Source organism: Zootoca vivipara, chromosome 4, assembly GCF_965207765.1.
Source record: "Zootoca vivipara chromosome 4, rZooViv2.hap1.1, whole genome shotgun sequence".
NCBI lineage: Eukaryota > Metazoa > Chordata > Lepidosauria > Squamata > Lacertidae > Zootoca > Zootoca vivipara.
In genome coordinates, this window is record NC_142587.1 from 67,148,625 (window position 1) to 67,220,713 (window position 72,089).

Consider the following 72,089-nt stretch of genomic DNA (forward strand, 5'->3'; position numbering starts at 1 on the left):
AAGCAAGTGTGTGTGTGTTTCTTAGCTACGTTGGTCTGTTGCTTCTTTCTCCTTTTATTTTGCTAGTTTTCCTTCAGTCATGGAATCATATTTAAATGTTGGTATACTTGAGTAGAAACCAGCTGTCTGATAGTGACATTTTCAGAACCAGCCTGTCTCTCGGTGCCTCTTCAGTATAATAGTCAGTCCATAGACTGCAGATTGGATATCATATTACATAGATTTCAAAATCCTAATTCTGGTGTTTGAAGGAACCCGAGACCTAATCCTTTTATAATACTATGTTTCCAGTACAGTGAAACCTTGGTTTATGAACACCTCGGTTTATGAATTTTCGGTTTACGAATGCCGCGGACCCATCTGGAACGGATTAATTCACTTTCCATTACTTTCAATGGGAAAGTTCGCTTCAGTTTATGAACAAACTTCCGGAACCAATTACACCCATGCTTTGGGTTAAGTATGCTTCAGGTTGAGTACTCCGCAGACCCGTCTGGAACGGATTCATCCACTTTCCATTACTTTCAATGGGAAAGTTCGCTTCAGTTTATGAACGCTTCAGTTTATGAACAGACTTCCGGAACCAATTGTGTTCATAAAGCGAGGTACCACTGTACTGATGCTAGTCAGGGTTTGTGATTTAAAAAAATAAAAATACAGGAGCGCCAAGATGTTGATGGATGGAAATGCCCTATTTTTTAACTTCATGACTTTTTACATCTTTTATCTCCAGACAACTCATTTAAGGGAAATTAGTGATATATGGGAGAGAAATATAGCAATATGCAAGTTTCATGCCTGAGATGAAAAACATATTTTTAGACCAGCCAATAACAGCTGCAGTAATTGCTGCCATTGTTTCAACCCCAGTAAGGAGGAGTATCTAAATCATTCGGAGGTTCACTTCTGATAACGTCAAAACATTTCAGCCAATTATGTGAGATAAATGGAATAGTGTAGAAGGTCTGTAAACTTTACCTGCAGCCAGGATGGAAAACTGGCTACCAGAGTGTTTGGTTTGATTTACTTAATTTCTTTCTTTCTTTCTTATCCCAGCCGTCAAGGACTTTAATTGAGCAGAGGTAACCTAGCTGCAGAAACTAGTTTGTTTATCAGAGGCAAAACCTAACAATTCAGTTTCTGTATTAAGATTATGTTGATCCTTTTTTGCCCCTCCTAGAAGTGCCTCTGAGCATCCTAGCACCATGATTCAAAGGTTATGGGGCTTAGCTTTCAAGTGGATTTAAACAACAGTACCTTTCATTGTAGGTGGCTACCTTCTGGGATACGTGTGTGCTGTTAATGATAAACTGGAGTTTAAAGATGTTTCTCCATAGCATCCAGCATCTGAGGAGGGGAAGGCGATGAGAGAGAGAAGGACAATACATATGTTGAACCATGTGACTGGTGGGCGTCATAAACAAAGCACACATTGAGAATGATTAGGATCTATTTCTTATGGATAAAGGGGTAGGTAGAAAATAACCTTTCCCTTGATCTGAGATAGAAGTTGCATGCATGTGTGACTTGTCCCATTTTCAACATTCTGTGTTATTATACATCTTTCTTCCATCTGTGTTGCATGGTATGGTGGTTCAGGACTGTCTCACAAGAGTGGTGCATGCTCTGGTTATCTCCTGCTTGGACTACTGCGATGCACTCTACGTGGGGCTACCTTTGAAGGTGACCCGGAAACCACAACTAATCCAGAATGCGGCAGCTAAACTGGTGACTGGGAGTGGCCGGTGAGACCACATAACACCAATCTTGAAAGACCTACCGTACATTGGCTCCCAACACGTTTCCGAGCACAATTCAAAGTGTTGGGGCTGACCTTTAAAGTCCTAAACGACCTTGGTCCAGGATACCTGAAGGAGCGTCTCCACCCCCATCGTTCTGCCTGGACACCGAGGTCCAGCTCCGAGGGCCTTCTGGTGGTTCCCTGACTGCAAGAAGTGAGGTTGCAGGGAACCAAGCAAAGGTCCTTTTTGGTAGTGGCACCTGTCCTGTGGAATGCCCTCCCACCCACCAGATGTCAAGGAAATAAACAACTATCTGACTTTTAGAAGACATTTGAAGGCAGCTCTGTTTAGGTAAGTTTTTAATGACTGATGTTTTAATGTATTTTTAATATTTTGTTGGAAGCCTCCTAGTGTGGCTGAGTATAAATAATAATAATAATAATAATAATAATAATAATAATAATAATAATAATAATAATAATTTTACTTATCAAGTGATACTCTGAGCTCCATTGAAGCAAGCAGGCAGAATCTTATTGACCAGGGGCTGCCTTGCTTAAGGCGGGCAGTGACTAATGAATAAGACACAGTGATCTTCCCCAACAATGAAGGCAACTCATAGCACTTGTACCTTAAGTCAAACAATTTGAGCTTATAACTCATAACTGCTGCCTCCCACATTGTTTTTGCTGCATTAGTGACCAGAGGTGATTTCAGTGTGTGGAGGGAAAACTCCAACAGCACAACATTCAGCCCCATCCATGGGAATTTGAAGCAGCCCAAGCTCAGAGGTCCACCACAGAGAGATATGGGGGTCCCTGAGGTAAATAGGGAGACCACCAAGTGAAGAAATCTGGAGTTCCCTTTCTTTTTTGCTTCCTTTTTTCTAATTTGGACCATTGTCCTCTCATCTCTAAAATAAAGCAGATGCCTTATCTTGCACATAACTTCAACTATCTGACTTGATCCATGCTCAAATACATAGTGCATTACTTCCACAAAATACTATGAAATGCCACCTTCTCATTCTCTGTAGACTAAGTCTTAGTTAGCTGGTAGCAATGATCATACCATTTTTTTTTACTCTCCTGAATGCATTTCTTTTCTGTATTTTATATATTTTACCTATATATTTTAAAAAAATGTCCTTCTAACAATAAAACAAAAAAATGCATTAAAGAAAAAGAAACATTGGCATCCATTATATTTTTGGTGTGACATCCATTATACTTTTGGGTGCTACAACATTATCCAGAAGATAAGTTTCTAATAATTACATTATACTCTGGTTGTAAGTCATTTATCCCTGTGAATTTGCAGCCTAAGCTCCTGTCTCCATCCAGGTAAGTAAGAAAAGTAGAAAAAGGAGAGCAAAATGAAGAATGCGGAGAAGGAAAGGAATGGATGAGAGAAAAATTGTTCTGTGTCAATGGGGCACATAGCAAGATGAAGCATTAGATCATAAAAGCCATTGCGTTGCCTCCCCAAATCAATAAAATGGATAATTTAACTAGTATAAAACTAATTGGGGAGAAAATGCAATAATATGCTGGTAAATTATATTTCCCCTAAAAGGCAAACAATATAAGAATAAACTTTTTTATTATTATTTATATGAAGTAGCAGTATAGTTTACAATTATTTTATGATGCTAAGGAGATAACTAGTGCAAGAAATTCAAAATTTTGAAGAGAACAATATTAACAGATTCATTAGTTCATTTGTTTCACTTATTAAATTTCTATACTACCCTTCTTCAGAAGACACAGGGCAGTTTACAACATACAACACAAATACAGAGGAAGGGTATTGTTTTTGTTTGTTACTATATTATGTATTTTAGTGTTTTCATATTGTAAGCTGCCATGTGATCCTCAGATGAAGGGTGGTATAGAAATTTAATTAATAAATAAATGTTACCACATAACATAGTATCTACACAACATACAAATTAAAACAATTCTATAAGTACTATTATAATAAGTAGTACATAATACAGTACAGATTTATGGAACAGTAACAGCATGAAAATAGGAGAAAATCAGCAACAGGGTATCTAAAATACAAAGAGCACACAAATACAAAATTAAAAGTAATACTTAATAATATAATCCAATATAACATAACAGATGTTTATTTTTATAAAAATGATGGTGCATTATGAATGTCCATGATTAATAGACATTCCTAATGTCTATTAATATATTCCTAATGCACTTAGACTTATGTTCTTCTATTAAAAAAACTGCTCAAGAAAATGGCTCAACATATAGTAGATGAAAAATTGTTCAACATCTTCCAGCATAGATGCTCCCTTCCCCAACTTTAAATTATGAAGAATCATGTCTCACTCAACATACAATCAGTGTTGTTTGCCTATTCAATTAGGTGAGAGGGCAGGACTGATGCATTTGATTGTAGGGAAATTAATTTCTTTCTTTCTTCCTTTCTTCCTTTCTTCATCCAGAAGATTGGATAAGAGCATGTGAAAATTAGCAATTGTATGTGCAGACATTGCGTCATACGTGAAAGGGGGGAAATGAGCAAAATATTGCTTTTATACAAGAGCAGATCTGAAGTGAAGTATCTTCCTTAAAACAGCATCATTTTTGCAGAACATTTGCTAATGTAATTTTATTTCAGGAGACTAAAAAGGAGCCTTTCATTAAAGTTAGCTAGAGTTTTTTGTGATGTTTATCTCCTGCAAACGTGAACCAATTTGTTAGGAATACCACTGTTCAGATGACTCGGTGCTCATACTGGCTGACCAGTTGGATTTTTCCCGGCTCAAGGCATTTTGCTACCTGAGGCAAAATTCTCTCTCTCTCTCTCTCTCTCTCTCTCTCTCTCTCTCTCTCTCTCTCTCTCTCTCTCTCCCCCCCCCCCCCGTCCTAGCCAGTCAAATAACATAGCACCTCAGGTTTACCAAGTGATTCGGGTGCCTGAGGCAGAGAATCCCCCAAGCACCTTTTCCTCTCCCTGATGGTAAAAACAAAGCAACAACAAGGCATTAAATAACTACCAAATGGCTTCCCTTTCATCCCACCAAAAACCAGCTACCCAAATAAGCCATGTACCAAACAAACGGTAAAATCCTGACTTAATCATACCTGGAAAAGACCCAATGAAATCAATGGAACTTGGTTAGTTATGATTAAGGTAAGTCACACTGATTTCAAAATGCCTTTTCTATTATGCAGTCTGGATCAAACCCTGGGTATTTTACAGCTGAATGCTGAAAGGCTATCAGTATCCCAGACCAAAGCTAATATTTTATTTTATTAATGTGTCTTATTTTTAAAATTGTTGATTTTAGTTATATTTTAATCATGCTCTTGTCTGCTGTTTTTAAATTTTGTTTTTTCTTTCTTTTTTTAAAAGGAGTATCATGTACTCCTATGTCTGGAAAATGGCCTAGACATATTCTGTGATTAATTGGCACATAAATCTTGCTAAATAAATAAAATGATATGAGTGGGAGTCTCAAGGAGTAACGGATAGCACAGTGGGGTGGGGTGGCGTTTACCTAACCCCCCCCCAACAGCTGAGTCACTGCTCTTCAACAGAAAGAAGAGGAGGGAGGTGGCAAGAAGGTGTGCCAGCTCCTTTGCACCGCAACAACCTCCTCACCTCTCTCCTCTCCCATAAGCAATAGCAGCAGATCAGCTGTCGGGAGGTCAGGTGTACATTGCCCCATCAGTACACCATCTACTACTGGTCTCAAGACAGAGAGCAAAGTTGGACCATCTAGACATCAGAAGTGATGATTAGAGAAAATAGTGATTAAAATCATATTTGTACCCAGGTGTCAGGGACTGGGCAGAGGAGGAATGGTGGAGACTGCTTCCCCATCCTGACCCTTCCAGGGAGGAGGAAGAGGAAGACAGTATAGATTTACAACAGGGGTTTGAGGGAGGTAGCAGCTCAGAAGCAGGTGAGGGGAAAAGCTGGGAAATCATGGGAGAGCTGGAAAAACACCCAGTTGACACCTTGTCATTAGAAAGCATTCCAGGCCCTCCATCTCCCAGAACCAGGCAAGCCTTGAAAGTAGGAGAGCAAAGAGCTCAAAGACAGAGGGCACGCAGCAGCATGCGTAGAGGAGAAGATGAGGATGATGAATGAAGAAGTGGGAGAGACGGGGGATGGAGATTCACTTGGGACGCCATTATCCAAGAGACTGGGTTCTATAGCCTCTCTCTGTAAAGATTGAAATTAAAAAAGGATGGTAAGAAACTTTACCTTGTCTTTATACTTTCCTGGGCAAACAGCCAGAAGCCGCTGATAGCATCCTGACACCAGGATATAAATGAGCAGAAGACATTCTAGCAAGGAATAACTCACTGATCGAACACATACAAGCTACAGGCTTCCCATGCTTGGCTCTGCCATTCCAAAATGCCATGGGAAAGGTGGTCTGGGAAAGGCTTCTGAAACTCTGTAGAGCAGCTGCCCGCTGATGCAGGAGATGCAGGGCTAGATTGACTTTTTATAACACATGGCCTCTATGAAGCTAGACTTCCAGGAATCAAGGACACAGCACATTCATTCAATTAGGAGTGTCCTGAGGACACTTTGAGCAGCAGGTAACAAATCATTGAGGATTTTTTTCAGAGTTCCACAGGGGCAGGAAGTTTATTTAGAGCTCGGCTAATCAGGAGGCTAGGCTGGAAGCCAACAGAGGCTTCAGAAATGCCATGAAGGGCAGTGAGTGAAAGGATGAGTTTATTGCTTTGCTGCCCAGCTCAGATAAGAGATGCTACTAATTACACTCCTTATGCAAGAGCTTGCCTTGGCCTATTAAGAATCCTGATGTGTTCCCCATACTAGGAAATTGGAGCTTCTAGTCCTCTTCCTCCATCCATTGCTTATAGAGACTTATCTCTCTCCCCTTAACTGTCTTATACTCCTCCCTCTCCTAACTATGGAATATTAGCTGCTAAAGACCCATTGACTTTGTAAATTGCTGCCACTTTTCATTAATATGCATCATTAATATGCTAATTTCAGTGTTCTATGGGGGCACTCCTCTTCTAAAGCCTAGGGTGGGAGGAACTGACTTCACCATCTTGCAGTGTTGTGTTAGTCTGTGTTTAATTGTTTATTCACCTTGACTTGACCTTTAGGATTTTTGTATGTGCATGTTAGTCTTTCAAGTCATTGGCCTTCTAAATAAATTTTCAAGCACTCTGAGAATGAGGGAGAAAAGCAGAAGCCTCCTTTGCAAGGGGAAGAAAATTTTCAAGAAACCAGGGGACAGATTCCAGCACAGATCTACCACCCTCAGAGCTGAAGAGTGGGAGGCGGGCTTATCCTGGCCCCCTTGTTTTCTTAAGCCATGAAGCTAAACACAGTTTGGGTGACTCAGACCATTGTATATCTTCATGTTGATCTCATAGGCCATTTGCCACCTTTTTGCATTCATATTCTAAATGCTAATTTTGTTCAATTATCTTGTCTCCGTTGGACCAGTGCTTAGTATAGCAGTTATCCGCTTGAATGAGAAGCAATCTATCTTGCTTTTTAAAATGGAGTGCAGGTCATGGTATGGAATTACAATGGGAACAGGGCCTGCTATTGGGCAGGAAGTTTTCATTTTCGTTTCCATTCTTCATTAGATTTTATTTTTATTTATCTTCCCCATTCCATTATTGTTGTTACTGAGCTTGATAAGCAATGAGACAACCTCCTATCAATACTGACTTAAAGAGCCCATGATTATAATAAATCATTGGTTACATCCCTTGAATATGGACAAGAAAAACATAACAAATTACGAGGCAGAATGTCCAACTGATTTGTTTCCCTTTGAGATATAAAGGGATGGGATTCAGTGGTCCAGATTTCTTTCGGCACTTGGTGAAATGTTTTAATATGTTCTGTCTCCAGTCTTAGGAGCTTTTATCGAAGGTTGCAGAAACACCACACATTCAAAGCACATTTCCCTCCTCGCCAAAGAATCCTGGAAACTGTAGTTTACCCCTCACCCAGCTATGATTTTCATCACAGTTCCCAGGATTCAGCAGGTGGGGGAGCTGTAGTTTAAAGGTATTGTTGCATGCCACCTCGATCTCCAAGTGGTCCAAAATTCCAGGGCTTCCAGCCACTTATTCAGGGTTTGTGTTTCCTTTTGGAAATGATGCACAGCAGAGACTATGGTGTCGTTATGATATACGGTTTATTTACAGACATAGGTGCCAACTCCCAGATTGAAAAATCCGGGATCGGCGTGGCATGGCACTGGAAGTTGCCATTTTGGAACTGGGCAGAGTGGCACTGGAAGTTGCTTCTACGCATGCTCTGCCCATTTCCAAAAATCACTTCTGCGCATGTCCAGAAACTCCAGACATGCGCAGAAGGAGCCTCCCCGGGCTGGTAAGAATCTGGGGAATTTACGGGTTTTTTAAATATCCGGGCTGCCAGCGGGAAACGGCTGGAAAAACTGGGGTTTCCCGGGAATACGGGAAACTTGGCAGCTATGTTTACAGATACATACCACCTGAGTCTACTGGTATGACAGAGAGTTTCACACATTAACACCTCAAAAGGGCATTGTTTCTCCCATCATTAATTTCATTTGGTTTTACTCAAATTTAGTTGAGCATCACCCAATGTAAATACGGTAATCACATTATTTACTGCATTGGTTTGGGGGGTTTCCCTTCCATTGAACTGCACTGACATTAATTGCATAATTAATTATGTTCCAGCCATAGCGGATAGCAAGATGAAGATTGCTACAGAATGTAGTTTTAGCAGAAACAGCCATGATTGCAATGAACCCAGGATGGAACAGAAATTGCTGCCTCTTCACATCCCTAGGAACACCTCACCTGGTGAAGGGCCTCAGAAGTTCATAGTGGGTCCTTTAGATACCCTGGTCCCAATCCATAAAGCACTTTAAATGTCAAAACTAGCTCTTTCACATTCCATCATCACTACAATGCCATTGCACACTGCACAGAACTCACAGGAGGGCCATATCTCAGTGGCAGAACCCAGGTTTTGCATGTAGAAGGTCCATGCTCAGCCCTGACATTTCCAGGCAGGACTCCTGGCTTGAACCTTGGCTGGTCAGTGAAGACAGCAGTGAACAAGATGAATCAATGGTCTGGGGGCTTCCGGATTCAGCGCCAGCGTCGATCGGCGGGGTTTCGTCTCGTCTCCGAGACGGCCCGTCTCTGCTAGGAGTGGGGAGGGCAGCGAGAGCAACGCTGCGCCCCTTAGAACCTCGGGAAGGGCGTCCCGAGGGCAATTTGCTCGGCACAGACCCAATCCGGACTCCCCAACTCTTCGGTTAGCTCTAATAAGAGCTCCGGAGCGAGGAGGGTAGAAGTCGCGGGGGCCATTTTGAGCGGCAACGTTATTCTAGCAGGGAGAAGCTTCAAGCCGAAGGCGGAGAGCGCTGGATTCTTCCGAAAATAAAACGATTGGAAAAGACTGTAAGTAACCTCACGATTTGGATTATAAAACAATTTGGTCTGGGAGAGAGGGGAGAAAAAAGGAAGCCACCCCCCCCCACGGCAACAAAGAGACAGTAAATAGAAACCCGAAGCCATAAACAGAAGATTTGTAATTCAAAAGGATCCCTCAAAGGCATCAAAGAGAATATCCCCTTTGATGCAGGGTGAAAAGGGGAGAGAGACTGTGGTTTATGACTGCCCTGCAGCAATGAGGTAAAGCCTAAGAAAAACCTTTCTTTCCCTCGGGAGCCGGCAGCCTAGGCAATTCAGTGAGTTGATCAGGATTTATAAGTCAATTTTTACTTCACTTTGTATTTCTGGACTTTGTGGAATTTCTTTTTTGGCTTAAGTGCTTGTGAAATGTGAGTTCGAACTTTATTGTTAACAAGACTTGAAGAATGCAGCCAGCTTGTTAAAATGGAGTCGAGAAAATAAACTGTGATCATATTCCACCCCACGTGATAAGTTTTGACCTTGGCAGGACTGAAATATGTCAACAAAAAAGTGTTCCCCTGAGTTCCAGCGGTCTGTTTTGACCTTAATGTGGGAAACAAGAATAGAGTTATGTCAAGAGGAGACACGACGACAGGAGTTACAGCAGAAATTTCAGGAGGTGATGGCGGAATATGATTTTCTAGGAGATGAAGCTTTTGACACTGAAAAAGAGCAATGTGAGAATGACAATGATGGGGAAGGAAAAGATGAAGATGAGGACTGTGATGATTCAACACAAAATGAAACACACCATGAAAAAAATGATGACTCTACTCTACAAAAAGTTGGATGGAGTGCCCTGTCTTTGAGGGGGGCACGATTGGTATTATTGGAACTCCAGAACGCCCACAGGGAAGAAGGAAAAAATATGCAGAGAAGAGAAGAAATTCAGGGGTCCTGTATGGTGACCTGGATGGCAAGAGACTGTAAACAGGGGGTGGGGTGAAGGGAAAGTGATGTTGTGATTATAAGGATGGATTAACAGGTTTATAACTGGTCTGCTGATTTTGGAATTTGCTGGATTGGGGGGGGTGGAGCCGGTAATCGGGGATGTAAGGTTAAATTGAGAATAGTTATAGTTTTAAAAGTGAATGGATTTTGGAAAATGTGAAAATATGGAGGCTTATAGAGGGAGAAAAAAAATTAGGCACGGGAAGAGAAAATGGGAGTTTGAATTTTCAGTGATTTGAATATTAGATGAAAATGTTAACAATTGATTTATAAGTTGTATAAGATACAAAGGTGTATTTTTATAAAGTAAGAAACTGTTGCAGATGATAAAAAAGGGATGAAAACCGGGGAAGGGGGGGAGGGGAAGCCCATAAAATATGGTTTTTCAACTATGAATGCAAGAAAAATTTTTCTGTTTTGTATTGTTTTTTTCTTTTTCTTTTTTTTCTTCGCCCTTTCTTTTTCCCCTTTTTTTCCTATTTCTATTTTTCTCTTTTTTTGGTATAACAATAGATGGTTGGATGGATGTCCTCCTGCGTACTGCCCTGGTTTGCTGGAGCTCCCTGGTGGCAGGGGGGGGCTTTGGGGTCAGGGGAGGGGGAGGAGGACAGAAATCCAAGCATAAAATGGACCATTTCTGACTGTTCACAAACATGGGATACTTCTGTGGCAGGGGAGGACCCATGTGGGTGGGTAGGAAGGAGGTGGAAAAGGGGTTTAAGTATGTACCGTTTTTTTGTTTTTTTGTATTTTGTAAAATTAATAAAAAGTATGTTTAAAAAAAAAAAACAAGATGAATCAATGGTCTGATTCAGTATAAGGTATCTTATTGTGTTCCTGTTGAGTTCTTGAAACTGAGTTGGCTGAATTAGTGGGGATAAAGGCAAACAAAAAGTGCTGAGGTACAGTTAACAAGCAGAATGTAGCAGAGGCTCAAGCTGAGTTCGTTACAGAGACTGCTTGAAAAACTGTACATTCATTGCCTTGTCCCCACTGTGGAGAATTTCCACATCATCCTTTAACTAGTCAGGGGCTGTTATTTTAGCACTTAGTTACTTGTTGATTCATAAAACTTCCAGTGCTGTACTAGCAAGCTGTAGCAGGGTTTCTTACGTTTCTTACACAGAACATCTAGTCACTTAGGTTTACTGTGCTGGATCAGCAGAGTCTCCTGGAATCTGTTTGTGATCCTAATTCTGTGCAGTGGAGTTTGGTCCATTTTGGCAAATATAGCACTGCCCTGCCAACCTCAGTAAACCCTCAACCAGCCAACAACTGCCCGCCTTCTTGTTTGCAACCAATCCAGGGGGCAGCACTGCTTGTCACCTTCCTCTTCCTTAGTCTCAGTCTTCGAGTTGCACGATTCAGGGAGGATGTCAGGAGTCCAGGTTCCCAGCTTGATAACACAGTAAGCATAGCTAAAGGTGGATTTATTGCAAAAACAAACAGTTCCAGACAGCTCTAACAAAGCCTCCGGCAGCATTACTCAAGATGACCCTTCTGAAGACTCCTTCCGGCATTGACAGAAGATATTGAACTTACAAACCTTATGTCTCTTGTTTTGCTTCCTATCTTGCAGCCCTCCCATTCGCCGACTTCTTGTACTTAGTGGATCAGCTCCCGCCTCTTCCTTTTCTGAAAGGCTTCTCTGAGTTCTTTCGCGCCTATTTGTACTTCCGGCAAGCTCTGGCTGCATTCTAGCCTGCTCTCAGGTATCAGCTACTGCTTTATCAGCCAGCCCGTCAAGGTCAGGAAGTGCGGAAGTCTGCAGCTGTCGGCTCTCCCCAGCCTGACTAACATCAAAGCTTCTCTGTTCCTGGCTGCTTTCTGGAGTTGGCTGCAAACCTTCGTTGGAGCTGGCTCCTTCCTGACAGAGGTGTATGGGGACAAATACTAGAATCAGCTGGCTCTGCCTGTCATTGGTTCTGGCTGAAATGGTTTTTCTTCTGAGCAACAGGGCTGAAGAGACTGTGGAAGGCCAGGTATATTTGTGAGTGACAGAAGGTATCTTGGCAGATTTCTCTGCATATGTGATTATTTTATGATTTTATGGGTCTCATTGATGAACAGATGGGGGAAAGTGAAGATCACTTCTTGCCTGCTGGTCATAACTTGACACTATAGGCATACTTTTAAAACCAAGAAGACCAAAACTTTAATAAAGAATTGGGGGGGGGGGATTACAATTTACTTGAGAGACCACTGTAAGGAGATGAAAACATTAGCAGGATTGCAATAACACTTGTATTGTAGAAATTACTATGGATAAAATGGAGAGACATGAAACTTGGATGATGAAATAACATGCAGTTGAAAAGGTTGATAATAGGACCCATGGAGGGGAAGGTGGGAAGTCTAGAGACTCTGAGAAATCTCTAAGTATGGATATGTATTTGGTAATATTATAATACACTTGTAAAGTCAAATAAAAAATATTTCAAAAATATATAATCAAATAAAAATCTGATTGTACCCCCCGTTTCCATTTCATGTTTGTGCAGAAATGTAGAGCTCTATAGCTCTAGAATGCCAAATTTGTGTTTGTTTCTCTGTGTGAAATTCAGGAAATTGCAAAAGCCCCTTTATTTCAAACAATATGCCTTGCTTTGACCACTGCTAAAAAAAATGGCGGGGTATGGCCAGGACCCCTCACAGTCAGCTGAAAGCATAAACATGCTTCCTGCTGCATTTGTCATCCTACTGCTGCAGTTCTGCTTATCTGTATAGACTCTGCAGGGTCAAAAGAGGCATTACAGGGAATGTCTACAGATGCAGAGCAGCTTATCTTCCTTTGGTAGAATAGGGAAATGTAACTTATAAGAATCTACAGGGAACAGATATGAATGTGGTGGCTGATAATGTTAAGCTTCACTGAGGTTCAGTTCTCAGCAGCAACTAACGGCGGATTCATATTGTGAGGTGAAACCCTGTGTGGAATTGTATATTATAAACCTATTCAGAAAGCGTAGTAATTGGAGTAAATTACTATTATTACCCATTTAATTTCCTTCACAGTTGGTACTTGGTATCAGCTGACACTTTGAGGATGGTTTCAATGGAATTGTATGTACCTCACACAATCAAATATGAAATATTTTTTTAAAAGTAGGGTGGGTTTTGGGGTCGCTGTTTTTTTGAAGCCTCGTCTACAATGCTAGTGTCAGTGATTTGTGAAAGATTGCAATTCGTGAAACTTAAAAAAATTAAGTACTATTAGCACTGAGATATGAAATAAAAAGCTTGCTGCTTCTTAATAAAATCGCATTTCGCAACACTTTGCATCATGTTCCCAACAAGCATTGTTGTGACACCTGCTAGTTAAAGGATTTGAATGCTAATTACAGCAAAGAATATATATGGAAATTGCAACCTGGAGCAAGGAAATACAGGAACCTTGAGGGAGGAACATAGAAATGATTACTCATCAATGCAACATAACATATATTTGAAGAAAAAGAAAGGAATGGGTTTAAATTTGAAGGGACGTTTAAATGAATAGCATGCAATTATACATTAGGGCCTGAAAAAACAATTTTTTATACACGGTGTCATTATTAACAATGGGCAACTTATGGCACCTTTGTTTTGTAATGCTTCTGAAAATTCACCATGACCTATTAATTCATCCTGACTTGCTTGCACAAAGCTTGCATGAAAGTAGGATTGCATCTCATCTTCATTGACCACTCTCATGTGTTTGTGGGGAAATTATATGACAATGAGCATTTGATAGGGTTGCCATATTTCAAAAAGTGAAAATTTGGACACAAAAAGTTGTTGAACTTTTTACTTTGGGGGGTGGGCAAAGTTTTTGACCTATTTTTAAGGAAACTCTCAAAATTCAACACTTTCAACATGGGTTGACATACATCTGGATTTTCCCGGACATTTCAACAAATTCTGCTTGGCCACTGTTTACAATGGCCAAATCTCAACTATGTCTGACGTATGGCAACCATAACTTCTAGAGTGTTTATAAACCTTCCTGTTAATTATTTGCTCATTCCACACTTTTCAATGTATTTCCCTGCCACTTTCCTATTTGCAGGTCTACTCTACTAATTACATTTCTATGGTCTGAGTCTGCCTTTCAGCAAATACAGCTTCACGGTCCTACCCCTTTCATACATTAACTAACATTGTGCTTGTTAGTTATGTTTTGACTGCAAATCTCCCACAGCATTCACATGGGAGTTTATTCCACTTCCCTGATGCTTCCATAACTGTTAATGTACACATTACATTGGACCTTTCATGTGATGCAAAAGCCGCTTTTAGAAATATAGCAGAATATAGTGCAAGTTTAGCCATCATTTCCATGTTATTTGCAAACAGATTTTTTATGGAAGCAAATAACACAGGAATGAGTGCTATACTTGTGCTGTATTCCCAGAAGTGTCTTTCATGTCATGCAAAAACTCAAATATAATGTGAAAATTAGCAGTTTGGAAAACATCGGGAAAATGGAATAAACTCTATATGAATGCATCATGCCAGCCCAGTGGTATTTCCAAAGTGTGCAGTAACTCCCCTACTGGCAGGTGCCTGCTGAATTACACCTTCTCTTTTAAAATGTACAATAATGTGTGTGTGTGTGTGTGTGTGTGTGTGTGTGTGTGTGGATTACAAGTTCTTAGTCCAATCTTGCAAAAGTCAGTGGATTTTCATACGGTCCCCAAGAAATGTTCCCAAATCCACACCCTCCGTTTTGTACGAAAGAAAGGTCTGATGGAGGTAGAATGGCTTCACTTGCTACAAGATTTATAGGCTACTCAGCACTCCCAGGGCAGTGATTGTTTACAATCAATGGCTAATTGCTGATGATTCATAGTTAAATATCCATAGGTTTGCCATTGCTTTTCTCCCAAGAAGCAGGCGTCTTTTAATTTCGGGACTGCTGTCACCATCTGCAATGATCATGGAACCCAAGAAAGTAAAATCTCTCACTGCCTCCATTTCTTCCCCTTCTATTTGCCAGGAGGGGATGGGACCAGTGGCCATGATCTTAGTTTTTTTGATGTTGAGCTTCAGACCATATTTTGCGCTCTCCTCATTCACCTTCATTAAAAGGTTCTTTAATTCCTCCTCACTTTCTGCCATCAAGGTTGTGTCATCAGCATATCTGAGGTTGTTGTTAATATTTCTTCCGGCAATCTTAATTCCAGTTTGGCATTCATCCAGTCCAGCCTTTCGCATCATGAATTCTGCATATAAGTTAAATAAGCAGGGAGACAATATACAGCCAATGAGAAGGTACTCACACGTAAAGGCACAATTTATGCATCTCCATGTAGTGGTTGCCTCTTGCACAAATGCCTTCCAGTTTTGAGCACAGTGGTGGACTCACACATCCACAGTCTTTGGGGTAATTGTATGGGATCCACCAACCCTTATTCTTGAAGAAATCCAGCATGGGGTGGGGTGAGGGTTAACCTTTGAACTGTGCACTACAAATGAGAAATAAACAGTTTAAAGCAAGAATGGGTAGGGTATGATAACTTTTTGAGAGATTTCCCACCCTTTGGCATACTGTCCATTTCTAAATGGGATTTTAGGAGGTAATTGGCTAGTTGCTGTTGGAAACAGAATGCTCAACTTGATGGGTCATAGTTTGATTCAGTAAAGCAATTCTCCCGCATTGTAATGTTCTTCCTATCAAATCCAAACCCATTTTGTCCACTCTAAGCCAGGTATGTAGCTGTTTCTCTTCGCACAGTAATGTTCAAATTAATGTCAAAAGAACACTGTATTCCACTCAGCATGCCTCTGTCTAAAGAAGAAAAATTATTTATCTTGGCCTAGCTTACAGTGGTTAGGAATAAAACCCAGAGCCTATTGGATTAAGGAAGAAATGACAAACCAATTCGAGATATTTCTGTACAATGCTGTTGTCACAATTCCATAGATTTAGGTTCTACAGCCATATATTCCATCTACAACTCCTCAAGAAATATGCAGTGCATATACTCAAAAGTGTAGCATTCTGAACATCTTAACCTGTCCTTTTATTTAGTTTGCTGACACATGCCCAGCAATGCGCTTTATCTTGTAAAAGGTTACTGTATTATGATTTACAAAGTTTCTGCCTTAAAGTAAAGAAGCCTATATGAATGCCAGAGGGAGTAGAATTGTCTCCAAGAGACTTCCATTCTCAAACATCTTATGCCAAACTCTTAACATGGCAAAATCCATGAATAGAATGAGTGTTAGACCATAGGAAACTAGTGCCATAAAGCAGTTATGTCTATCTGCTTTAGTTTTGACATACATGGGGCTCCCTCTGAAGACAATCTAGAAACTGTAGATGATGCAGAATTCAGAGGCCCCATTGCTAGCAAAGACCACACACTCTTAACATATAAAACCAATTCTGGTTAAGCTGCATTGTTTTGCAGAATCATCTCTGAGCCCAGTGCAAAATGTTGGTTTTAACTTATAAGGCAGTACATGACTTGAAATCATCATATCTTGTGAGATGTCTTTTGCTACCTAGACCCTGAGATCATAACTGGAGGACTATATTTACAAGTCCCTTCCAACAGAACTCCAGAAGATGACCATAAGAGATCAGACCTCTTTATTGGTGTCCCATTGCAAGTAAAATGTTCACCCAAGGGACGGTCACCTGGTTCCAACATTAATATTTCAACTCCATGTTAACATCTCTGATGTATGGGTTGGCATTTTATCTGGGTAATCTTTTGGTGATCTTACGCATATCGGAGGAAAATAAGTGTTTGTTATTCATAATTATTGTATGGTCACTTTTAGCTTGTTGGCTTTCTGGTTTTAAATGTTGCAATCCATATTGAAATTTATTTTCACAAGTCACTTTGAGACTTCCTTATGCAAAACAACAATTAAAATTTATGATGATAATAAGAACAAGAGGTTGCACATCCTACGTGAATTGTGTCTTTCTGTCCCTGTTGCTTCTTGAAACCCATTTTTACATGGCCTAATAACATGTACAGGTACATTTTACATTGATACTCTGGGGTTCAAGATCTTGGGAACATCTCAAGACGTACTGCTAGACACAATCAACTTACAGGCTGCAGGCTCACCAAGCGGGTGGGTGAATTTGAGAACAAAAGTAAGGGAACCCGGTTGTTCTCCAACACTGCCTAGGTGTCAGTATTTACAGCATAAAAATGACCACTAGTTTGATCAACTTGGTCAACTAAAGTTGAAGTCCAGGTGAACATCATATGAGCTGGTTCTAGGTGTTGCCACAAGGAGGAGTTGTGAACAAACAATTGGAACAAAGAGCAAACTAGAATGAGCACTCACACTATAATGTGGGTGCCTTTTGCGGGATAGTGTGTGATGCTACAGTTCCCAGGGAACTTGCTAGTAGAAGGGGGCTGGCCTGCTTCTCAGTGTATTATTCAGAGATTCACGCCCAGCCTCAGCTTTAAGTGGGGCCAGACCCATTATAAATAGGGGGAGGAGCTGGTATTAGCCAGGCAGTCGGCTCTGGAGAGTCACCCTCCCTACCCTTCCTTTATTAATGTTTTCATTGTTTGCAGGTTAACCTTTTCTTCCTGTTTAGTGGGCACTGAAGGACTGGGAAGAAATTTTCCTGCATTGGCAGGTTTTGTCTTCGCCGTAGCTATTCTTCACAACTTTGGCGGTTATGGCCTTGGGTGGAATCCTTTAGTCTTTTCTTCCCTATAATGTGTGTGTGTGAAGTGGTGACTCACTCCCCTGCGGCTGCAATTCCAGGGTCCCCTCTTAAAGGGGTTACATAAATGGGTGTCACTGGTCATACACTGAAAGGTTGTCAGTGAACTACCCTGCGTGCAGGGATATGGGCTCAGCTGCCTGACTACACTTACATTGCTCATATCCCATTTACCCTGATGAGCCCCAGTTCCCCCCGGCTGGGAGGCTGGGAGGGATACACGCCCAAGGCCTAAGCCAAGGTCTTCCTACATTCAGAAGTTTAATAAAGTTGTGGCCTAATTTTAATTCCATAATGTTGTCAGAGTCTTCATTTCCTTTCCCACATTTCCTGGGGGCTGGGGCTGTCGCGCCTGCTCAGGCAATAGAAGACTGACCTTACACTTGGGTTAAAATATAACAGATTATACTGAGTTGCTCAATACTGTACTAAGCAAGGGTCTTTTGACAAGGACAAAATTTGTTTAATTGCCTTTTCAGCAAATGCCAGTTACTCTAAATTTCTCCCTTTCTTCCATTTGTCATGAGGAAGGTCTAATTTCTAGAATAAACTAAACACATGTTTGTCTTACTGATTATTGTTGTTTCCACAAGTGATGATGAGAATTCAGGAAACTCTCCCATATACAACTGGAGTTGAATTCTGCTCTCTGCAGGGTTTAGGTTCAGGCCTGTCTTGTGCACTTGAACGAAGCAGGACTGATACATGGGGAGTTCATTCTTGTTTTCTACAGGGTTCAACTGCATGAATAACCAATCCAGACATGTCTCTACCTGGCCCACAACAAACAACAAATATGATGTATGGGGTTGGGCAGGTGAATGAGCTTTGGAGAAAGCAGCCTGCTGGGCCAAATGGGGAGGCCTGATAGACCAAATCTGGCCCATAGACCAGAGGTTTTCCATCCCTGCTCTCCTAATTTTTGTCATAATTCATCTATTGAATCAGTTTTACACACACACACACACACACACACACACACACACACACTGACTCAGAGAAGTTCAGCTGTAGTTGTTTACAGGCTGTATAAACAGGCACGCTAATTGTTTTCTTCCGCTATTCATTTCAGAAATGAGGCATTGCCAACCCTAATTTGTAAAACCATTGGCTACATTTTAAAATCTTGCCTGCATGTCCAGTGCTTGGTTAATGAATTTTTCTTTTCTTTAAATGCACTCACGTGTTAATGGAAGAAACGCATCTATGATTTTAGGCAGTATTTACTCATGCACTAAATTAATTTCTCCCCTAAAAATAACTCTTGGATATTAAATACACTGAAATGTATTAACAGAATGTTAAGGATGAATAGTTAAAATTTAAGAAGCTAGAGCATGCTAAAGTCATAGCTGGCTTCCGTGTATTCACTGCCTATTTTCCTAACCTTCTGCCACTGCAGGATGCCCACTACTACAGGATCCCTGATTGGTAGCCCTCCAGCCTCCACCTGAAAACCTCCATCCCATAGTCTAAGAGCTGGTGCCAGCAGAAAGTGCAAATCCTGTTCTTTAGGCGAGATCTGATCTATGTACCTGTTATTTGCATGTAGGGTACATTCATGTACAGAGCATAGTGGGACCGTGCTTTTAGAAACATAGAAAGCTACTTTATACCATGTCCAACCATTGCCCCATCTAGCTCAATATAGAGTCCATATCAGGAATCCTGGAAAACCCCAGGCGAGACATTTAAACTACAGTCTTCAAAAATCTTGCCCAGATTACATATTTTACCTTTTGCGGCACTGGTTTCATGCAAAATTAAAATAGAATATGCCAAGCTCAGATTTCAAATTGCAATCTTCGGTTCTACATCCCAAAGCTATTATTCATTTTTTTTTTCATTACTCATTTATTTATTTATTCATATTAAGATGCAAATTCATGCTCGCCTTTATTTAAGTTTGTGTACTATATTTATAATTTGATTTCTGCCTTTCCTTTGTGGCTTCTGCTCTCAAGAAGGAAGATGAAAATTCTGAATATGCAATATAAATGTTGATAACAGGTAGGTAGCCGTGTTGGTCTGGATCGAAGTAAAATAAAAAAAATTCCTTCAGTAGCACCTTAAAGACCAACTAAGTTTTTATTTTGGTATGAGCTTTCGTGTGCATGCACACTTCTTCAGATACAGTGAAATGGAAGTTTCCAGGCACTTATGTAGAGAAGGGGTGGGGAGGGGTGGGGATGGGGAGGGGGGATCACTCAGAAGGGTGGTGGAAATGGGTGATTGACTGACTGATAGCTGTTGATGACCGCAAACGACTGCAAATGGTTTGCAGTCGTTTGCGGTCATCAACAGCTATCAGTCAGTCAATCACCCATTTCCACCACCCTTCTGAGTGATCCCCCCTCCCCATCCCCACCCCTCCCCACCCCTTCTCTACATAAGTGCCTGGAAACTTCCATTTCACTGTATCTGAAGAAGTGTGCATGCACACGAAAGCTCATACCAAAATAAAAACTTAGTTGGTCTTTAAGGTGCTACTGAAGGAATAAATGTTGATAATGTGAACCATTATCTAGACATGTTGTAGAATCAACTTGCGTGTAAATCCTAGTACTAATACTACTACTAATAATAAGGAGTTATTTTGTCCTAAACATTTACCTACTATTTTTAACCCATCAAACAATGCACCTGCAGGTCCGGATTACCATAGCCACACCTTGGAGCAGTAGTTTAAACTGAATGTTCTTTACACACACAAAAGGGCACAATTCACAGCCTCCATTGTGGGTATTTTCAGGCTATGTTGGTTGCAATACATTCTGCTTTATCAGCTCTACATTTGGGGTAGGGTTTTATTTTTTTGTAGCCTAGGCTGTAGTTGATCAGCTGTCTCTATTAACATATTTAAATCAACAGATGGAAGACGTATTCTGCCCAAACAGCAACTGGGGGGGGGACACACACACATAGAAAACAATTTTTCTCTTTTTGTGGAATTATCCAATAAACTTTTTGGCAGCACCATAAAAAGCAGAACTAGGATATTACATTGTAGTCTTGTCCCAAAACCTGTCCTCCAATTTTTTGATAAAGTTTTCTTCTCCTATCAGAGATGTGTCTGTTTCTCTGCCTCATTAAAGGATGCTTTAGGATTTCTCCGTTATTTTATGATACTTTATGTTACTTTATGATAGTGACGTGGCCAAGGGCGGGGTGTCTGCTTCCCTCCAGCACTCTGTAGCCTCCTTGGCTGCCCATGCTTCCTGATCTGAAAAAACAAAAGCACAGGAGATTTTTCCACGTGACATCTTCTCCTGGACTTTAATTGAAATGCAGAAAGCCAGGGAGGCCAGCTACCAGAAGTAGTTAGCCGAGCGGTGCAGGAAAGCTATGTTGCAAACCTGGCTCCGCCATGCTGAGCATCACTGCTCCTTAGCTAAGGTTACCAGATGTCCCCGTTTCCCGGGGACAGTCCCCGGATTTACAAATCAGTCCCCATTCCAAATCCATTGAAGTTGAAAAGTGTCCCCGGATTCATTGAAAAAATCTAGTAACCTTATACTTATCGAGAGGGAGACACCTCTGCTGCTGTGCCCGAACCACACTGTGCTCCCCACAAATTGCTCCTCCTCAGTAAGTGGCAGTGACGCTCAGCATTGGGAAGCCAGTTGTGTGGCATCACCCTGCCTGCACCATCCCACTGACCACTGCTACTAGCTGCCAAGAGCCTAAGACTGATACACTCCCTGATTTCGTTGTTAATGGAAGTTGTTCTTGTGGGAATGTTAAGGAAAGGATATATTGAATAAGTATTATCCTTCCTTCATGTAGCAGAGCAGATTCCTCTCAATATAGCAGGAAGCTAGTTTGCATATTCATTTGAATCTCTTTAGTTAAGTAATCCAATATGTCTTGCCCAGATGGATTATTCCTGGTGTTCCCTTTTATCCCACTTAAAAGAATAAAGACACAAGAGTCTTTGGCCACCTCATGAGAAGAGAAGACCCCCTGGAAAAGACCCTGATGTTGGGAAAGATTGAGGGCACTAGGAGAAGGGGACGACAGAGGACGAGATGGTTGGACAGTGTTCTCGAAGCTACGAACATGAGTTTGACCAAACTGCGGGAGGCAGTGGAAGACAGGAGTGCCTGGCGTGCTATGGTCCATGGGGTCACGAAGAGTTGGACACGACTAAACGACTAAACAACAACAAGAAGAAGAAGTTTACTAAAATTTCAGTTCATGATTAGATCACTGAAAGGCAGGCTTTACTTAGTAAATCTGTGAGTTCACCTCACATGGAGATTGAGCTCATGTGCTGCTGGCTGAGAGCCAGCAGACAACAAAAATACATTAAGAGAACAAAATGGCTGCAGGAGAGCAGCATGGCATCAAGAGAGCGGCAAGCAAGAGATCAGCAAAAGAGAGAGATCAAGAGAGAAAATGGCTGTGTGACACCAGTGTGGTGTAGTGTAAGAGCGGTAGACTCGTAATATGGGGACCCAGGTTGTTGTCTCCGCTCCTCCTTGGGCTAGTCACACTTCTTTGAAGTCTCTCAGCCCCACTCACCTCACAGAGTGTTTGTTGTGGAGGAGGAAGGGAAAGGAGAATGTGAGCTGCTTTGAGACTCCTTCGGGTAGTGATAAAGCGGGATATGAAATCCAAACTCCTCCTCCTCCTCCTCCTCCTCCTCCTCCTCCTCCTCCTCCTCCTCCTCCTCCTCCAGAGTCAGCCAGGGCCATGCCCCCTGCCTGTGCCCACTCTAAGGAAATAAGGAATATTGTACTTGACTGTTCCAATGTATTACACCCCACAGTTCCTTTTACTTTAAAAGAAAAGAAGAAACAGCGGCCAGACACAATTTAGGCAGCCTTTCCACCTACCCACCAACCTGAGGCATCTTTGTCTTGTCTCTTTTTGCTCCACCCTCTTCATTCCTCTCTGTGTTCTGGGAGACCAGTGGAGAGGGAAGCTGCTCACAGCAGGAGGTGGAGACTCCCTGCCTTCTTCAGCAGTCTACCCTATCTCCTCTCCAGCCTACGCTTCTGCCTCTGATTCTGGACTGCCCTCTGCCACAGTCTCTTCCTGTTCACTAAACCCTGTTGCCACTTTGGCTTCCAACACCTTCTCATCCCAGTCTGCTCTCTCCTCTCCCCCTGACCACTCATCATCTTCCCACCACCAATCCCCTGGCTCTGAGCCTTCTTCCTCTGGGGATTCTCTTGGGGGGTTCCCCAACTGGTGCCTCCCACCACTCCTCTGCATCCGGCCAGTCCATGCTGTAGTTCTGGCCCTTCCAATCGTCCTCTAAAAATCCTGGCAGCCATAATGGCTTTCAGTATGTTTCTGATAAGTCAATCTTATGGACATCATGGCCCAGGAAACTCCCATAGTTTTTCTGCTTCTGTCAAAGAGTGGTATGTATTCCCGGAATATCTGCATTTCCTGGAATATCTCACCAAACCCAATAAACAGGTGGGACTCTAGAGCAAATATAAAAGAAATGGCATCAAAGAAGTGGACATATTAAACGTGGGCAAATAAATAGAACAGCCAATTAGGTGATGAGTTGTTGGTTAATGCCAGGTAAAGCTGGTCGGCAAGAGAAGCCACAATCATACATTCTTAATTTGATGGCTGGAAACAATTCAGGAAGCATTTCTAATGTGCATTTTCCTCCTTATCCATGGAGACAGTGGTTAATAATCAAAATGCTTTCACAAGTAATATGCTTCCCTGACACAAAAGTGGTCAGATGCATTATTTATGAAGATTAGCTGGCTAGATCTCTTCCTGGAAATAAGTTTACATAAGATTGGTTCCTGAGACAATGATTAAGAAGAAAATATTGGTAGAGTCTGAAGCTGCCATTTAAAAAACCCAGTCATTATTCAAATTCTTTTTTAGTGTTCATAATTTTTCCCCTTTTGTATTAGACATTTCTGACACTATACAATTCATGTCCAATTGATTATTGCATTTTTATGGGAACTTTTCATCGGGCCAATAAAGGCCACCGCAACTTGAGTGAAATAATCATCAATTTAATAAGCCTCCAAATTTCTAAGGCACAAACCTGCTGGCTAGATGGAAGCCATAGGACCCCCTTTCCTACAGAGCACTGGAATTGCTTGGGAATATTAGGGGTATGATTATCTTTTAGGTCTTTAGAACTTGACTGGATTCCTGAACCATTGATCTTCCTTGCTGCCTAGACCAATTGAGTTACACTCAACAGTAAGTTAACAGGAGATAAGGAGGGGAAGATGTAATGGAGTGTAAATAGAGTCTTTTGTGAGACGCCATTTGCTCAGGAGTTTTAACAAGTTCATTGAGTGCCATTATGACTAAGTGCACATTACACCTTTAAAGTACACTGAAAGTTCATTCTTTCCCTCAAAGAATTCTGGGCACTTCAGGTTGTTAAGAGCTGCTGAGAATGGCAACTCTGGGAGTGGTAAACTACAGTGCCCAGAATTCTTTGAGAGAATGTCTTTTGAATGTGCTTTAAAGGTACAGCCTTTAAAAGGGACCTGTCAAACACTTTGTAGGCATCTGTTGCCATTAGGAAACATCCTTACTCTATGGCCAAACATTCATGACATTTGGATTCTAGACAGCTCTGTGATCTACGATTTCATGACTGCATTTCATTTTCCATTTACGGGGGGTGGGGTGGGGTGGTGGTGGTCTAGAATGTCCCTATAAACAATAAAGGCAGTTTTAGATTCACCCTTTCTGCCCCCCCCCCCAAGTGAATATGAAATATATTTTCCCATTGTTTCTCAGCATGCCTAAAATGAATGTTTTGGTGGTAAAGAAATGTGAGTCAACTTCATGTTTTATGTTTCGTATCCTGCCCCCCTCCCCCACAAAACCCCATCCATTATTCTATTTCTGTTGCTAAGAGAAAGGGAATTGTTGCCAAGTAACAAAAAAAACTGTGTCCAGCACGTACCAGTATGTTCTGTGTCGCATATGAAATGCAACACCCTCTGTCCCCAACAGTTCTCAAGGACAAGAAGAGAGTCAACCGCACATCACAGTCTAGATGGGGAAGGAGCATTGAGTGGGCCTTTCTGATTCAGAAAGACTCAACAAGCTTTCCGGAAAGGTGTGTACAGTTAAGTTGGGTGCTAAGTGACCTCCTCCAGAGTAAAGCTGATGATGCTAAAACAGTATCACTGCACATATGTTTGCCTTATGAGAGACACCCCATTGGCAGAATCCCTTCCCCATCAGGATTATAGTCATTTCATTGCCAGTCCAAAGCTTATTTATTTGCTGAGCCACTTTAAAAGTTGTAGAGTTGTCTGTTTGTTTGCTCTACTTGTTTTTTCTCCCTCCCACCAGGATAGAACAATATGTATGTTTTATGTATTGCAGGGAAAGCCAACCTGGTGCCGTCCAGACATTGTTGAACTCCACAGTTCCGAGCCAATGGTCAGGGATGGTGGGAGTTGCTGGAGGGAAACTCTCTCTACCTGAAGATGCTGGGGTTTCAACTTGGGGCTTTCTGTGTGCAAAGCTGATGTTCTACCTTCACATTTCTTTTTTCATGTATTGTTTGCTTAGTCGTGTCCAACTCTTTGTGACCCCATGGGTCACGAAGTATTCATGTATACATCCCTGGTATCTATGAGGATGAAATGCGGCTTATTCTACCACAGAGGAGGAGGAGGAGGAGGAGGAGGAGGAGGAGGAGGAGGAGGAGGAGGAGGAGGAGGATTATTTATTACCTGTAGAGTGATTTCAGTTTTAGATATCTGAAGAGCCAATTTCTCCACTGTTTTCCTCTGGTCCTGAATATCCTCTGAGGATGCTGTCCAAGAGGTATCATCTGTATCAAATGAGAACATCAAGGACATAGATGGAGGCATTCTCAATCGTGGCTGTTAGTAAATCTCAGCCTTGCTATGTAGTTTTGGAAACAATCCCAAACTTCTCCTGTTTAAGACTTGCTTATAGTGACCAACAGTAAAAAGAGAACTAATGTTAATGTTTCTGATTTGCGTACCATTTCCTTTGTGAAATTTTAAATAAATGAAATAAACCTTGATAATTAAGCACCCCCACCCAAGTAATAATAATGCATTGCCACCAATGCTAGTCCTCTCAGATGAGACCCACTGAAATTCATAGGTATAACTCATTTATTTCAATGGGTCTGCTCCGAGTTTACAGCCCAATGTATTTTTATAGCATTTATGTCTGAACAAAGACTGAGAGGATAAGGCGCACCCTAAAGGCACTTACATTTTAGAAAACCTAGAAATAAAGGAAACAACAGAAGAAGAGGGAAATGGAGCCCAGGGGATGATTGGGAGGAAATATGTCATTGATTCAGTTAGGCATAATTGCTGTAGGTTTAGCTATAGTAAAAGTAATGGAACTAGGATGCTGTTTAGAGGAACATAGAACAAACCTGTTAGTTCAGGCCAATGGCCCATCTAATCCAAAAATCCTGTTCTCACAGTGGCCAACCAGATCCCAATGGGAATCCCAAAACTGGATGCAACAATGATGTCCGTAACAAGCTGCATGCAGAGGCACACTGCCTCTGACAGTGTCCACAGAGGGAAGGAAAAGGTGCTAAAGGGGTGTGTGGTCGCCCCACCTTCTTTTGCAAAGTGTTGCAGCAATTAAAGTCAAGAAGACCCTGCCAGAAGCATTCCAAGGGCTTATTATTACTACTAGTGGAATTCAGCCCGTTTAGTAAACGGGCGCTAGCTGGGCGGGAACAGAGGGGAAGCCCTGGGACTGCGCAGGCGTCGCCTCCACCAGCGGGGATGTGCGTGGAAGGCCCCAGGCTCCCCCTGGGTGGTTTGCTGTGGCGGCGGATGGGTGGTTTGTGTGTGTGTGTGTGTGTGTGTGTGTGTGTGTGTGTGTGTGTGTGAGAGAGAGAGAGAGAGAGAGAGAGAGAGAGAGAGAGAGAGAGAGAGAGAGAGAGAGAAGTGACCGGGGCTTCTCTGGGACGCGCCGCCTGCGCGAGCTAAGTGCGCATTGCAGCCAGGCTGGTGGCAAGTTTGCACTCAGGATCACTGTGGAATAGGGAGGAGTGAATGTATTGGGGGTGGGAAGGGTGGGGGGGTTGTGTGTGTGTGTGTGTGTGTGTGCGGTATGTGTGTGGAGAGAGATGTGGTGGTCAAGCCACTCCGGCTCCAGCCTCTTATCAAAAGGTTGCTGTGGCTCCCGTTTCCCTAAGCAACACCCAATAAAAGCCTCCATAAAAAATAAAAATAAAATAAAAGCACAGCCGAGAGAGGGGCAGACGCAGACGGCTTTCTCTCCCCTCCGCCCCAAATGCTCTAATTTCCCCTCAAACGCGGCCTGTCTGGACGGAGGAATCGAGGCGCTCGTTCGCTCGCTCGGCTGTCCGGAGACGGGAGAGTGCGTGAGGTAACCCTGGCCAGGCCCGGGAAAAGCTGCATCGCTGGAGAGAGCTTCATTCAACGGCTTCGGGGTGGGGTGGGGCAAATCTGAAGGTGGGTTTATGTCCGCGACCCCACGGACACTGCCGCCACACACACACACGCAGGGGGGAGGGGGAAGCAACGCCCTCCGGCCTGTATTCCCTCAGCCACACACGCACCCTGTCACCACCACGCCGGAAGCCTTTGAGAGAGGGGGAGGCCACGGCAGGGCCACGCCACCCCCACCCACCCACCTCCGTCCGTCCCTAATGCTGCCATAGTGCCTCTCCTGCCCCACAGCCTGTCACCCTCACCAAACGTTAAGGCTGAGGGCGGCACGATTGAGGCACCCAGCTGCTTGTTTAGTCTGAGGAAAACTATTGCGAGGCCGCCGCTACTACCCCGCCTCCTCACGGGCTGCTGCTGCTATTCCTCGCCGCCGCCAACGACTCCTTCCCTTGGCAGCCCCGCCTCCTCAGCGCCTGGGCCACTCAGCCCGTGCTCAGTAGGCCCCGCCCCCACCCCGCCTCCTCTTCCCCCCTCAGAGTTACGGACCCGAGCACAGAGAGGGAGGAAAGACCGCGGCCCCACCGCTCCTCTCACAGGCCAGGGAGGGTTGTGAGGAGGAGGCGGAGGAGGTGGCAGTGGACCAAGATGGCGGCATCAGGCTCCGGGGCGGCGGCTGCGGGAACCGGACCGGGCCCCTCCTCGTCGTCATACTGCTGGTTGTGGGGGGGGAGCGTAGGGGGGAATGGGGAAAAAGCAGCCTCCTCCTCCTCGCAATGAGGTGCTTGTCTGGCGGGAGCGGTGGTTGGCGGCCGCAGGCAAACTGCAAAGGGGTTGGGGGGGAGAGTGTGTGCGTGTGCGTTCCAAGACTCTGCGTCCAATCCCTGTGTCCCTGGGACACATGCGCATTAGCACGCAAAACGGGACGGGACTGGACGCAGGGACAACTTGGACTTTATTATATAGGATTACTCTTATTATTACTTTACAGTAAAGTTGGGTTTTGAGAAAGATTTGAAGGAAGTAAGGAAGCTGGTCTCTCAGAGAAGCATTCTGGGAGGCAGTTCCAGGCCTAAGGGGAAGCACAGGAGGAAAAGCAGGATTGTCTTGGGGAGGTAAAGAGCAAAGGTCATAGTTAGCCAATGTGTCAGCATATAGCAGGGGAGAGAAATGGCAGAGAGCAAGGCCAAGGGTTGTTCTCTCTCTCTCTCTCTCTCCCTCTCCCTCTCCCTCTCCCTCTCCCTCTCCCTCTCCCTCTCCGTTAGAAGTGCTTTTCCACTTTGAAAGACAAAAGCAAACCCAATGTGCAAAAAAGCAAAAAGAGAACACTTCAAATACAACCTTTAAAAAAAAGCAGTATGAAAAGTACAGAAAGTCAGACAGGGAAATGTCACTTCATGGTTATGCTTCTCTCTACTTTGATTTTAATTTCCAACATGCTTTTTATGCGCGGGGAGCTTAGAGGTGTTGTTATCTGTGTCACTTATCTAACAAAGTAGGTTGTTCTCTGACCCGTCATTTTCAACAATCCCTGCATTTTCCCTCTTGTTTCTTTTTTAGAAGACAGAACGTGGCTCGCTTCTTACAGCATGTCTTTGCTTATTATCAAAAGAGTCCACCTGTTCAGTCCAGATGGCGCACGCTCTGTCAGTGCCTGTTAATTAATAAGTGTTTTCCGTTGGTAGAAATAGCAGAAGTAACCAAAATTGGATTTGAGTCCAGACATTTGCATTGTTTTAATCTTGATTTTAATTTGTTGCCTTGTTTAGTACAGTTTCTTAATGATGTATGACTAAATTAGTTTCCCCTGTTATGAAAAATGTACCCCAAAATGCGTTGCCTTTTAAGAAGGACAGACGCGGGTCGGAAGCTCCAAAATTTGCACTAAGTTCAGCTCCGCCGGGAAAATGACAGAGACCACACAATGCTGTCAGGAAAAACAAACTGATCCCTTTATTGCAGAATGCAAAGCTACAGCTGTAGGGTCCCTGCCTCTGGAAAGAAGGAAGGAACCCCGGGAAATGGTAAGGACCCCCTATATACCCTCCTGTTCCTGCATGGAAATCTCTGGACTGGGAGGGAGGGGGAGACAAGGGCGGTGGGTGGGAGATCGGATTAGCTGGGTGCGGAGATGACTTTTCCTTTCAGATGGAGAGATGTCAATCTCTCTTCTCCTGTCGTTGATGGCACTTCCCTTTGTTTTGACAGGTGGGCAATCCTTCGAGATGGGTGCAGAGGTGGGGCAGTTCCTGGCGATTTCCGTGGGGTGGAAGTCCACCCGGCAGGTGTTTTCCTCCAGGCCATGGAAGGGTGGGCTACGTTGAGGATGGCAATTTATTTGAATAAAGTTGTTCCAGCTAATCCCTCTATTGTCCATGTGTCCTTGAATGGGTATAGGGTGGTAGTAGGGCAAGGTTCAGGTGGGTTGGGATCATACAGGGTTCATACAGAAAATATACCTGGAAAACATACCTAATACAGGGATTTCTAATTAAAAGGTAGCAGTCCTGACATATACAGTTCTAAGATATAAAACAGCAATTCTAATACAGAGGCAGCGGATAGAGATTTCATGGTATAATAGGCTGTATTATTAACTTGAGTAGAAAAGTGTCACTTTGGATTTGGGCGGTTTCCCTCCCCCCTTCTGGAAACATTGTTTTGTTCTGGGCGGAGGGGAGGTGGAGAGGGGAAATGTGTGAGTTTATGCTAACTGTTGTGCATATGCAGATCCTTAAGCCTTCCTTCAGGCAGGGTCGCGTCCTAGCGGGAGGGGTGGGGAGACAGGGAAGATGGCATTGAACAGGATTCTGGGTATTGCAGCTGTCAATTTCTGTCACCCCTCTCTGTTCATTAATAATGGTGTCCTGCAACCCCCCCAATATGATTTTATAACACCCCAAACTTTAGAAAAATTAATTTTAGATGTATCCAGCTTGCGTCATTAAGAATGCTGTCAGTTTTCTCACATGCCACTAACAGCAGTCACATAAATATGAAGAAGGAAATAAGGACCACCAAGCTAGATATGGCAGTAAATGCACAGCTCCTCAAAATGGCAATTGTACTGCCTGCCTAGCTCTTTGAATATGACTTTGCACAGAGAATATGACAGAGGTGTGCTCTGTTTTTCATTGGCACCTGATAAATTTCCAAAAGCAGGTGGAGTCCTTTAAATATAAAAAAATTCCTTCAGTAGCACCTTAAAGACCAACTAAGTTTATATTTTGGTATGAGCTTTCGTGTGCATGCACACTTCTTCAGATCATGCACACGAAAGCTCATACCAAAATATAAACTTAGTTGGTCTTTAAGGTGCTACTGAATGAATTTTTTTATTTTGCTTCGACTCAGACCAACACGGCTACCTACCTGTTCCTTTAAATATGTAAGACCACTAGTCTGGAGACAATTAGTCAATTAAATCCTCCCCACCATATATAATTTGAATATATTACCATAGCATGCATATAACATGCATGCAAATTACAGAATTGCTTAAAAATGACAGGCCTTTTAGACTGAAATGCCCTTTAATCCTCTACAGCAGATTTCCTCAACTTGTTGCCTTCCAGATGTTTTGGACAACAGCTCCCATCAGACTCAGGGTTACAGGAAAGGGTTTCTTCATAGACGAGGAAAGGGGAAAGGGAATAGAGGATCAGGCTAATTCAAATTGAAGGCCCGGCGGAATAGCTCTGTCTTACAGGCCCTGAGGAAGGAGATCAAGTGCTGCAGGGCCGTAGTCTCGTGGGACAGAGCATTCTACCAGGTCAGAGCCATCACTGAAAAAGCCCTGGCCCTGGTGGAGAATAATCTGGCTTCTTTAGGGCCCGGGACCTTTAAGCTATTATTATTCATGGACCTTAGGGGCCTCTGCGGGACATATCAGGAGAGGCGGTCCCATAAGTACGAGGGTCCTAGGCCGCATAGGGCTTTAAAGGTCAAAACCAGCATCTTAAACCTGACCCTATACTCCACCAGGAGCCAGTGCAGCTGGTAGAGCACTGGGTGAATATGCTCCCATGGCAGGGACCCTGTGAGGAGCCTCGCTGCAGCATTCTGCACCCGCTGGAGTTTCTGGGACAGTTTCAAGGGCAGCCCCACATAGAGTGAGTTACAGTAGTCAAGCCTGGAGGTGACTGTCACATGGATCACTGTGGCCAGGTCGGGGCGGGAAAGGTAAGGGACCAACTGCTTGAGACGGCAAAGATGGAAAAATGTCACCTGGTAAACTAGGTAAACTATGGAACTGGCTTCAGAAATAGGTAGTGGTGATTCCCAACTTGGATGGCTTTAAATGAGGGTAAGCAAATTCATGGAAGATAAAACTACTGGTAGCCATGATCCACCTACACTGCTAGAGGCAGTAAGCCTTGAGATACCAATTGTTGGAAATCGAAGGTGGGCCGAGTGCGGCTGCACTCATGTTGTGCTTGTGAGATTCCCACCAGCAACCTAGCTGGCCACTGTGAGAGCCGAATGCTGGACTGAGTGGACCTTTGGCCTAATCTAACAGAGCCCTTTTTACGTATGTTCAAGGTATTTTGTATTCTTAAAGGTAAATTAAAGTAACACAACACCTCTTGGGGGTATCCCTATTTGATGTTGGTCATAGCCTCCCCCCTCCCCTAAGATCAGCATTCTAACTGTGAATCTCTCACACATACCTCATTGTCGCCTGACTCTGACCACTGTTGCTGCGCCATCTTTCAGTCAGAGAAAGTCAATGGTGTGAATAACAGATACAACTGTAGGACCTGTATATGTGGGTCAACAGTTTATTCAAAGGCTCGTCTGTTCATCAAGAACCCCTCAACAACAAGAGTATCCTCCTGGATCTTGAAGCTTTCTATAAATGCATAATAAAAACGCAATACCAAATAAAAACATGCACGAAAGTCAAACAGCAAAATGGGATTTATATATTATGTGGACCAAGTTAAACACATGCTTAATCTGAAGCCGGAGCAATAGTGGCTTTCATTACTGAGTACATTGTGGACCACGGAGCATATAATAGGATTGAGCATTGAATTTCCACCCACCCCCACCCCTTATGTATATCTCTCTCTCTTTTCTTGTCTAGGTTTCAAATGTATACATCAAAAGGACATGGACTTGTCCAGAATTCTGCAGCCTGTTAGCTCAGCATCCTGAAAGTTATTAAGTCTGGCGCACAATGCTAAACCTTTCGCCTGCAGTAGCTAACTCTATTCTTGATCTCTCCCCATGTTAGTCCAGTCCCAGGCATTTATGATGTTGCTGAAGCAGAGTGGCTTTATCGAAATCCTGCCTTGCCTTTTGTCAAAGCTGAGTTCTGTAGGTAGAATGATTTGATGGCTGCCTTGACGTAGAACTGCATTGTGCTCCAGGATCTTCCTCCCTCTGATGGGCTTTACCTCAGCTTACCTCTTATTACAATTTAACCCTCCGAAGCTAAGGAGGAGCTTAGCTGTTCATTGCATTTGTCTTGACAGCAGTTCATCTCTCTCAACTTGCTCAACTTTTTCTAACTATATTAGTTCACTCTCCCCCTTCCTCCCACACACCCACTCGGTTATGAAAGTGTATCTATGTTTGTTCTGTATCCCAGCCTCCTTCACAAGCACATTCAGTGGAGCGAGAATTATTTAACCATAATGTAATATCTCTCTCTCTCTCTCTCTCTCTCTCTCTCTCTCTCCCTCTCCCTCTCCCTCTCCCTCTCCCTCTCCCTCTCCCTCCCTCCCCCCCCCCCTCTCTCTCTCTCTCTCTCTCTCTCTGTGTGTGTGTGTGTGTGTATGTGGCCCCAATTTGAAGTGAGGGTGCTAACTGGGTGTACAGCCCCCACACCACGTGTGGTTGCCATATTCACACATTATCCCCAGTAGAATGAAATTGCACCAAGAGCTGTGCAGGCGTTCAGGTGGTTTTCCTGGGAGCTGGAGGAAAATCTCTTACATTCTCCTAGCTCAGAAAAGTCCTACTGAGACTTGGATAAAATTAACCCTGGGAGGAAGATTGTGTGTGTGTGTGTGTGTGTGTGTGTGTGTGTGTGTGTGGTGCTGTTTTTATCCCATAGACTGCCTTGAACCCCCTGTATAGAAAAGCACGGTTGAATTTTATCATTTAAATAAATCAATAAATCATTGCTGTTAAGTCCTTGTCAGCAAAGCCATTCTGATAGGCCCATTTGTGCTAATTAAGAAAAGTCAAACATAACACACAAGGCACATCCAGCCTCCAGTCCATTGTCTGGAAAATAAAGTGCTCCTTTCCAAGAAATACTGAAGCTGACCACCTTTGCTTCATATTATTCTGCTTCCTCAAGCAGGCATTGCTCCAGAAGTTCAGAGATATGCATAGTTGGTTTCAGTGGGTGTGGAGCTCTTGCTGTGGTAAGAATAGCTGCTTGCTGAGAAACAGACGTAACCAGTATTTTAAAAATTAAAAATAAACACCTTTTTTTAAATCACAACAGTGTTCATACCTAAAGTGGTCATCTGCTATTAGAACTAAGTGTGAATTGCCCCATATGAGCTAGTCTACTTGTGGACACCATTCTTCCTTTCCACCAACCCACCCGACCCACAATTCATTTTCTTATAGGGGCCATAAATACATAAATAAAGCCATCTTATTGTGCTCATGTGGGAAGCAATGGACCTTGCTTACAAGAATGTAATACTTTTACTCACAAGGACTTCGGTAAAAAGGGGTGATTGAAAATGCAAGTACAATACACTTCCCAGTGTTGATAATCACAAATGCCAAAAATCTCTTTCCCCAAATGTCAAAACCTGCTCCCTGCTGTCTTCCCCATGTATGAAAAATTGCGCAGCCACTGAGCATTCAGTTGCCTTTAATGAAGGGGTAGCTGAAATCCTCATTCAATTTCCCATTTTAAAAAGGGTGTTTTTCTGCTGAGCTTGTCATGTCACTACTTCATTATATCTGTATAACATACAGAGACCTACATAAAACTTTGGGGATTTCTCCCTTACTAAATTCTGGTACTGGCAAAGATGTTACTATTATTTAGATAGAGAGATGTCTATAAAACAACCCTTGAAATAAGGAGACACTGGGTGGGGAGGATAAAACTTAAGTTAGATTGGCTTCATGCTCCTATTTTGCAGGTGTGGCAAGTGAAAGCTGGGGGGAAAGGCATTGATTTCTGCCTAATTTCAGGCCAAGCTGAGCCACAGTTTTGCAACACCATATTGTTTTGTTGATAATAAATTCATGTATTCATTTTATGTTTAATCAAACTGTATCTGTGTTTGAGGATTATGACATTCTTTTTTTTCTATCTTGCTTTCTTCATAATCCAGGGTAGCCAGATAGATCTTCATAGGAACAAATAAAAGATTAAGGCAATTCTTGCTGATCAGAAGGCATAATTCTCCACCAGTCTCATCCTAATTTTTCCCTACCAATTAGCATTACTTGTATAGGTGTCCTCATGGATTCTGCTCCGTATACCAAGCTGTGTGTGCCCTCATTTTATACACCCCTCCTTCTGTTTTGAAATAAGCTGTAACCTGTAACAAGTTGGGATCTTGGATAGTGCTTACAGGTGACCAGCTTCTTGAGCTTTCGTCCTGATCTGTTTGCACAGAGGTTAGAAAACATCAGCTATTTAGTGAGCATTAGTTCTGCTTTGTTTGCATGGAGGTTAGCTTTCTCTGGGAAGAGGGATTGATTTAGAAACCAAGCCGAGAATTGTAGCTCTGTGAGTCATAGCTGCCAAGTTTTTTCCTTTTCTCGTGAGGAAGCCTATTCAGCATAAGGGAATTTCCCCTTTAAAAAGGGAGAGCTTGGCAGCTATGCTGTGAGTGGAACAGGGGTCTTCTAACAATTCTCAGTACTGCAGTTCCCAGTTCAAGCTGCAGTTCCCAGGATACTCTGGGGGAGTCCATGACTGTTTGAAGTGGTATATGAAGAAGCCTGTGCGTTAATTTGTTTTATGTGTGGAGATCAGTGCACGCTGATCAACACACAATATTCGCAGAGAGGTTCTATTCCAATGGCATGAGTTTAATGATGACATGTTGCCTGCTGTAGCCTTCATGCGCCTTCACAGCCATTGTAACATATTGCTAGTTATTTTCCATCTGTTCTGCTATTGAGGACTTTGGGGATCATTCTTTGTCTGGTTCTTCCCCCATGACCTTACCACCTTGGGTGACCTTGCTAGGAGTACGAGATTCCCAACAGCTTCGCTCTCAGAGTTCATAGGAATATGCAAGCCTCATATATGTCTCTCTGTATGCAATACTTGGTTGGAAAACTGCATTTCAATATTCAGTGTGAATTCCTAAGCATTGGTTTGGAAAGTACAAATTAGGTAGTTTCACCTTTAAATGCAAACTGAACCAAAATTCTCCCCAGTTGTTACTCAAAACAAAGTTTTTATTTTAGCAGACTTTCCCCAGCTTTCTTAAGCAATATGTTTAGTGGAGTTAAATAATCTGAATCACATTTTCCCCCTACTTCCGAAAACCAATGATGTACTCAGGAAGTGCAAATGAAAGGAAGAAATTCTGAGTTTGACTGATAACTTTACATACAGGACAGCATTTGCGATCGGATTTTGCCAGTTGGCAAGGCTGTGCTTTCCTGGGACTTTTTTGTACTGAACAGCCTGCTCTTGCTCTTCTAAAGCTGAATGTAACTGGAGTGGAAAAAAACCATGTGGTCCTTGATGTTTTGTGCTGAAAAGGCTAATATTCATGTCAGTGGCTAGTGGGGGGGGGGATGCCTCTCTTATAACAGTGAGCAGAGATTTAGATTTTAAGAATACAGTGTGGGAATGGGTGTTGTAAGAAGAGAAGAGGGAGAAATTTGGTTTGGTTTGCATTTTAGTGCAAGCCAACCTATTTTGTACTTACCAAAGTAATACGTAGATCTACAAATGCAACTTTCTTTCAAAATTCGCATGTCTCTGAATTTTGCAATGCAGTCCTGCGATCAAAATATGAGTGCAAAATGTGCATATTAGAGGAAAGCAAGAATAAAAATGCATAAGCAGGTTGAAATAATAATTTTTGTTATCGTATTATTTGTTAAAATTGTATACTGCCCTCACTTGAAGATCACAGGGCGGTTCACAACATAAAAATACAAAATGAGAACACAAATGCATAATAAAAACATGAACAAAATGTACAAACCAATAATCCTCCTCCCACAAACACAGTTAAACAGACATGGAATGTTAATCATCCAAAGGCCTGGTGAAAGAGGAATGTTTTCACCTGGCACCTAAATAACTGTAATGAAGACACCAGGGAAACCGCTCTGGGGAGAGCATTCCACAAATGGGGAGCCGCCGTAGAAAAAGCCCATTCTTGTGTTGCCATCCTCTTGTGGAAGAGGCACACAAAGAAGTGCCTCAGATTATGATTGCAGGGTCCAGATTGGTTTGTATGAGGAAAAATGGTCCTTGAAGAACACTGAGGAACCCCACATTGAAGGCTCCACGGGGCTGAAGAACAAGCACCACACTCTGGAAACCACCATCTAAGTAGGGCAGGAACCACCACAAAGCGGTACCACCCATCCCAAACTCAGACAGCTGGTCCAGAAGGATGCCATGATCTCCACCTCTGCAAAAGCAGAAAGGTGCAAAAGCCCAGAATGCAAGGAATTTAAGATAAAAAACTGCAAAACTAAAAAGCGGGTCAGAATGACCACGCCACCAAAATTCCAGTTATGAGTAAACTTCAACAGCATATGTGCGGCCTGAATTTAGTAGATGGGGCTTTATCAAATATATTAGGATTTAAATATGCAACTTAAAATAAATTAATCAAATTGAGCAGTTTCCTACCACCGCTGTAGCAGTTCTCTCTCTTTTGTTTTGTTTTAGACATCAGTTTCTGCATGGATATTGTTCAACAGTTAACATAAATTCCTTGGAAAATACTATTCTGGATGCTGTATTTCAATTTAAATCACATTTATATTCAGGTGACATGGTTGCCCTTTCACAGCACTGGAAATCCTTGACAAATAAGACAATTGTGTCAATTGTTCCATCTCAAATGAAAAACAAGCAAGCTTCACTCTGGTAAGATTATTGTGACAACGATGGTAGTACGTAAATCGCTTATCCCCACAGTAAAAACACAATGGGAAGATGTTCTCTCTACTGAGAAGGCTACATTCTCAATTGTGTAGCAAGCTAATTACTTCCCACACATTCCTTCACCCTGTCAGTTACCAACCTGCCTTTGCTATGCAAGATGATATATGCACCCTAAGAAAGAAAATTTGAGTACAGCCAAGTCATATGTAGGATAGTACCAATGAAGTACTGTATACAGTATTCTGTGTGAAGTTTCTCTCCTGCATTTCCCCCCCAATGTTCTCTGCTGTTTTTTTGTGGGAGGGATCATGGGGGAACAGAAACATAGAATCATAGAATCATAGAGTTGGAGGAGACCACAAGGGTCATCCAGTCCAACCCCCTGCCAAGCAGGAAACACCATCAAAGCATTCTTGACATATGCCTGTCAAGCCTCTGTTTAAAGACCTCCAAAGAAGGAGACTCCACCACACTCCTTGGTAGCAAATTCCACTGCCGAACAGCTCTTACTGTCAGGAAGTTCTTCCTAATGTTTAGGTGGAATCTTATTTCTTGTAGTTTGAATCCATTGCTCCGTGTCCGCTTCTCTGGAGCAGCAGAAAACAATCTTTCTCCCTCCTCCATATGACATCCTTTCATATATTTGAACATGGCTATCATATCACCCCTTAACCTTCTCTTATCCAGGGTAAACATACCCAGATCGTTCAGAAAGAGTAGAGGACTTGTCCATTGGTGTGAATGAAGTGCAACGTGTCATTATAGTGGCCAAAAAGCCACAGTTCCACAACGGAGGTACTATAGTGGGAAAGGAATGTTAGAAAATAGGGCAGAAGCCCTAATCAGGAAAAGTATTCTCCAAGTCTGAATGTACCCCAAGTGGAGGCTCAAAAGAAGCTGAAGAGTTCAACTGAGAGTGGAAAGGTAGGATGAAAATTCTGTCAATTAATATAATATATAGTCTTGTCAGGGTTTTTCCCCCGCAAAGAAAAAGTGAAAAACAAAGTCTATCAGGCGAGCACGAACCTAGGTAGTCGAAGTTTCAGACCTAGGTATGTAGCTCTTTGTGTCTGTAAAAAATTATCTTGATTGCACTTGCCTAAAAAGGAACTGGCAAAATAAAAATTTAAAACCCCTCCAGTTTAGCTAGCATATGAAAGACACAACCCCAAGCTGCCTTCTAAACTTACTCCAACTTCTCAGTCCTACAACCCAGAGGCAGGTCCCCCTGCATCAGTATCCTCCTGCACAAGCCACACACTAGCTGTGTGTATTGGGATCTGTGGACTGGGGCACTTATGCAACACTGACATTAGAACAACATGGCTTCTGAGACACCCTTCCAAAGCCAGGCAGCCAGGAAAGAAGGGTTGTGGAAGATAACTGGCACATTCCTTGCCTCACCACAACTTCCTTGATGAGCACGGCAGTTTGGAGGAAGGGGATTGCATTGCCACACCTCTGCTGATGCAAGCAAAATGCTACTGGATCTTCTCCCCGCTCCTTGACCTTTGTGCCCCTCCCTCCAGGCTTTCTTGGCTCACCCCACAATCTGAGAGCCACTGTGTTAAGCAATTCTTATTTACACGTCTTCACTGGTCTGGGAAATGTTTCTAGGCAGCTACCTGCTGCTCATTCGGACTCATACCTTTGAGTTACAACTCATCAGTTACTCTTCAGAGTGAGACAAGCAGTTGATAAAAGGTAATAAAACATTAATGGATGGAGGAAGAGCAGCTGCAATAATAGAAGACCAAGGTTAAATGAAGGCCGTGGCCTATGCTGCTCTTGACATTTTAGAAAAGGTTATCCCTCCCCCCTTGTGATAAACAGACTAATGACCCACATGCTCCAAACAGCAGCACACAATCTGAATTCAACTGCAGAGCTGGGGGTTTGCTGTGCCAAGCTGCTTTTAAAGCAATTTGAGGTTTTCTTCCAATAGCCATCGTTTTTGTGATGTTGTGACCTGTACCTGATTGTACCTCGTACGATCATTCCAAAATGACATGTGACGTGAAGTACCAGCAGGAGCGACGCTCCCTTATTGCCCTCCCTAAATGTTAATCCTACCGATGGTGTTCTGCCTGTGACAGTATTCCACTTATGGGGAATGAATCATCTGACATAGGCTGCACAAAGAGAAGCTGCACCTTTTCGCTCCAAACCATTGTGGTGGGTTGCAAGGCCATGTGGCTTCCTTTGATATTAAATGGCGAGACAATACATTATTCCAAAGCAACCCCATCATGATTATGAACCTAATCATAATAATGATGGCATGATGCTATTCAATGCTGTTTTTCTAGAAAAATAGGTGCTGGAACTCACCATTAACACCTCCCTTCTTCTCTTAGAATGGCAACGGTGCCCACCTGAGAGGTGCCAGAACTGAGTTCCGGCTAGAAAAAAGCAACCCCTGGTGGTATTATTGCACATTGCCCCCTTTCCATTTTTAAAAAGGTAAGAAACCAAATGCATTGAACTCCTTAGTAAATTTATACAGAATCGGAAAGAACACTAGTTTCTTCTATATATATTTTTTTATTTATATAACAGAAAATAACAGAATATTTATATAACAGAAAATAACAGAAAATAGTCAAAAAATAGTAATACACTTACATTCCTGCACATCCATCATTTACGTAATGCAAACAAATCTATATCATTATTATTCCTATTAACATTTTCCTAAAGTTAAAATCCCAAAAGAGCTAATACTTGGCAGTTGCGTCGAGAAGGAGAGAAGCAATGGAGAAAGAAGAAAAGGAAAAAAGAAAGAAAAAAGGAATAATAATAATAATAATAATAATAATAATAATGATAATAGTTATATTAATACTAATGTTGGTAATTATCATAAACATAAATAAAATCAGCAAAAAGAAAGAAAGAAAAAGAAGAAGAAGAAGAAGAAGAAGAAGAAGAAGAAGAAGAAGAAGAAGAAGAAACAGACAAAGAGAAGAGGGAGGTAAGACCTAATTGACTGATTCAACAGTCGTATCTTAATTACTTAATTACATAACATCTTCTATCGCTTCCACCGCGCTTTGCACAGAATTTCAATCTTCTATACTTCTATGTCTTGTCCTCTTGGTGTTCTACACTAACTTCTATTAACAAAACAGAAGCCTTCAAATTCCTACACAGTTATTCTAAGCACAGCCATGTTCTATTGCCCAATCCTATTTTATTTAAATAGTCATTTAGACACTCCCACTGTTCCTTAATTTTATCTCTAGGTTTATTGCGAATCAGATCAGTTAATTTTGCTAATTCTAAATATTCGCAGAGTTTGTCAATCCATTCCCCTCTCGTAGGTATCTTAGGTTCCTTCCATGTTTTAGCAATGATCATCCTTGCTGCTGTTGCTGCATATTGGTCTTATCTGGAGGTATTTCATTACTAAGAATTCCTAATAAATAGGCTTCTGCTTTCTTACTAAACAGAACTTTAATTAATTCTTGAATTTCCCTGTGGATCATTTCCCAAAATGTTTTAATTTCTGGGCATGACCACCACATATGGTACAACGTTCCGGTGGTTTGCCTACACCTCCAGCATTTGTCATTACTATTTTTATTTATTTTAGCTATCCTTTCAGGCGTTAGGTACCACCTATAATGAACTTTCATAAAGTTCTCTTTTAAAGCATAGCAGGCTGTAAAATTAATTTGTTTATCCCAGAATTCTTTCCATTTTTTATATTCAATCGGATGACCTAGATCTTTTCCCCATTTTTCCATGTACTTATTCTTTCTTTCTTGTTCCCATTCCTGTTCATTTAGAAGTTTATACATTTTCGAGAGGGGTTTCCCCTTACTATTAATAATTTCTGACTCAAATCTCGTTTTTATTTCTCCAAATCCTCTTTCCTTTATATCTTTTTCGAATGTGGCTTTTAATTGATAATATTCTAGCCAGGGTATTCCTCTATTCTTCATATTCTTTAAGTTTAATACTATCATTAACCTTTTCAGTAATTTCTCTATACGTAGGCCAAACCTCTTTCTTATAACATCTTAATGTGGCATTTGCTTCCACAGGTGATGCCCACCAGGGGGTTCTGTCTATAATTTTATCTTTTGTCCTTTCCCAGACCTCCCATAGGGCCCTCCTTAAAATATGGCTTTGAAATTCTTTATTTTTCTTTCCTTTTTCATAAAACAAGTAGCCATGCCACCCAAAGATCTTATTTACACCTTCTAGTTCCAAAATGTCCAATTTTTTTAACATTAGCCAATCTTTTATCCAGGTCCAGCAGGCTGCCTCAAAATATTTCTTTAAATCCGGTAGGGCAAATCCTCCGATCTCTCTGGGATTCGTTAATATCTCTGCTTTCATCATTGCCTTTCTTCCCTGCCAAATGAAATCCGTCAGGTCTTTTTGCCACTCTTTTAAATATTTGGTTCCAATTAATATGGGAATGTTTTGAAACAGGAATAAGATTTTTGGCAGAATCACCATCTTAATCATAGATACCCTACCCCAAATAGATAAATTCATACATTTCCATTTTGCCAATTTTTTCTTTACTTCTTTCCATTTCTCAATGTAATTATCTTTCAATAAGTTTGTGTTCTTGTTTGTTATCTGGATACCTAGATAGTTGACTTTTTTTTCAATTTTAATCCCTGTTATTTTTTCCAATCTCTCTTGGTCTTTTACTCTCATATTTTTCGTTAGCATTTTCGATTTATCTTTATTTAACCTAAATCCTGATACTTCCCCAAATTTCCCCATCTCAATCATTCCTGTTACAGTTCCTTCCTCCGGGTTTTCTGTCATAATAATTAAGTCGTCGGCGAACGCTTTCGTTTTAAAACAGTAGGCTCCTGACTTTATTCCTTTAATTGCTTTGTTTTCCCTGATTGCTATCAGTAAGGTCTCCAGGGTTGTGATAAATAACAAGGGGGACAGGGGGCAGCCCTGTCTTGTGCCCCTCTCTATGCTAAATTCTTCGGTAAGTTCATTATTTATAATTAACCTAGCTCTTTGTTCTCTATAGATTGCTTTAATTCCCCTTAGAAACCTTTGTCCCAGTTTTAAGTTTTCACAGGTATTTATCATGAAATCCCAAGACACACGGTCAAAGGCTTTCTCCGCGTCAACTAACAGCATTGCTGTTACCATACTTGGTTTGAAGTCTAGATATTCCATTAAGTCAATAATTACCCTGGTGTTATCCTTTATTTGCCTCTCGGGAAGGAAGCCTGCTTGGTCTTTTCCAATTATCCTGGTTAATACACTCTTTAATCGATTTGCTAATATTCCAGTAAATATCTTGTAATCGATATTTAATAAAGATATCGGTCTGAAGTTCTTAATTAATTTCACATTTGAATCCCCTTTAGGTATCAACGTTATTAATGCTTCTTGCCAGGACCTTGGTAGTGAACCTTTTTCCAAAATTTCATTCATTATTTCCTTTAATCTCGGTGTTACCACTTCTTCTAGTATCTTATAGTATTTGACGGAGATCCCGTCAGGACCTGGCGATTTCCCTTCTTTCATTTTCTTAATCATATTTTTTATTTCCTCCTCCTGAATTTCAGCATTTAGAAGTTGATATTCTACCTCATTAATTTCTGGTAATTTATTTTGGGCCAAATAATTCTGAATTGCTTTCTCATCTTTCCCTTCCTCCTTGTAAAGTCTTTTGTAATAATTTATAAAACTTTCCTTAATTTGTTGTGGATCCGTAATTTCTAGATCTTCCTCCATTATTTTATTTATTATTCTATCATTCTGTTTTTCTTTTATTAACCAAGCTAGCATTTTCCCGGGCTTGTTGGCAGATTCAAAATATCTTTGTTTCGTCCAAAGTATTTTATTTTTGACTTCCCTATTTACTATCTCTGAGAGGTGGTTTTGTAATCTTTTCACATGTTGTCTTAATTCCTCGTTTTTTGGATCTTTCGTTAAATCTTTCTCTTTATCTCTTATTTGTTTATTCATTTCCATTACATTTTTCTCTTTCTCTTTTTTTTATCTTTGTCATTTGTTGAATACTGAACCCTCTCATGTAGGCTTTACTTGCCTCCCAGATTACTTTTTTGTCTGTATCCTGTCTTTCATTTATTTCAAAATATTCTTTCAAAGTATCTTTTGCTTTCTTTACTCTTAGTTCATCCCTCCAGATCTCATCATTTAATCTCTTCTATAAGCATTGCATGGTTTGTTTCTTCAGGAGACCAGCTATATGAATGGCCTATGCTGTAAATCGCTGGTGGCCTTTTGCAATCGTTAGAAATGCATGGCTAATCTTTGACAAATTTGTTCTTCTGAGGATCTCTTTCCCAACTGCTGCAGCTCCTGGTTGTTTGCTGTTTTCCCCAAAATTACCTGCTATCTGAACAGGTCCAGAGGTGACCCTCTTGGATCCTTTCCTAGTCAATAATATTTTTGATCATGTCATTGGCTAGCCTCTCAGTTCCCCTTTCAATCATTTAGCCAAGAATTAGACTGCTGGGCTAGACAATGTCAGCCAACAAGATGTTTAGGTATTTACCCTGTGATACATGCATTTGCGTACCGTATTACCGTGTGCAATTATTTAATTAAAGAATAATTATGTCAGCAACATATTGAAACACTCCAGTGAATGAGCAATTTACAGCATCTGGACTCAACTGTGAACAAGAAAGGGGGGGAAAGCAACCTTTTTCTGTGTGGGGGAAATATACCTCAGACTGTTTGGGAATATAGCTCATCTGCATCCACAACATGTATACATTTGGCTCAGGAGGCAACTTTGGAGGTTTCATGTTTAGATGCTAGCATGACAACTCTTCATCATTACCCTTTCTCTTTGCATGCTAGTGTGGCATTCCCCCCGCCCCCCCCCCCGCCGCCCCAAGCATTGATGCCTAAAATGTAGTCATGAAACCAGTGCTGTGCTGACATCAGTTTCCCAGTTTCCCAAAAGTTTTCTTCTCCTGTGAAAGGGGTTTTCTGCCTCTGCTTCAAGGCAATTTAGCAAGTTTTTTTTAAAAAAAATTTGTGGGTGGGTTTTGAGTTTACATTATCATTACATTTCTCCAGCCCCCTGGAGCTGCCCATATTTCCAGATCTGGAGAAAGAAAAACCCCACGGGAGGCTTCTAAAATAAATAAATTAGTCAGGGTGCCACTACAGAACAGACCCCATCAAGCAACTTCTGGGATGTTGAGATTATATTCCCAGTTACATGGAATGCATTCTCAACAGTTCATCAAGCCACTTTCCAAGGACTCAGCTATACAGCTGCAAATAAAACGTTTTAAGCGTGTTTTAAGTGCAATATGCAACGTGACACTAGATGGCGATGGCGAGCCTTATGGAAAATCAAGTGTATTTTTAAAAACGCATTTTTGTATGTGTGTAGATTCCACCCAAGTCTCTTTAACGTGTGTTTTGCCTATCTCCTTGCAGGATAAATGGCATGTGCCCACACATTATAAAAAATATATGTAGTACTGGGGAATCAAAGAGCAGCAGACTCACAGGGCACACAGGAGAAATAAGCAGTGCCTGCTCAGTTCCTTGCACAATAGGGTCTGTTAGTTACTGCTTTTGTTGCTGAGAGAAGCACCATGGGAGTGTGTTTAGAGCAGCTTCCACAGGGCAGTTGATTTATATGTGCATTGGCCCTCAGAGGCTCCTCTTTGAAATGGCAGAGCGGAATGAGTGCACCGAGTGGTGCCTTTTCGCTGGCAACAAGTCGGCAATGTATAATTTGCGCCTGAGGCTGCGATGTGATTTAGCCCTCTAAAATGGAAAATTAGGCTCAGAGAGAGGATTTGACAAGCCACAGCTATATTAGCCGATCTTCTGAATGCAACGGACGCGCTGAATAAAACGTTAAGTCTGTGTGCCTTTTATGAAAAGTGAACAGACATTGTGCATAACTACCTTTGTAAAACTGAAGGCAAATAACCAATGTATTTTAAATCCACTTGTGAGGGTAATGTTAAGAGGGACAATCAGATCAATCTTGCATGCTAATTAATGTGAGTTTGGCTCATGCTGAGAAACAAAACAGAGGTTGTCCATACAGTGGAACCTCGGGTTGCGAACCTGATCCATGCGGGAGGCGTGTTCGCAATCCGCAGTGCTGCATCTGCACATGCGTGTGACACAATTTGGCACTTCTGCGCAAAGCACAATTTAGTGCTTCTGTGCATGCACGAGCACCAAAACCCAGAAGTAACTCATTCCAGTACATCCGGATTTGGCGCGTCCGTAACCCGAAAACGTGCAACTCACAGCAATCGCAACCCGAGGTATGACTGTATACCCTTAGATCAGGTGTGGGGAACCTTTTGCAGCCCAAGAGCTGAAATATGGGTCCAGCGAAAAAAATAAACAGGCCATACAAAGCCTTGTGTGAGCTAATATAACTGTAGATGACAATTCTGAAACTGCATAAGGCTGTCCAATGTGAGAACTAGACCCTGGACCGATTATGTTCTTACATAAGCATTTACCAGGGGGGAAAGGTTGGTGGTCTTCTTCAAATGTCTGTCTCTGCCTATATTAATTGCATGAAATTCCAAGACATGTAAAACAGACAATTCTGGTGAAACCCTCTCCTCTCCACTAGCATTGAGGAAATATGATTGTACAAATAGTTTACGCAAACAGGGAGCTGAGAAAATTCATGGATATGCTGGGGGGGGAGGGTAACTCTACAACTCCACAGTTCTATGATTCTATGTGTGTAATAGATGAAATTTAATCAGCAGCATCAAGAAGAGCTGGTTTTTTTTAATTAAAAAAAGAGCTAAGATAAGCAGCAAAATACTGAAGTTATTCAGGTTTTTAAACACATTTCAAAGCATGCTGCTCTTTCTTTTACTAGTTCCAAAAACTAAAGCAAATAGAATTCAAGACTGAGGTGTGGGCAAGTAAGAAGATGGAATTCTACTTCTGAGACAGTTTACTTTCCAAGATTTTAAGTACCTGAGAGGCTATTGGTCCTCTAATGCATACGCTATAAACAAGGCTGACCTCTGCGAAAGAAATAAAACCATAGGCAATCTTGCAGAAAATAGCTTTATCAAGGCAATTAGATTACCGAATGACTATTTGGGTGGCTTTTGTCAAAGATCAGAGTGTGTCACTAAGCTGCTATTAAGCAACTTTCATGCAGACTGTGTTAGAAAACATTTTCAAGAAGCCATAGCTATTTTATAAATAGCATAGGGAGAAAAGCTGGATTCAAAGTAAAGGGAGAAAGAGGCTTTAGAATGCGAAGAGGAATTGATTTTCCATGAGGCTCCTGCCTGGTTCAAATGGTTTCCCCAATGAAATTCTTCTCTTGTGATGATATGTCAGCACCATGATCTTTGGTTTTTTTTCATTGGTGCAGATGAATCTTTTGAGTATGGTCTACAGCAGAGTCCCCCCCCCCAGATGTTTTGGACTTTAACTCCCATTAGCTCCAGCTAGCATGGCCAGTGATCAGGGATGATAGCCATTGTAGTCTGCAACATCTGGAGCAGGGGTCAGCAAACTATTTCAGCAGGGGGCCGGTCCACTGTCCCTCAGAGCTTGTGGGGGGCCAGACTGTATTTTTTGGGGGGTGGATGAACGAATTCCTATGCCCCACAAATAACCCAGAGATGCATTTTAAATAAAAGGACACATTCTACTCATGTAAAAACATGCTGATTCCTGGACCGTCTGCAGGCTGGATTTAGAAGGTGATTGGGCCGAATCTGGCCCCTGGGCCTTAGTTTGCCTACGCATGATCTGGAAAGCACCACATTGGCTGTCCCCGTCTATGCAAACTGTTGATTAGATTCAGCGCAGGATTTAGGGCAGTGTAGGTGGTTCCCCCGCAAAGAGTGCTGAGCTAAGGGTAGCAAAACTGAGAAGTACCATAATTAAGAAAACCCATTTGGGGGTGCCATGTTTTGGCCACATTCAGGGTTCCATATTACCAAATATTGCCCCAGTCTGCACCTGATTAGATGGATCCAAACCCCCTCCTTGACTTTGCAGCCTATTCATAGTTCTTTGAGCATAGGGGAAATAGACTTGGTTTGTATTGTAAAGTGGGCCTGACTGATTTACGCTTCCCAAAACAATCTGCAAAACAAAACACAGGTATCATTTGGAATTTTCACTTTTCTGACTTTTGTAATGCAGTTCTACAAGAAGATGACCCTTGGAGTCCCCTTCCAACTCTATAATACAATGCTTCTGTCAGCATCCAGAGGGGGTCAAGTGGCCAGCTGGCTAGCCACCAGCTGAATTATGCCCTTCCAGATGACATGCTGGACGATCCCACAATCTCTGGTGTGACGTAAACCAGCGACTCAGACTTCAAAAGTCTGAGCACACTATATTAGCAGAGCGCGCTGCCCAAACAGAAGCGGTGTGAGGAGGCTTATGAAAGCATAATAACAAGCAGATTGATTAAGCATAAATCAGGACAAAAAAATTGTTGTCTCTCCTTCGTCTCCTTAGAGAGAGTCTCAAAAGCAGATGGAAGTACCCAGCAATCTGTGCTGGTATGTAAACAGACAATACAACAGTTCCATGTCTGCACTAAAGGTGGAATGGAATTTCCCAACAGTTTCTAACAACAAAATGTACAAAAATGTGTTAATGGGGCAAAGTGTGGATAAAATGCAAACATAGTATTAGTGAAAATAAAGCACCATGTGCACTACGTTAGGGGCAATTGCTTTCCAAAATATGTTTATTAGGTGAAATGTGGATATGAGGAGAAATGCAAACTAAAAGCTGATATTGTTTTCTGAGGACTCTTTTCAAAATTGCAAACTGATGCAGAAATGGACACCACTGAATTTTAAGATTAGAAAAGTGAGCAATTGAGCAAAATAGTAGCTGACAGATTTGTTCATCCTAAATGGGTGCCCCAATAATTTGAGCACTGGAGAACCCAGAACAGGGGAAAAGAAATCAGTAGGATATGGAGTTTAAGACAAGGAAGTGTTTGCATCATTTGACTGGTGAGTAGCCATTGAGGAGGTGGTAGCAATAGCTGCAATAACAACTGTTCCTTACCCCCAACCTGCCTGGTTGCAGCTATATACCCCTTTCTGCTCCACCTAACATGAATTTGGAACAAACAAGTTCCTGTTCTCTCCCATCATTGGGGCAAAAGACATACAACAATACTGAGAAAGAGATTAAGTTAATAATTGTAAAAGAAAGCACCTGCCTTTTAGACCAGAACCCCTGACTGCTGTTTGTGTTTTTTTATAAGATGGCTGACAGTCTAACTCTCTGTTACAGCAACCACCACCCTTCTAAAATAAGGGCAATATGATACAATAATATTTACTTTGATTGGCTGTGCTTGTCCTCAGTCATGTTGCCTCCAAGCCAAATCCGATTGGCCATTTGATGTTGTGCCGTCGTCAATGTTGTGACCATGATCGCATTGTGAGGAAGAAGCAGCTCTAATTGCATATTTAAATAATAGCCTCCATCAAGTGTCTGTAGAGATCGTGAACGGTGGGAGAAAATGGTATGAATCAAGGGATGGGGCAGGTTCTATTTGCTGTGTTCCAAGCTCCAGCATCCTAGCCTAGAATCAGATACATCCCATCAGAATGCTAGCCCAGACCTTGCTTAGTGAAACTTTACATAAATACAGGTGTCAATGAGGCTAAGCACTGAAGTCAGTTCAAACAAGGTCATGGATGGTTGGCTTGCTTCTAGTCTCCAACACTGCCTTGTCTCAGTCCAGGATTGAAATCAGTTTTCATGATTCAGGACCTGAAGTTCTCTACTTTGTAGAAGGAAGCTCTCGTTGCTTCTTGACAGAAGCTTGCCCAGCCCTCCCAACATAATCACTTTGTTGAACACAACAACTGAAGCCATGCTGTCACACTTCAGGATTAATGTGTGAGCCAAGCTGGAACAGAATTGGCAGAGTTCACACCATGATGAAAACAAATGCTCGGTAAGAAAAATGAATTGATGCTGACTTAACAGCCTGTTATACAAATAAAAATTGTCAGTCACAATTATTATGCATGCTGTGTATGAGTCATTGAGGTTGCAGTAGCTTATCCCAGTTTTTCTCTTGTCAGCAGTCATATAATACACACACACTGAAATCTTCAGATTGGTTTCATTCCCTGCATCTGCCCTTAATCACTGTGACATCTGCAAAATGTTCTCCTGGTAGAAGTTTCTCAGCACGTTCCAAAGGTCAGTAATGATTCACTGGTGTTTTCTTTTTGCTCCTGGTGTGCAGTGACTTCCTAGAAATGGCTCCTACATTCTCTGTGCTAAATATATATTTGTTTAAGTGGCACTGGGACTATCAGAGAGAGAGAGAGAGTTTTCCCATTTCCCCCAACTTGGTTTCCATTGTTTTCATTAATGCCATGTTGATGGGGTCTGCATCCAAAGCAGGCAGCTGAGGATGTAATTGCATGTCATAATGGATAATGATGTGCCCTTGTTCAGTTCTCCCCTTCTTGCTCTGCAGCATGTAGTAAAACCTACACATCTCCCAATGTCATCATCACTCTCTGTGTTGTAAAAACATACGTGTGTGTGTGTGTTCCTTTCAATGCGTGTGTTTTTCAAAGTTCCTGGATTAACAGAGTCAACCAAAGAGAGGCTCTCTGGCTTTTATATACAATAACACATTGCAGGACATATGTTACAAGATGGATTTGACAAAAAAAAAAAGTTTGAGAGTACAATGGCCCTAGAAAACTCTTGCAAACACATCATTGGAATATTTAATGGAATTAAACCCATCACATAATGGTGAGGGATTGAGACAGTTCTGGGAGATGAATTTACAGTCTCAGTGGTGAACCTTGAGGACTGATCCTACACTTTCAGTTCTTTATTGCCAGACAGAAATCCAGCATGACTATTGCAGCACTAGGATGGAAGATATACTACACCTGCTGCCACCTGCACTACTAAAAAGTGTAAGCTGAAGGCCAAGCTAGTTGTGAGGCTTGGCCCTTGCAGGCTTGGATCTTTACTCCATACTAGGAACAAAGCATGGTGGGAAATGGGATCATCAACCATGATCTCCCCTTGGTTTCCTCACTGGTCAAATAGTAGCCAGAAAAGGGGCCATTGCACACTGGGACCACAGTGGAGCAGCTAGGGTTGCCAGACTCAATAGAGGACAGGACTTCTGTGCTTTAATTGCCCTGTTCTCTTTTGAGTCTGGAAACCTTAAAGAGAAACCAGCAGACCCTTTGTTTAATTTCCAAGCAAAGGGTCTGCTGATTTCTCTTTAAGGTTTCCAGACTCAAAAGAGAGCAGGGCAATTAAAGGCACAGAAGTCCTGTCCTCTATTGAGTCTGGCAACCCTAGGAGCAGCCCCACCCATACCCTTGTATTCAGCAAACAAAACACAAAGACCCACACCTAGCTTGACCCCAAATCTTTTGGTGAATATATAGCACATATTTTTGATTCATAAGCACAAGATCGTTTTTTGGTACAACTGAGCTTGATTATATCTAATATTGAGAAGCTTTCCTTTAACACAACTGCAAGTTTTCACAAGTATTTATTACGAGTGTGCATTGGCTTTGTGTGCAGGCCAAATAATAAAGCAAATTAGGGCAAAGTCAAAATGCGAGGACAATAATCCATTCTCTCACCATGTCAGATCAGGAGTCCCACAAAGCCTTGTTTCACTCTGTTGCTCTACTTCTGTGTTTTCTGCTCTGTGTAGCTCTATTCCCTGCCCCCAGTATAGTATCTCTGTTTCTCTAGTCCATGGGGTTGTAAGAAGTGAGGCTATCCAAAATGTTGCTTGTGGAGCACTCAAGAGCTCTCAGTTGATGATTGATTGATTGCTACAGCAGAGCAGTGGAGATTATTATTATTATTATTTGCACATTAATAGCTTCATTTACCCCCCCCCCCAAAAAAATCCTATGTCAAAAATCCTATGTGAGCAAAAAGAAAGGCAGGTGTGAAGTTGCAAAGTTTTAAAGGATGGACTAGCAAGAAATTGCACCACCTATTATTTTAAATTATTTTAATTATTTTAAAGCAAAAAAGGGATGAAATCCAACTCTGTCCTCATTAGGGATTATGGAATTAAATTATTCTCTTTTCCTTTCCTCACAAAAGGGAAAGCTGCTGGGCCTATTTGTCAGCAATTTGGAAGGCTTAACTCTGGAAAGGCTCCTGTGCCTGTAAATTTGATCAACTTTGGCCAAAAAGTGGGGAAAGTTCTAATTGTTTAGAGATTCCTCATTAGATTGAATGGTGAAATGTAGTGCTTTGTTTTGCACAAGAGCTTCTTGGAGCCTGAGCCACAGATCAAAGTGGAGTGAGCACAGAGTGACTCAGAAACAAATTGTATTCTTTTAAAAATGCACAGATACAGACACAAGGTGAATCTTGGGGCCTGTGCCCACCTCTTTATTATCTTTCCATGTGGGTTGCCCTTTTAATCCTCACAACAAGCTTCTCTGGTAGGGAGACTCTTGTCCACTAGGGCCACCCAGTGGGCTTCATGGTTTTGTAAATATTTGAGTACTGGGTTTACTGTATTCAAGCCATTATTATTATTATTATTATTATTATTATTATTATTATTATTATTATTATTATTTATATACCACCCTATACCCGCAGGTCTCAGGGCACTTCACAAGATTTGTACCAAACTAATTCTGAATGATTTCCCCTTTGTTGCTGTTTGCAATAGGGACAATCAATTTGCTATCATTCACTTTCCATTATTCTGTCTTTCCTAGTTGCATTCTCTCTCTTTTTCAGTCACTTTAAAATTTTGTCTCCTAGACTCTAGTTTCACATTCATCTGCTGTGATTTTGATAGGAAGGTGAAATAGTGCATATTGGTTTTACAAGGGAGGTTTATTCCCAAGTGGCTCAGTGATGCCTTAACTTTGTTTGCAAGTAAATCTGTATCCTCTCATCTTCTTGCAGAACCATTAATCAAAGGCAGTGGCAGCACTGGAAAGACACACATTTTGCAACTGTAACCCATATTTGTGCATTCTTCAGTAAACAGAGACTGACAGTCTCGTATCCTGCCTTGCCATTGCTTGAGCTGCTGCAGTAAGATATTGGAGGCAAACTGCAGCTCCTTTGTTATAAAGAACAGAATAGCCCTCTTCAGCCTGAACACACAAGCAGGGCCGGTTCTAGGGTTTTTTGCGACCTAGGCGAGATCACCTTCTGGCGCCTCCCCCCCCCCATTAGTAAAAAATAAAATAAATAAAAGTAGAAAAAAGTAGAAAAAATAAAAATAGAAAATAAAACAAAATAAAAAATAACTGAGAGGCACGGTGAGGTGGCCCCAGGCTTGTGCTCCCCACACGCCTCCGGAGCTTCACACGGGGAGCGCAAGCCTGGGGCTGCCTCCACTGCACCTGTCAGCTGTTGAGCGGCTTCAGGCTGCTCTCCAGAGGCACGTGCGTGCCTCAGGATAGCAGCCTGAAGCCTCTCAACAGGTAACAGGCACAGTGGAGGCGGCCCCAGGCAGCACCGGGGTGCGGTGGGCAGGCTGGCCAGCGCCCCTCTATTTTGGCGCCCTAGGCAGCTGCCTAGTTCGCCTAAATGGACGCGCCGGCCCTGCACACAAGGGCTAACTGTGGAGGCAGAGGGACACATGCAACCCCCATCCATGTGTGCTCACTTTACCCCCAAGCTGCACTTGAGTAAGAAGATCTGAAGGTTGATTCTGTTGGGTCACTATAATAAGTAGAACAAGAATATGTTGTTAACACGCACCCCAGCCGCTGTGACTGTTTTGGCGAAAGGACTGCCAGGCCAGAAAGTGACAACTCCAAAGTCACTTACAGAAATAACTGAGGACGGCAGCTCTAAGATCATGGGAGGGTGTGAGGTGTGTGATATCCAAGCAGGTTGTAACAAATAGAAAGCAAAGCAGAGAGAGAGAGAGAGTGGAAGCTGAAGGAGATAATGAGATGCGGATTAAAAATAGAGGACTGAAGTGGCAAGATGAATATGGCCTATTTTCCTCTGCTAATGTAACTTGGCTTGGGCTAGGCTGTGACCATTAACACATATTATTTCTCCTTTTCTGTTTGAGGAGAGAAAGAGCCAAAAAAAATCCATTAACTTCCCCAGCTGACTTGTGTGGATTACTGTTCGTCTGTTCAGTCTATTCTCTGAGTTTACGTTGCTACTGATACAATTATCACTATGGGGGGAAGTACTGCAGCAGCCGAGTTACAGCTTGAAATTTCCCAGCCACTGATACAAAGATAGGAGTGTTGGGTGATGCTGGTGGAGATCCCCCACCATTTTAAAGCCAGTGTTTCCCTTTTTCTTTTCTTTTTGGCTGAATTTTGGCAATCTTATTAAGGCCCCGGCTTTTCTACAGAAAGGTAGAAGGGCTCATAGCTCAAGTGGTAAACATCTGCTTTGCGTGAAGAATGATGCAAAGTTGGGAGGGGCCCAAGGGCCATCTAGTCCAACCCACTGCAATGCAGGATTCTCAGCTAAAGCATCCATGACAGATGGCCATCTCACCTCTGTTTAAAAACCTCCTCCAAGGAAGAAGTCCACCGCCTCTTGTGGAAGTCTGTTCCACTGTCAGAACGTTTTTCCATATGTTGAGTCGGAATCTCCTTTCTTGTAACTTGAAGCCATTGGTTCACGTCTTGCCCTTCAGGGCAGGAGAAAACAAGCATGCTCTCTCCTCCATTTGACAGGTCTTAAGATATTTGAAGATGGCTATCACATCTCTCCTCTTCTTCTGGATAAACATACTTAGCTTCTTCAAGCGCTGCTCATAAGGCTTGGTTTCCAGACCCTTGATTATCTTGGCTGCCCTCCTCTGCACATGTTCCAGCTTGTCAACTTGAAGGTCCCAGGTTCATTCCCTGGCATCTCCAGCTAGTGCTGGGAATGTCTTCTATCTGAAACCATGAAGAGCCACTGCTGGTCAGTGTAGACGTTACTTAGCTAGATAGATCATTAATCTGACCCAGTATAGGGAAACATCCTACATTCCCATGCAACAGGGGAAAATATTTAGACCGATGGCATCTCAAAGAAAACACAAACAAATGTGGAATCTTGTTGTACAGGAAGTTGCATGAAGTGGATTTCAGTTTCCATTTCTACTTCCCTTGATAAGTTTTGAAGTCTTTCATATTTATGAAGTCTTTCCAGAAATATGAAAAAAGTGACCTTATTTGCCCACCCTCCACAGTAGAAGTATACAGTGGTGCCTCGCTAGACAAATTTAATTTGTTCCACGGCTCAATTCGTATAATGAAAAATTCATCTAGCGAATCCCATAGGAATGCATTGAAAAAAAAATATTATTATTTTGTCCATAGGAACGCATTAATTGAATTTCAATGCATTCCTATGGGAAACCACAATTGGCTAGACAAATTTTTCGTAAAATGAATTCGTCTAGCGAGGCAACCTCCGCTAGAAAAATCTCTTCGTTAAGCGAAAAATTTGTCTTACAGGGCATTCGTCTAGCAAGGCACTACTGTATACGATATTTCACATGGGACACAGGTGGCGCTGTGGTCTAAACCACTAAGACTCTTGGGCTTGCCAATCAGAAGGTTGGAGGTTTGAATCCACACGAAAGGGTGAGCTTCCGTTGTTCTGTCCCAGCTCCTGCCAACCTAGCAGTTTGAAAGCATGCCAATGCAAGTAGATAAATAGGTGCCACCATGGCAGGAAGATAAACAGTGTTTCCGTGCGCTCTGGCTTATGTCATGGTGTTCCATTGTGCCAGAAGTGGTTTAGTCATCTGTGGGCAAACGCCAACTCCCTCGGCTTGAAAGCGAGATGAGCATCGCAACCCCATAGTCGCCTTTGACTGGACTTAACCGTCCAGGGGTCCTTTACCTTTACCTTATTTCACTGGTAAGCAACTTGCAGTCAAGGGTTGCATTTGGCCCCAATTTCATTTTATATGGTGAACCTCTTGAAGCATCTCTCTGTGTTTCAACCCTTCAGAATATGCAAAGAATGACTTTTACTTGCTTTCTAAACAATAGCTCTATTGGTCCGTAAAGATACTGTTTTAACATTTTGGTGTTAAAGAATCATTTGAGGAAGGGCAGGATACAAATGGAATAATTAATTAATTGATTAATTAATAAACACACACACACACACACACCCTCTGTACATTTACTGAGGACTAACCTCAACAAAACCAGTGGAACTTATTGCTGCGCACACCTGCTTAACATTGGACATTCCAATCTGAAGAAGACATTGTGAAAATTAAAGCAGAGCGGTCTTTATTCCATCCACATTAGTTCATCCAAAACTCATTTGCCTCTGGTTCTCCCCACCAACAGCTGGCACATTGAATATTTAGACAGGAGACATTTCTCTCCCTTTCTGCATTAATGCCTCCCTCGGACGCCTGCAAATTTCTGGGTTCTAAACTGCAATGCAGAGAGTGTAACTAATAAGATCAGCTCTAGGTATAATGTAGTTTACAGACTCATAGAATTGGTAGTAAAAAGAAAATCTATAGCAATGATCAAATGTCCATCATAGTGGATTCTTAAATGCATTTTTAAAAAAAATCCTCAAGGTTATTATTGCCATATACTCCAGTATCATTGTTTATTCAACCATTCAGTTTATAATGCACTGCCGCCTACTCCTTGTTAAATACATCAAGCAAGAACGTTCATCAACAGCCTTTTTAAAAAAATAACACCACAATATCTGTTTACATCTCATTTATTAGCTTTATTTTTCTAAATTCTTCTTTATTTAAAAACATATTCACGAGGAGGTCTGGGGGAAGGGTGGCTTCAAAATTGTGGTTTATTTTTGCATCAAATCTCAGCAATTGTGGCATTGCTATATTTTGCCATGAATGATCTGTGTGTGTGTGTGTGTGTGTGTGTGTGTGTGTGTGTGATACTTTAAAGACCAAGTTTAGTATCATATTTTCCCCTAAAAGCAAAGAGAAATAGATAATGGCCTGAGAAAACGCCTTTGATTTTCTGGAAAAATAACTTTTAAAGACTGATTGCATCTGGGGGAAACGTAGAAAGGCGTACTTTTTATCTGCTGAGTGAGCCATTTAGTGCTCATTTTTTGAAAGAATGGATATGACCATTATGTATCCATTTTAGAACCATCCTTGCAATGTGATCTACAAAGAACTGAAGCAATTCTGCTCTCTGTTTGATATATGTTGGGAATTCTACTGAAACGTGTTGCTTTCTGCTAAATTAAGGACAGCTGAATCAAGCCTCTAGTCAAGAATTTTGCCACTAATCATGCACCCTTAAAATACTTCAATACTGAAACTGGCTAATCAAGAACTTTTCTGTGCAAGTTTGTTGCTATGTTCTGAAGGGAAGACATACTGTGAAAGGTTACATCATGGAACATTACACATATTGGAGCGAATTATTTGGCAGCAAAGCCATTAGAGCAAAATAAAAATATTGATTGTGGAGTGAAATTCAAAATTGGTTTTGCTGGTAACCCAGGAGCTCAAATACATAATGAGAACCTTGTATATTAGAAAATCTTAGGGCATAATTGCCTCTGGCCCTTCTAGTATAAAGGAGACGTTTCGTAATGGAATGAATGGCTTAATAATGGACCCTAAGATACAGTAGCACAGTAAATATCATTATTATGGGTGATTAGGGATCAGGATTAAAACACTTTGCACATAATGGAAAAGTGATACGTTTTAAGGGCACCCTGCCAATTTTGCAAATAGACAGAGTGCTTTGTCTGCAGAATGAATATGCCTGAGTTCTCCATGACTTTTACATTTTCCGAAGTAGTACACCACTACAGTTGGCAGATGTTCAGGTATGGACACAAGACAGTGGGGATGACTATGAGCGTCACTTGCTGTTGGATAAAAATGTTGCAAGACAAGAAAGTATAAGGAGGGACGGGGAGATGCCATGGATGTTCAGAGTTCACCATAAGTTTCCTGCATGTAAACATTCTACTCTTACTTTTGAAAAGGTTTACTTTTAGAGAAGCACCTCAGTGTATCTGCATATGAGATCCAGCTCCAAGAGCCTTCTCACAGAATCATAGACTCATAGAGTTGGAAGAGACCACGAGGGCCATCCAGTCCAACCCCCTGCCAAGCAGGAAACACCATCAAAGCATTCTTGACATATGGCTGTCAAGCCTCCTCTTATAGACCTCCAAAGAAGGGGGCTCCATCACACTCCTTGGCAGCAAATTCCACTGTTGAACAACTCTTACTGTCAGGAAGTTCTTCCTAATGTTTAGGTGGAATCTTCTTTCGTGTAGTTTGAATCCATTGCTCCGTGTCCGCTTCTCTGGAGCAGCAGAAAACAACCTTTCACCCTCCTCTATATGACATCCTTTTATATATTTGTCGGTTCCCCCACTGTGGGGGAATCTGTCAGTTCCCCCACTGCAAAAAGTGAAGTTACAGGGAACCAGGCAGAAGGCCTTCTTGGTAGTGGCACCCACCCTGTGGAATGCCCTCCCATCAGATGTCAAGGAGATAAATAACTATACAATCTTTAGAAGACATCTGAAGGCAGCCCTCTATAGGGACGTTTGATGTTTTATTATGTCCTATATATGCTGGAAGCTGTCCAGAGTGGTTGGGGTAACCCAATCAGATGGGCAGCATCCAAATTATGACAATGATTTCACTGATCTGATCTGAGTATGCCTGGGTGCAATGGCCTTTGGAATAGATGAATATGTGATACAGCAGAGCCATCAGGGCAGAATACTGAAGCACAGCTCCACTCAGAAGAATCAGCAAGCAGGACCTCAGGACATCCTATGGAGAAAAATATGGCTGTCCCAATGGTACCAAGGGGGCACATACTTCCCCACCAGCCCATACAATGGCCCTAGGAGATATGGCCTGTCATCACAAGCTGTCATTCCCCGGAGTGTCTGCAGGTATATTTTGAATGTGTGAGGCAGGAAACTGTGTTAGCTACTGCCTGTTTTTGAAAAGGCAGTGGTTATTTATTCAATTAATTAATTAATTTTTAAGACAGCATCTTTAAAAAGCAGAGACATCACCTTGCCAACAAAGGTCCGTATAGTTAAAGCTATGGTTTTTCCAGTAGTGATGTATGTAAGTGAGAGCTGGACCATAAAGAAGGCTGATTGCCAAATAATTGATGCTTTTGAATTATGGTGCTGGAGGAGACTCTTGAGAGTCCCATGGACTGCAAGAAGATCAAACCTATCCATTCTGAAGAAAATCAGCCTTGAGTGCTCACTGGAAGGACAGATCAGGAAGCTGAGGCTCCAATAGTTTGGCCACCTCATGAGAAGAGAAGAATCCTTGGAAAAGACCCTGATGTTGGGAAAGATGGAGGGCACAAGGAGAAGGAGACGACAGAGGACGAGATGGTTGGACAGTGTTCTCGAAGCTATGAACATGAGTCTGACCAAACTACGGGAGGCAATGGAAGACAGGAATGCCTGGCATGCTCTGGTCCATAGGGGCACAAAGAGTTGGACACGACTAAACAACAACAATTTATTCTGTTATGAATTACCTTCCTTGCACATACGTCTCAATGTGATTTACAGTCCTACTATAAAGGCAGCTGGAAGTAGGTTTAAAAACAATACCAATCAACATACACACACACTTTCATCTAGCTGGAATAGCTCGTTTGAAACAAAATTGTCTCCGATTGTTTCCATGAAGTGTAATGGGGGTACCATAGGCTGCCCAGATAATTGGCCAACAGTCTGCTTTGAATGGGGTTGAACTCCTAAAGAAGCCTATTGGTAGTTGTGGAGGTTCTTGGTGGACAGAGTCAAAATGCAGACAAAAGATTCACAGTAAAGGAAAAACTTTACTGAGGCAAAAAACTTTGTTACAAGCACTGTACAAGCGAAAGTAAGAGGGAGAGAGCAGCTTGCTGAGTGCAGGAATTTCTCTCTCCTGGCTCAGCATGACCTTTACGTAGTCAAAACAATATTTGCATCAGAAGTGAACCTGCTAGAATCTTCCAGCACTTTCCTGTTTCTGCTCTCAAAGACCTTTGAGAAGCGGACCTTTAAGAAGCGGACACGGAGCAATGGATTCAAACTACAAGAAAGAAGATTCCACCTAAACATTAGGAAGAACTTCCTGACAGTAAGAGCTGTTTGGCAGTGGAATTTGCTGCCAAGGAGTGTGGTGGAGTCTCCTTCTTTGGAGGTCTTTAAGCAGAGGCTTGACAGGCATATGTCAAGAATGCTTTGATGGTGTTTCCTGCTTGGCAGGGGGTTGGACTGGATGGCCCTTGTGGTCTCTTCCAACTCTATGATTCTATGATTCTACCTTAGTCATGACAGTTCTTCTGGAACCATCTCAGTCACTAGAGACCTAGATCGCCTCAGTGACTAGGAGTGTCTTTTGCCAGCTTTGGCTGGTATAACAGTTGCAGCCTCATATAGCCCTGTAAGTAATGCATTTAAATGCAAGATTTAATGCATTTTTAAATTTCAAAAATTACAGTAATGAAAACAGAAACATGGCAGAACAGACTTGGATGAGAAAACTTGGATGCAATAGTGGGATAGACCAATGCATCAATTCTTAAAGATGAGATATCTAGCACAAAATTGGTCCAGGATCTCTGTACCTTATAGAAACATCCTCTGTGTGCTTTAAATGGGGCAATATGGACAGAAGACAAAGCTGTGTGTGCCTTTCTTATTATCATTCTCATTTTGTTGAACAACAGGTAAACAACAGGACATTTCACCTCAGAACGGTTCCTTACCCACTGTTTGTCCTCTGTTAAAAAGCTTAAAATCTAAACAGACAAGAATAGTCAATCTCTTCAATGTATCTTTACAGCAGATTATCTTGGGGTTAATTGGGGCCACTCGGTGCTGCCTTAATTACAATCACATCTTCCTTTAGCGTAAGATAACAACACTTGAGGAAAAAACCCCAAAAGGAGGAGAGCTAATGGCTCTTAAAGAGCCCCAGAGGCTTGAGAATAGCCCAACAGTTGAGAAAAACCATAAAAGCAACGGGGGGTAACAATTATAGACTGATACTTATTTAACAGGAGCATCTTAATACAGTTAATGGTACTGAAGGCTTAGTAAGAAGCCATCTGTGGCTCATCCTTTGGGTTTTTCTGCTAGTAAGTTAACAAGAGTACAAGCTGAAACATCAGCATGACAGATAAGAAAGGGTGTGTGCGTCAGTTTTTAATTGTTCAACACATACTGAAGATTGATGTCTTATTTAAGCAGACCTGAAATTACAGAGCTGGGAGACAGTTCAGGGAACTGACAGTAAAATACCAAACGATCCCTTTTTCTTTTCTTAGACCTTGTCTGTTGGAATTTATACAACACACACACACACACAGTTTTCAGCTGCCAGATAGAGGGGTTATACAGACTGCTGCTTAATTACTGGATAGTGGAATACCAAGCATTGTACTAATTTGCTGCGTATTGCACATTCTATTTTTGAAAAGAATTCACCTTCAGAGGTGAGCAACATTGTCGCTATTGATTTATCATCAGAAGGGGGACTGGATACACAGGGGCTTAAATGAGTTGCCCAAAGCCATGAAATAAGTCCAATCCCAAGCTCAAACCAAACCTAATTATATCACTATCATTAATTAAATCTTCATAGCTGCTTCCAACAACACAAGTACATATGGAGAAGGTCAACAGGGAGTTGCTACCATATTTCATTGACTTGTTTTCTGTATCTGAACCCCACCATGTGACACAGAGCACCAAGGTGGCTTGCAGAGTTAAACACTGCATAGCTCTCTTGCAGAAGGGCTGTAGCTCAGTGGTAGAGCATCTGTTCTTCATGCTGAAGGTCCCAAGTTCAATCCCCGGCTGCTCCAGGTAGGTCTGGGAGAAATCCCAGTCTGAAATCTTGGAAAGCTACAGCCGGTCAGTATGGACACTACAGAGCTAGATGGACCAATGGTCTGACTCATTAGAAGGTAGTTTCCTGTGTTCCTATAAAACAATTCAAAGCAATTAGAATGCAGTAAGACTAACAGCATCAACAAAGCATTGGCCAACAGGTGCATCAATAGGAGTATAGCATCTAGATCAAGGGAAGTAATAGTACCACTGTATTCTGCTCTGGTCAGACCTCACCTGGAGTACTGTGTCCAGTTCTGGGCACCACAGTTCAAGAAGGATACTGACAAGCTGGAACATGTCCAGAGGAGGGCAACCAAAATGGTCAAAGGCCTGGAAACGGTGCCTTATGAGGAATGGCTTAGGGAGCTGGGTATGTTTAGCCTGGAGAAGAGAAGGTTAAGGGGTGATATGATAGGGGTGATATAAAAGGATGTCATATAGAGGAGGGTGAAAGGTTGTTTTCTGCTGCTCCAGAGAAGCGGACACGGAGCAATGGATTCAAGCTACAAGAAAGAAGATTCCACCTAAACATTAGGAAGAACTTCCTGGCAGTAAGAGCTGTTTGGCAGTGGAATTTGTGCCAAGGAGTGTGGTGGAGTCTCCTTCTTTGGAGGTCTTTAAGCAGAGGTTTGACAGGCATATGTCAAGAATGCTTTGATGGTGTTTCCTGCTTGGCAGGGGGTTGGACTGGATGGCCCTTGTGGTCTCTTCCAACTCTATGCTTCTATTATTCTAATCTACACAGGGGTGCCAAAGGAGTTGTCTGGGGTTATATCTGGATTGGGCTCTCTACCTGCTAACAAAGGGGAAGGGCAGATATGCATAAAATCTGCATAAGCTTTGTGCTATATAAGAGTTTGAGTCCTCTTTTGCAGGTGGAGTATAGGAGCCCTCAAACGTTGGTGGCTACACACAGGCGATAAGATGGTTGACAGGCAGAATGTGAATGGGTGGTGTTTTCTTCTATAAAAGAAAAGGCTTAACCTTTTATCCCGTGAAACTCCTTGAGACCTGCAGGTATAGGGCAGTATACAAAATTTATTATTATTATTAGTAGTAGTAGTAGTAGTCGTAGTAGTAGTAAGCCTGCCACACCATTGAAAACTTTACTGTTTTGCCAGGCCTATGCAGGCAAGTAAAAGTACATCTCCCACAATGGTCTGTTGATATTTGTTTTCAATTTCTTTTTGCTCTTAACTTGATTTTATTTTATATTTTTCATTTGGTTTTATGTTTCTATATTGTTGTAAACTGCTGTGATATATCTTTATGATACAGCGAGATTTGTATATATATTTAAAACAAATAAATATCATATTTTTCCATGTGTAACATGCCCTCGTGTATAAGACACACACACACACACACACACACCCTATTTTTTGGGACACAAAATTAAGAAAATGCACCATGCACTTTCCGTGTATAAGACGGACCCTTATTTTAAACTTCAAAAATTTAGGAAAAAATAGAGTCTTATACACTGAAAAATATGGTAAATAACATCATGTATTTCTCATTTATATGCCTGGATTACACTGTTACGTTTTCTAAAATTTGAAATGTATGTTCCAACCTCTTTGCAATGTGCAGGTGCAGGGCCTTCTCAAGCCGGTCGGGCGCCCTGGCGCCGTGGCACGGAGATTGCTCCGGCGCCCCCGCCTTGGTGGGTGGGCGGGCGCAGCGCACAGCGCCCTCCTGCTGGCCCCGTGCCCCCGAGACTACCCCTAGAGCCGGGCCTGTGCAGATTAGCTTCGGCAGCCCACTGGAATGTTCTTATGTACAAGCCCCACTGAAATGAATAGGAGGTGTGCTAAAGCACTACAGTGCTTTTGCAACCAACTTCTGCTCATTCCCATTGGGCTTGCAGCAAGGGTGTCCACTGCAAGAAAAAGAAAAAGATAGCCCCCAAAAGATCCTCTTATTCTTTCTGTAAAAGCTGTGTTTCCAGGTTACGTTAATAGTTGAATCACATTAACATTTCTTCAAAAATGATTTTATACTAATAACATGATTATGCAGCACTTTATTCCATGAAGTTCAGTCTCCATTATGTATCTTCACTGTCTTCTCTATTTTAATGTCAGGAGGGTGATGCACATTGAAAGTATGAAAATGACACAACAGCCTTTTCTTCAAAAGCAGCTCAAGAAATGTCTCTTTGCAAAAAAAGGTCTTACACTTTATTCATTATCATATCAATATGCTGCAAAAAAGGAGAGAACATTGCAGATAATGATTTGGAATGCAGAGTAGTCTTATTTATATTACTAAATCTAAAACAGCTCCCAAAATTTAACACTTGACTGCATTGTTGTTTACTTTCTTTTTATTATCATCGCCTATATTCATTCTTTCACATCCAAAATGTGCAATTTCATGATGGAGAAACAAGAGTGAGTGATAACCAAATTACAAAAGATAGAAGTAGGGGGGGGGAGTTTACAGGCTCTTATAAATCACACAAATTGATCTTTCATTTCAAAAAATTGCATATATATTTTATTGAACCGGAGGAAAAATCAGTATTTCACACCACATTTCTTTTCTTTAGGCACAAAGATGTTTGTGCATCCTCAAAGCTTCCTACCTCCCCACCCCCACCCCCCAAAAATATTATTTAGTCTAAGGCTTCCAGGTGTTTGGCTCCAGAACATTTTGTCAATAAGTAAGAACACTTGCCTATTTATTGGTGTCCATTTTCTTGACATCTGTAAGTTGTCAGGAAATTAGCATTTCCCTGACAATGTACAAAATGTCATGTCTCCATCTCTAGGACCACTTTAGTGGAGATATCTCCCCAATAAGTTTCTTTGCCAATTAAAGTCATTGGAAAGTTGGGGTCAGTTGGTGGATCATATATACAATCCAATGGTGCCGGTTCCTGGGGGCCGAGGCACTGTGGCTCCCATCTTTTTTTTAAGGTATCGGGCCTCCTCAATGTTCAGACTCCCCCCCCCATGTGGGCCTCCTCAAATATCAAGAGAAGGTGGATCTTCTGCTGCAATATGACTTTTACTCTCCTTGCTAAAGCTGAAATTCAAGCCACACTTACATGGAAATGAGCCCCGCTGAATTCAGTTTCAGAATCAGCTTTGTCAGCCACCTCACTTACTTACCCCTGCTCTCTCCACCTAGTTTTGCTGCTTGTTTTCTTTCTGTTTGGAAACAGCAGAGAGGATGGGGGCATTAGAGCATTTTCTTTCTTTCTAAGCCCTTTGTATCTTATTCATTTAAAACCACTCATACGGAAGCAGTTTCCCTGCTCCTTGCAAGATCGCAAACTTAGGTTGCACTCCTATGCATGCTTACCTGGGAGAAATACATGAATACAAGGTGTCTTGCTTTTTAGACCATATTCTCTGAATCATGGACTTGCAGTTTCTAGAAGTACTGCCTTCAGGCAAGCTTAAGTCTTAGAGCCCTTGCTTCCTCCCTTCTTTCCTCCCTTTTTCTTTCTGTTAATCAGGCAGTACCAAAACTAAAGCCATGTTTTTGTAAGATTAGAAACCTCAGGTTTGTTTTATGTCTCAGCTTCTTTTCTTTCTTAAGTTTATTTCCAGAAATTCTAGCCCAGCACCCAACAACGTCCCTCCTTGCAAGGCTGCTTAATTACAACAATGTACAAGAGCCATCCTACTCCTGGATTCTATCCACAAAGCTTATAAAGACAAGGATTGTAAGGAGAAGAACCAAAATTTCCTCTGGGAGATGGTGAAGTTGGAATCTTGCTTTGATAACAGAACAAAGGGCAAGTGAAGCAGTCTATACACAAAAAGCCTGCACAGATAACCATGTTTACATCCTTGGTAATTTGACATACAGTAGACATTTTTAGCAAACTAGAAATTCAGCAGGTGCAGAATCTCATCTCTCTACCTTTCTGCTTGAAAGTTGAGTCTATTGAAATGCCACACATCACACAGTGAAGAAGCGCTGTGGTTTTGTATGCAAAAGGTCCCAAGTTCAATCTGGCATTTCCAGATAGGACTGGTAATGACTTCAGTGTAGCGAATACTGAGCAGGTTGGAACAATGGTCTGGCTTGGTATAATTATAGGACCTGTCATAAGGGAAGTGGCAACTATGTCATCAACTAATAGCTTGATCCTATAGATGATTCATGGAAGGATATCCTACTAAGTGTTAAATGGGGCTCACTCCAAGATAAATGTGCTTAGGATTTAGGGATAGGCAAATCTGTCATTTCTGGTTTCATTCTGTTTCTCTTTTTTCCAATCTTAAAATTCATCCAATCTTAAAATTCAGTTCTCCACATTTCCACATCAGTTGGCATTTAAAAAAATGAAGCATCCCCATGAAAATTCATCAGCAAATTTGTCCTAATGTATTTGTGTGCACTTCTTGCCAGATATACGTATTTTGCCAACACTTTTTAGTATACACAGTACATTTTTGTATGCCATTTTTGTTGGCCTTGCACCCCTCCCATTGCAAGAATCAGCTGATCTTTTCTTTTGCTTTCATGTTATGAGAAAGGAGGGGGCGGAAGCTGCTTTTTGGTTTTTCCATCTCTTGCCTAAAAAGTTGCCGCTCTTATCTATGTAGAGATAAGATGGCAGCATGGGAACTGCTCTTCTCATGTATATCTTTGTGTTTTATAGTAACTGTTAAAAATAAATTAGGTATGCTTCAAAAAACCTCCACAGCTTCACTTCCGTTACTCTGCTGCATTTGAGGTGCTCACAATGAGCAGATGTGAGTCCATTGCACCAGGACCTGTTCTCCGGGAATGCTGTGTCTATGTTCCTGTAATCGGAAGGTCGGTGAAGGTGCTCCAGTCGCCTAGCCCATTCACGCGCTTAAGACGTGGGCTAAACAGGGTGTACTAACAATTTTCACTAATGCATTGTTATGAGTTGTGGCTGGTAGGCTGCAAGCCTGAGCCCTCTTCTAATTCCTGGACCCAGCATGGATTTAATTCCTGGAATAACCAGGCTAGCTTCCTGTTTGGCCCATACTAAGTATGGCCCATACATAGAGGGCCATTAAGGTACCAAACGAAGTGGTCCTTTGTCAGACAGCAACTCGCGGCTAGTTGCAAAGACAAAGGGCAAAGTTGGTTGTTGTGCATGTGAGCTAGAAGTGAGAAACAGGAGGCTTCAGGTTGAGCAGCTGGGAGAGACAGAGATATCCCTGGTTCCTGTTTGAATCCAAGGCTGCAACTATGGGAGAAGTGAGACCCTCTTGTGGTGCTAGTGCTGTGGGCCTTTCCATCATAGACTCAGATTGTATATATGTATAAATAAGCCTCAGAAAAGGTTGCCTCAGAACGCAACCCTCATGTAAATTGGGAGTTGCCTACTTATCATAAAGATACCACAGTCTTTGCTGTCCTCATTCTAAGGAAGCCAAAACCTGGGAAACTGCCTGGAACCCCTGGAATCTTGCACCACTCCAAAACTGGGGTGATGTGCAACGGTATAGATACTTCTGCATTTTTGTACACATTAATTGGCTAGAGAACTGCATTACAAATCTCAAAGAAGCACAGGTTTTCAAGGATGGCTATGTTTTGGTTTGTGCATTGTTTCGGCAAGTGTGATTTAGGGAGATTCACTTTTAAATCCAAACTGGATCCGATCCTCGCACACACACACGCACACACACACACGCACACACACCATCCCTACTACAATTGCAGCCATAATTTCAGAACAGAATCCTAGGAGAGGCTGGTTAGGGACACAAACAGTCGAGGCATCTTACTGAAAAGAGTATGTTAACGTGCAGTCTATGGCCAATTAAAGGAGCTAGGCAAACAATACATATGACCTTGGCTGACATAGCAGTCGGGACAAGCAGAGCGGAGGAAAGAATTAATAAAGCCAAGGACAATCTAAGCAGCCGCTCAATAGACAACGCTGACAGTGACAGCAGAAGGGAAGAGGAGGTGGGGGAAACACACCATCACGCCTGGTTCAAATAGGATAATCTTGAAAATGGTCACACAAGATATAATCTTGTGTCCCTCTGGAAAAACCCACAATTAGAAGAAGCGGTGTGTGATTGGTTTTTTTGGACAAAAATCTATCTATCCCAGAACATGATTATTTCGCTCACAGACGGGAGAAGCCCATGGGAAAAGATCGACACAGAGACAACAACCAACGTGCTTGTAAACTGAATTTCTAATATTGAATTCATACAGGGAAAGAATCCCAAGGCAGGGAGTGAGTTGGGGAAATGGTATTAGATCAGAGTTGTCTTTCACCAAGCTTTCTACATATTAACTTAACATGCTTAATACGTGAAATATTTCACTCAAGATTGACTACTCTTTAAGTGATATATATCATTAAGTGATGTAAATATATATTTAATTGATGATGGAGTGTCGCCACACCCATCGTTCAGCCCACACACTGAGGTCCAGCTCCAAAGGCCTTCTGGAGGTTCCTTCACTGCAAGAAATGAAGCTACAGGGAACCAGGAAGAGGGCCTTCTTGGTAGTGGCGCCCGCCCTGTGGAACGCCCTCCCATCAGATGTCGAGGAAATCAACAACTGACTTTTAGAAGACATCTGAAGGCAGCCCTGTTTACGGAAAGTTTTAATGTTTGATATCTTACTGTGTTTTAATTTGTTGGAAGCCACCCAGAGTGTGGCATATTAATAATAATACTGTACTTACTTCAGTCTAATGCACCATCCAATCTAATGCGCACCTCAATTTTCAGAACCTTGAAACCAAAAAAAGTATTTGCTGGTGAATGCAAATGTGCCATCGAATCTAATGTGCACCTTAATTTTTGCAATGTAATTTGGCCAAAAAAAGGTGAGAATTAGATTCAAGTAAATACGGCAATTAATAATGATGATAATAATTAATAGACACACTTGGATCACAGGGTATCAGAGGCAAGAAGCCAAGTGGTATTTAGGAGCAAAGGAGCTGCTTACTACCAAGTCAGATCATTGGTCCACCTAGCTCTGTATTGCCTTCACTGATTGGTAGCAGCTTTCAAGGATTTCAGATAGGGGGATTCCCAGCTCTATCTGGAGCTACTGGGAATTCAATCTGGGAACATCTGCTTGCAAACAGATGTTCTACCTTCTACAGTATTGTGAAACATAGGATCCAGGCAGTTGCGAACAGGAGCAGCCTTTATTATCTAGTTACAAAGGTGTGGATAAGATGCTCTGGATTATGGCCACTGACTCCCATGAGTTAGGAAAAAAGGATACATCCATAAACCCGCCTTCTGTGCAGCTGAGGAAAACCCTACATTGTTCAACATGAGGGTAGCTGGCCAAAGTACTGAGGTCTGAATATGGATCACCATGGCCAGGTGTCCACTGTGGTTGAAAACAGCCATCCTCCTAGTATTCTGGTAGGCTGTGGCACTCATGCCATATTCTCCCCATACATTTAATGCTGTATGGTACCACTTTAAACAGTCAAGGCATCCCTCCAAAGAATCGTGGAAGCTGAAGTTTGTTAAGGGATCAGCAAAGCTTCTGTGTCAGGCTTGGACAGATCAGATGCATAGAGGGATATGTAAACAAGTCTTGACTCTTTTAAAAAATCATTGTTTGTGCTAAGTGTGATGAAATTGACAAAGATTGGGTGAAATTGACAAAGCATTTCTTGGCAATGTTAAATAAACATGTCATTAATCTGAAAGAAAATAGGTCTCATTCTCTGTGTGCACAGCAAGACTGTGTTACCTGTGGAATCTGTTATTCAGCCTCCGCCACCTTCTGTGCTGTGATTGTTAGGGAGCAATGTTAGGTGATTCTGAGCAGCAGTTTAAGTGTAGGAGGCCTATGCTAATATTGTACAAACAATGGAAGGAGGATATCTGTTGCAAGCTGGGAAGAGTGAATACCTGCTTAAGAAGTGTGGCAGTAAATGCCTGGAGTTCGTTTAGGGAGTATCACTGCTGCCTGGCTAGGAGGAGGTATATTTGTCAGTACTGAATGCTAGAAAGAGATATAAGAAGAGGTGGGAATGGGAAGAAAGTAAATTCTGCTGTTCAAGAATGGTGGCAGACATAAAACTGTCGACAATAGATGTAGCACCATTGCTTTCTACCTCCGTGCACCAATATTGCTTGTTCAGTCCAGCAGATTAAAATGTGATCCACAGTCACAAGCCACGCTTCTGGAAGAGCATGCCTTTGTGCAGAGGATATGACGGTAATGCTGAAGTTGGCATGGTTTACAGCGCCCTTCTCCTCCTTGCCTCTCACCACCACAAGAAAATGCCTCAGTTCTCAACAGTATTCAGGAAAGCTTCACTCATGGGCTATGCAGTTATCAAAGGGTCATCCCTCATATTACAGGGAAAGCTCAGGGGTAGAGCATTTGCAGAAAGGTCGTTTTCAGGTAAGGCTAGGAATACCTGATGTGAGAAACCCTAGAGAGCTCTGGCCAGTCAGTGAAGACACTACTGAGCTGGATAGACATGAGTTCTGACTCAGAGTAAGGCAGTTTCCTATATCTCCACTGCCATGCCTGGATTTCTACCCTAAGTGTACAATTATTGCTTTGTTTAAACTATTGATACCCCAGCCTTCTGTATTCCCATCTTCACGACAGTGTACAAAATAAACAAATATCAACAATCATAAAATAGAAAGTTTTCTTACAGATTAAGGCTGAAATCCTATGCCCAATTACCAGGGAGCAAGCACACTGAACCCAGTGGGTCTTACTTCTGAGGAAAGATACATAGGATTACGTTGCCATATGGCTTCCATTTTGTCGCCATGCCAGAGGGTAGCAGCTAATAGCAGAATGGCTTGATTGTCTGACCAGCCTCCAGTCTCCACTGAAATAGAGAGGAGAATGTCCTGGTACCTGAATGGCCATGGAATTCTTAGTTGTGCTAAATCAAAACTGCTTCACACCACAATAAGAAATGGAGAATGCCCTGAGGCTTATTAATGGAAAATACTGAGAGCTCTGTGTACTGTAAAAGGCTCTCTCATCTACTCAGTAATATGCATGTTCCTTGTTCTGCTCTAACCCTCCAGCAAATACGACAAAGGGTTCCAATTTCCAGAGTTCTCTGTGAATGATTGATTGATTGATAAACCACTCTGGAAATTGTAGCTCTGCGAGGGGAATAGGTGCCTCCTAACAACTCTTGGTACCCTTAACAACCTACCCATCTCTCTCACATGGACACCCACCCATCCACCAGCCCCATCTTTGATCCCTGATGCTGTTTTACCTCTGACTTTAAACTAACTTTGACTTTATTTTAGGAAGTAAAGCATTGTGTATGTGTGTATGTATGTATGTACATGCACGTGTGCAATATGTATATAATGAATAAATTCAACTAGCAGGAAATTCAATAGGCATGTTTTCCTTTTGTACAAAAGTTAGACTTTTAATAATTTCTGCCCATTGATTTAAAAAAATCATATTTTCCTGAAAGCAAAGCTGACAATCATCAAAAGGGCTTGTTGTTGTTGTTTAGTCGTTTAGTCGTGTCCGACTCTTCGTGACCCCATGGACCAGAGCACGCCAGGCACTCCTGTCTCGCACTGCCTCCCGCAGTTTGGTCAAACTCATGTTCGTAGCTTCGAGAACACTGTCCAACCATCTTGTCCTCTGTCGTCCCCTTCTCCTAGTGCCCTCAATCTTTCCCAACATCAGGGTCTTTTCCAAGGATTCTTCTCTTCTCATGAGGTGGCCAAAGTATTGGAGCCTCAGCTTCACGATCTGTCCTTCCAGGGAGCACTCAGGGCTGATTTCCTTAAGAATGGATAGGTTTGATCTTCTTGCAGTCCATGGGACTCTCAAGAGTCTCCTCCAGCACCATAATTCAAAAGCATCAATTCTTCAGCGATCAGCCTTCTTTATGGTCCAACTCTCACTTCCATACATCACTACTGGGAAAACCATAGCTTTAACTATACGGACCTTATCAAAAGGGCTACTATAGCATAATTGCTTATGACCCATTAGCAAACAGAAATGCTGTATCTTCAAAGATACAGGCCATATGCCATAAAAAGAACAGAATCATACTCTTTTAGAAAGGTTGCAATGTGAATTGCTTTTGACATCTGACTCTGCCACTGTGTAATACATCAGTTCCCATTAATACCCACTGTGGAGTGTCGTTTAACTGTTGTGATTGCTTTCCTCCTGCTATGTTATTTCTCTACAATGTCTTCATATTTTCTCAAGTAATGAAATTGTCTTTGTCTTGATTTGATTTTGCTGAGTGTTTGCCTTATGTAATACTACTTGGTTATCCCTCAGTCAGAGCTTTTTTATTTTTTTATTTTTTTAACGTTGGTTAGGAGAAACATCTAAACACAAATTATCACAATCTGAATTAAAAGGTAAAAAGGTAAAGGACCCCTAGATGGTTAAGTCCAGTCAAAGCTTGTGGCACTCATCTTGCTTTCCATGCCGAGGGAGCGACGTTTGTCCACAGAGAAGCTTTCCAGGTCATATGGCCAGCATGACTAAACCACTTCTGATGCAATGGGACACTGTGACAAGTGCCAGAGTGTATGGAAATGCTGTTTACCTTCCTGCCACATTGGTACCAATTTATCTACTTGCACTGGCATGCTTTCAATCTGTTAGGTAGGATGCCAGAAGCTGGGAAAGAACAATGAGAGCTCACACCGTTGCATGGATTCGAACCCCCAACCTTCCTATCAACAAGCCCAAGGGGCTCAGTGATTTAGACCACAGTGCCACCCATGTCCCCTACAATCTGAACTATAGGGATTTGCTCAGGAAATAATTTGCTCAGTACAAATTATATTTTCCCCATTTTCCCTCATCCAGTAGCTGGCTTTTAAATCCTGAAGTGATGTTACTGAGCCTTTTCTTCCTGCACACGGGTAGCCAAGGTGGTGCCCTCCAGATTTGGTTGGGCTGCAGCTCTCATCATCCCTGACCATTGGCGACATGGCTGGCATTGACGAGAGTTGTAGTCCAACAACATCTGCAGGGCATCATGTTGACTATTCCTGCTCT

At 42.0% G+C, this 72,089-nt stretch overlaps 1 protein-coding gene and 1 long non-coding RNA gene across 5 annotated transcripts; one reads left to right on the plus strand and one right to left on the minus strand.

Annotated features, from left to right (window-relative positions):
* Positions 1-13,571: 13,571 nt before the first annotated feature.
* On the minus strand, positions 13,572-28,013 carry LOC148685980 (uncharacterized). Of its 4 annotated transcripts, XM_088668078.1 has the most exons (4): positions 27,758-28,013; positions 25,529-25,629; positions 20,974-21,057; positions 14,892-15,351 (listed from the first exon to the last, which is right to left on the minus strand). In XM_088668078.1, exons 1-4 carry the CDS (start codon positions 27,918-27,920, stop codon positions 15,343-15,345), a joined length of 357 nt encoding a protein of 118 aa, XP_088524204.1. In that variant the 5' UTR covers positions 27,921-28,013; the 3' UTR covers positions 14,892-15,342. The 4 variants fall into 4 exon arrangements, 1 of the variants encoding a protein (XP_088524204.1); XR_015949642.1 differs by lacking the exons at positions 20,974-21,057; positions 27,758-28,013 and adding an exon at positions 27,517-27,656 and having other exon boundaries at positions 13,572-15,351; XR_015949640.1 differs by lacking the exons at positions 14,892-15,351; positions 27,758-28,013 and adding an exon at positions 27,517-27,690 and having other exon boundaries at positions 20,757-21,057.
* A 1,080-nt stretch (positions 28,014-29,093) lies between these two features.
* Positions 29,094-29,569, plus strand: LOC148685981 (uncharacterized). Its single transcript, XR_015949643.1, has 2 exons — positions 29,094-29,232; positions 29,417-29,569. It is a non-coding gene; the product is annotated as an uncharacterized LOC148685981 (long non-coding RNA).
* Positions 29,570-72,089: the final 42,520 nt, after the last annotated feature.

What these genes read in the sequence shown, in the direction of transcription:
- LOC148685980 (XM_088668078.1), bottom strand. Translation starts at nt 27,920, where the DNA reads ATGACGACGAGGAGGGGCCCGGTCCGGTTCCCGCAGCCGCCGCCCCGG. An exon ending in TCCTCCCTCTCTGTGCTCGG is followed by an intron (nt 25,630 to 27,757) that starts GTCCGTAACTCT and finishes CATTTGATACAG; the next exon opens with ATGATACCTCTTGGACAGCA. An exon ending in AAACTGAAATCACTCTACAG is followed by an intron (nt 21,058 to 25,528) that starts GTAATAAATAAT and finishes TTGTTTTTTCAG; the next exon opens with ATCAGGAAGCATGGGCAGCC.